Source organism: Sphaeramia orbicularis, chromosome 16, assembly GCF_902148855.1.
Source record: "Sphaeramia orbicularis chromosome 16, fSphaOr1.1, whole genome shotgun sequence".
NCBI lineage: Eukaryota > Metazoa > Chordata > Actinopteri > Kurtiformes > Apogonidae > Sphaeramia > Sphaeramia orbicularis.
In genome coordinates, this window is record NC_043972.1 from 38,943,111 (window position 1) to 39,015,199 (window position 72,089).

The window sequence follows — 72,089 nt, forward strand, 5'->3', positions numbered from 1 at the left end:
CAGATCATGATAATTCCCCCACCATGTTTCGAGGATAAGATAAGATGGTGATGAAATATAGTGTTTGGTTGGTGAAAAACACAATGGTTCTAATTTAAGCCAAACCTCATCCATCCACAGAACATTCCTCCAATAACATTCTGGCGTATCCACATGGCATTCAGCAAACTGTAGACAAGCAGCAATGTTCTTTTTGGAAAGCAGTGACTTCTTTCTTGCACTGTAGTCTGGGATGTGGACCATTTTTGTTCAGTCTTCTCCTAGTGGAACACTGACAACAGTAAGGGAAGCTATCAGAGTACAATGTAACGCCATGTGGATGTTCTGGACGCTCTGCTCTTGGTGTGACCTTTTCTTGGTTGAATGCTCCTGAGGACGATAACAATAGTGTTGAGTCTTCTTCCTTTGTTCACCATCTGCCTGACAATCAACAGGTGAAATCCAAACTCTTTAGAAATGCTTCCTTAACCTTTTCCAGTCCGGTGAACAATAACAGTTCTTCCTTAAGGTCTTAAGAAACTTTTTGTTTGATGCAAAACACACCTCCATCGTTGTCAAGATGAAGCTTTGACAGTGAAGACCCAGGGTTCTCTTGAATAACTAAAACCTGTGTGAGCTGTACTACATGAAACATGACCAGTATGAAGAAAACATAGACATATCTTTGGTTTTCATGGGCTTGTGACCAAGGAAATTATCATTAACGAAAACTAATGAAATGACGAAAACTAGAATTGAAAAAACATTTTTGTTAACTGAAATAAATAAAAACTAGAATTAAAAGAAAAAAATGATAACTAACTGAAACTGTATTGTGTGCTTATAAAACTAACTAAAACGTATAAAAATTATGGATAAAATTCCCTTCGTTTTCGTCTTTGTCAATGTTGATATAGGATGAACATGAACATGTGAAAATTTCGTCTAAGGTCAGCAGTATAAGAGAGGTAGAGAATTCGGGAGGCCAACGGTGAAAGAATGGAAAGTTTCATTTTCACGTAAGTGACGCTGTGTATGGATCGCACCCCCACCTACATCACCTCCTCCAACCTGCTAAAGGGAATTTATCCATGGTACTGTACATATGTTTGTGTCTGTGCTCAGCCAGAGCCACCCTAACCTGACCCCCAAATAAAGTGTCCAGGGTAACCTCACTTATTTCTTTGAATAGGATGGAAGATAAAATATATGAAAAAACTGAAACTAATACTGAAACTAAACTAAACTAAAACTAAGCATTCAGAAAAAAATGACAACTAATAAAAACTAGCAAACCTGCCCTAAAAACTAATTAAAACTAACTGAATTAGAGGGGGAAAAAAGTCAAAACTAAATAAAACTAAACCAGGATGAAAAATCCAAAACTATTATAATCTTGCTGTTTAATACCTGTTGATCCATTAATCTTATCAATACATGTAAATAACTGGTGTAAAATACAGTTTGGCATCTTTTCTTGGTCATAAGATATGACCCATTTGGATGTTCAGAGGCTCCGTAGTTACCGTGGAAACACCGTCATCTTCTACAACATTGATTCACCAGTAAAGCCCATGGAGTTTGATCAATGACAGTGGATGGGCACACTTGTTTTTACGTTCAATTATTAATATCTTTGCTGAAACAGTCATTTTTTCTTCACTTTTCTCTGTTTCTGATATAATAACCTTCAACTTTAATCTGAGCTTTGATCTACATGATCAGTGAATTAAATGAAGGAAAACACCTGATTTTCACTGAAAAAGAGCAAAACGCAGAGGATAATATTATAATAAATGGTGATAAATCTCTTAAGAAAAGCTAAATATAGAGAAAAAAAATATTTTTGAACTGCCGCAAAAGTAGCACTGGGTCTGCATAGGTTCAGTAAAACAAGAAAATACCTGCACACCAGTACAACTCCAGTGTAAGGGTTTATTTCAGAAGAGTAATGGTGCTCAAAATGTCACAGCTGAAATAAAAACAAATAAGGAGCTATAACTCATGTGCAGATTTTTTATTTTTTTTTATTTACTCCTGATGCATTGATATGTGGCACTAACCAACATTATTCAATACACAGAGGTACATGTACAAAATTGGAAAAAGTCAGAAATTTTGGATGACTTTTTCACAGTATGATGACTGTTATGATCTATGAATAATGCAGCATGGCATTAAATATATGCTAAAAAAAATACCCACATCAAGAGCTCTTTACAAAAAAATGGTATCACACAGTGGTGTGTTTTCCCTACCTATAACCAGAGCTACTCTTCTTTGAATGTCTTTTTCCATACATATTAATAGCACTATTACAATGGCTCGATTCTTGGTTCCTTGTTTCCCACAATAGTGGTGATGACACATACTGATGACATTTCATTGTGTTGCTTTGTACACTTCAGTGCTATCATCATACATTCTGCATACATCAAACCTGATGTTATACCATAGTTTATGAGATCCATGTCACACAATGTTGATGTCAATAAACTTAGAAGATTGCTGCAATGTCAACCTGTTGGCACCAAGGTTATTATCGTTAATGAAAACGAACGAAATGACAAAAACTAGAATTGAAAAGAAACAATTTCATTAACTGAAATAAATAAAAACTAGAATTAAAAGAAAAAAAAAGATAACTAACTGAAACTGTATTGTGCGCTTATAAAATAACTAAAACGTATAAACATTATGGATAAAATTCCCTTTGTTTTCGTCTTTGTCAATCTCGGATTGACACGAAAGCGATTTATTTCGTTCTAGCAATTTTAGCTTGCAGCACCACATGACACTTCACGGTCCGTCACTTGTGGCTTCCAGTCGTCTTCTGGTCCCCACTCTACCTGGAAACATGGAGACTAAAGTTGGGAGAAAACAGCAGAGTCCTGTCTGGGATTTATTTGAATACGACGGAGAAGAAAAGAAAAGATATGACAAAACTAAAATTAATACTAACACTAAACATTTAGGAAAAAAATGAAAAGTAATAAAAACTAGCAAACCTGCTCTAAAAACTAATTAAAACTAACTGAATTAGAGAAAAAAAGTCAAAACTAAATAAAAGTAAACTATAATGAAAAATCCAAAATTATTATAAGCTTGGTCGGCACCACAGATCATTTTCAACCATAAATGAATCAATTTTAGTGAATCAATGTTTCCGTCTTGTTTATTTAACGACATTCCCTGTATCTCTTTTTAGTGTTTGCATGATAATTGTCTCATATTTTGGTTGTTTTTATACAGAAAAATATTGTAAAGCAAACTTTCAGCCCCCTCTGTGCATTACAAATCACCCCTAAGTTAAAGTCTTATTATTATGTTTGAATAATTCATGGAAAAAGTGTCCACCTGACACCGAGAATGAAGATAATATTTAGAAGCGAGAACCTGGAGCATAGCAGTCACTCCAGGATTTGAGGCCAGCAGGACCCCTGCCCCCACTGAAAGCAACTTACTAACTGACAGCCCAAAGGCATGCTGGGAATTCTGGAATAAGCTAGAGAGGAGGTGGTGAACTGAAGGCCCTATTTATTTATTTTTTCTTTCTCTCTCCTGTGCCTACACTTGTCTGCAAAGTGAAACAACATGCCAGGTTGGTTCTGCAGAGAAACATGGCACTTCATGCCGTGAGCAGACACCTGAAGCCAAGACTCTGAGAAAGTCGTTTTTTTTCTCAGAGTTTTGTTTTGATTCGCAAGCCCGCAAAACTTCCTTTCATACATACTGAAACTGTCTCGCAGCTCTGTATGGTGTATGTGACTGTTGGGGCAAAGACAGAGGATGACTCAGGAGCTTTACACACCATTGTTGGTAAATATCAGAGGCAGGATTTCCCCTATGCATTTCAACTGTAGAGGATAGAGTAATATCAGGGCTTGTCATGACAAAAAAAAAGAAAAATCTACCTTATGTGTCTGTAAAACCAAGCCAAGTGTGTTGTTTATTCAGCTTAATACCGACAGAGCTCTCCCTGCTGCCCTATCAGCAAGACAAGACTGGCACCTAATAAAAAATCCCACTGTAGTGTTAGGAGCTTAAGTGAAATTTCTCCGCACAACCTTCATAAACACAATATGCAGCACAAGGAGCTGTTACTTCTATAAATAGAAGCGGCCTCACGAACAACATTCTGGCTACTATTACACATCAACAAGCACGGGCATCAGCCACGAGCTCTGAGCCTGTCACATGTGCCTAAGCATAACACACACAAACACAGCACATATTGTGTATGTGTCATATGCTCTCACACAGAGACTTGCATTCATACTCATCTATGTCTGTTAGAATCAGAGGGTTCGGTCACTGTGTGTTTTTTTTTTTTTTTTTGCAGCCCAATGTGATGTTTTCCTGCGTTCACTTTGGAGGATGTGGTTAGATTTTCTGTCTTGTACTAAAGTTGCTTCAGTAGACACATGTAATTTTCGCCCACAAGCCTAATAGCCCACTCATGCGCTGACAGAAATAATGACAGCAATACTTACCAGAAACAGCACAAACAATAGGTTCACATTAACATAATAAAAAGAGACGCTTTGTAAATAATAGGGAGAAAAAAACATAACTAATGACTACAAAGCAAAACAGCAGAGACGCCAGCGCGGCAACAACACTATAAACTGCCATGTGAGGGAGTCTTCAAGTGGTATGAAAACATCAGAGATTAGATCACGCTGTGTCTAACAGATGGAGATATGGCCACCCATGGAAGAGCATGTCACCGAGTCCCAAGGAGACACAGCAAGGAGACATGGGAGCAAGACCCACAGAGCTGTACTGCCCTCTGTTGGTGACTGACTGTAAATGGAAGAATGTGCAAGTCAAGAGGTGAAAGTGAATGAAAGACCCTTTAAAACAGGGGTGTCAAACATGCAGCCCGCCAACAGGTCCAGTCCGGCCCGCAGGATGAATTAGTGAAACACAAAAATTCCACTGAAGATATCAACAATCAAGAATGTCAAAATAATTTTAGGTCAATTCCATCTAAAGTGGGTCAGACCAGTAAAACACTATCGTAATAAACTAGAAATAATGAAAACCACAAATTTTTCTCTTTGTTTTAGTATAAAAAAAAGTAAAAGTAAACAAAAACGTTAACATTTACAAACTAACCTTTTACAAAAAAATGTGAAAAACCTGAACAAATATGAACAACCTGAAATGTCTGAAGAGAATTAAGAGTAATTGTACCAATTTTCTGTCTGTTATTAAATGTTTTGTGTATTTGTAGATCCACTGTGATCTGTAATTTGTAATGAACATGTGAAAATGAGAAGCTGAGGCCAAATAATGGCATAAATTGTTAAAATTGCACTTTTTAAAAAAAAAAAAAAATTCATTTTGGTCATGGTTCATGTTTTTCCACATTTTTTTAAAGGATGTAAAAATTTTGATAATATAATTTTACTTTTTCACTTTAAAACATAGAAATTAGACATACAAATTATGGAATTGATATTATTTTTGTATTATTGTGTTATTATTTTAATTATCCGGTCCACTGCAGGTCATATTTGGGTTGAATGTGGCCCCTGAACTAACATGAGTTTGACACCCCTGCTTTAAAATGACTTCACATATGTGGAAGAGTCAGTAAAGAAAAGGAAAACTTCCTGCAATTTGGAAATATCTTACATGTGTATATATCACAATGGAAGTAAATTAGTTGGTCAAAAAAGGAGGAAATAATGCAGATTTTTTTTTTTTTTAACTATTTTAATTATGAAAAGTTTGGTTAACAAATTTTATATTTTAACCCTTTCATGCTTGAATTATGAGAACCTCAATTGAGATTTTTTTTTCTTGAGTGTTTTTATTCCTCTTTAGGCATGAAAAAGAATAATGCAATTGAAATAGTTTTTTATGAACTTATTTTTCATGGAGTTACAAAAATGTCTACACAGCTGGTCACAGTGTTTAATTTTTGAAGCAAAGAAACATGTATTTACTGATACACTGTGTGAAAACTATGAAATAATTTCCTAAATGTTGTTAATCTGATGTTTTGTCACATTTTAACAAACTCTAATACTAGTTATTTCTCACTTTATGGAGATCATATACACAAACAAAAACAAAAAAAACTTAATGTTAATGACAGTCTAACAACAACAACAACCACCTGATTAACACTCAAACATATTACTGCAGATGAGGTTTATCAAGAACAGCAAAGTTACAGTAATGGTATAATTTGCAGTGTATGGGATGATGCTTAAGCGTCCACTGTTTTGGCTGAACTAAAAAAATATAAAATCCTTGAATATACAAGAGAACAGCTGTAGAATAACTGTCCACTGTAGTGACCACTATGCATGAAAGGGTTAAAGTGGTAATAACTTCAAACGCTAATGACAAATGAGCCACTTCTATGCACGAGACAAAAAACATATTCATGACCACTCAATTTTTAGAAAAATTTGAATTTTAGGCTATGTCTGAAAACTGTCACAAAGTCAACCATTGTGAAATTTATTTGTATTAACTATGTAACATTGAACTAAAATTAAAGTGTATTTTTTGTTGCTCTAACCGACAAAAAATAGCAAAAAGTTGATTGGTAAAAATAAAGGGTAAAAATAGAAAATTTGAGATTTTTTTTTTACTCTTTTGCAAATATTAAATGATAAAAAGCACAAAAAACAAGTTTAATTATTATATATTTATTGAACAATGTTAAGTATGATAGGGCTCTCCATGTAGGAACTCTAATAATATAGTATAAAAAATTAAAAAAGTACAAATAACAAAGACAAGACAAAGCATTGTAAACAACATCCAGAATAAGAGAAATTTAACAGACTTCCTCTCTGAAGTATCTTATGAATAAATGTTTTTTTTTTCTTTAATAAAACCATTTTTCCTCCCTATAATTAATAATGTTGTAGTTGCAAAAAAGTGTGCCTCAAACAGAGACATTAATCCGAAGAATTCCCAACTATTGGGATGAATGTAGTGTTTTCTTCTCTTTAGGGTTTTCTTTTTTTTTTCCTTTTTTTAGCATATCCAACACAAACTGCTGAAAAAGGCAAAAATACATCCATATACTGATGAAGTACAAAATATGAAATGTACAGAATAAATGTAACATATTAAAGGCCAAAAAGCCTTTGACAATTAAAATGGCCATATATGACTTCAAGTTATTATACTGAAATGAAGAACAGATGATGGACAAGTGGGCGATCCTACGTATCCCATGCTGCCTTGAGGCTGGATTGTGCTACACAAAATAAACATTCCTCATTGGATGAGGCGAAGACAGGAAGTACGCAATACCAAAAGTGGTGGTTTGATGGCAGCTGCTACATGTAATGGTCAGTATAAGTCCGATACGCAGTGCACGATATACTGGTTCTAGAAAAAGGGGAGTGGGGGTTGGAAGTGAGTCCTTTGGAAGGCTGTGGGGTGGAAAGCTGACTTCCTCAAGTGCGTTTGAGCTTATCGATGTGAAAGGTGAGTTTGAGGGCAGGGCCGAGCTTCAGGCCCATGTATTTCATCATCATATCGCTGCGTAGCAACAGTAGTGCTTTGCCATCAATCTCCTGCAACAAAAATGGGAAAGAAATGTCTATTAAGTTAACATGACAGTGCTAAGAGTAGCAAAGTTAAACTTACAGCAGCAAATGACATCCATCAAATTTTTTTTCAAATTTATAAAATCCCAGTGTTAGCCTAGTTATCACTAATTAACTGGGACCCAACCGCTCACTCGCTCCTTACAGTACAGGCTGGACAAGCCTACACACTAGTTGCTTTTCCAGAGGACATTTGCGCAAAACTTTACAGATATTTACTAAATGTTGAAAAAACAGAAGTGCGTAATGTCAGTTTTTCCATGAAATAACAAATGCGATGATTTGTTTATTTATCGCGACGTGACACGAGAAGTCATTTCATAAACATGGCGACCAATGTAAATATGGTGTTGACTTACAGATATATTTATTATTATTATATACTACCCCTCTATCCTGTACAAAGTTAAAAAATTATTTGGTTTCCTGGTGTGTCCACACATACCACGCCATCTTTCTATTAAAACTCTTCTTCTTCGCCTGTTGTAATGTGCGTCAACATCCGGTTCTTTTTATTCACGACTCTAGTTACAGAAAATGGTCTTTCCATTACAGTTTTGCATGATATACCATTTGTGCTATGCTCAAAAAACCACATCTTGTCAGCGCAAAAACTTTTAATCAAAAAACAAGTTTTGGCAAAATTGTCATTTTTCCATTAGGTACATTTTTATGCACAAATTATATTCGCGCAATTTGAGGGTCAATGGAAAAGCGACAAATGACATATTCTGAAAATGCCATGAAACTGATGTCTAAGTATTGTCTTTCACAATCATACACCCTGTATTATAAGATCACAACTGACTTACAATGATACCTTCTATTTCTTCTGACCTGGTAGCGGACATGGTTTCATTGCTTATTGTCTCCATGTTTGTTGCAGCTGTGTGAAATTCCCATTCCCACAACGCACTTTGCGACAAAATTTCCGAAAAGACCCGAGTAATGTATCAGTTTGGTATGTAAACAAACCGACTGCTTATGATGGAGTCATCTTCGAAGTTGTTCACCATGAGGGAGGTGATTTAGGTGCCTAATCATGGAAAGACTAATGGATTAGTGATAATTAGGCTATCACTGGGGTTTCACAAATGTGAAGAAAAATTTGTGATGAAAGTCATACGCTGTTTTTAATGTGTATATTAAATGCACCAGTACTAATACAGAGAAACAATAAGGCATCTGATACAGACTTAGGGCATTAAATCATTCTAACATGTTACAGAATACATACGTGTTTCCTAAAAAGGTCAGCATGTGGAGCCAGCACTGGGTCGATGTCCCTGATGTACTGCATGACGTCCTCTACTGTCCACAGGTTAGGGTCCTGACCACTGGGCCGGGGGCTCTCCCGAAAACTGCCTGAGCACAAAAGAGGATGAGCACCAGTGTCATGAGACTTCGCAGTGTCTATGGTCAGTTATTTCTCAAAAAACTTGGAATACTATAACCAGGGTTCCTACAGGTTTCTACAAGTTAAATGTAAGCCTTTTTAAGACCTTTTTAAGACTACTTAGAGCAGAATTTAAAGCCCATTTCACAGCCTATTTCCTGGCCATACTGGCAAAAATTAGAGACTCCTAGAATTTAGGAAAACTCATGTCAACCAGGTCAAGAACGATCTTTTCTCCAACCAGGCATTATTAACTCTTTCGGTGCCAGACAGTTAAGGGGCTGATAAGCCTTAAAAGCCTTAATAGTGCCACAGAATTTTTCAGTATTTCGCGTCGTTTTTATAATATTTGAAGAATCCCGCAGGAAACCGCTCGGTAACATCCGGCGTGTTCTCCAAAGCCAATCTGATCGGCCCGCGGCACTTCAAAGGTCGTATTCGTAAAGCCGATTTAATCGGCCCATGGCACTGAAAGAGTTAAACTTGCACTTCCTCATGCTTACTTTTTGCTTATGAGCTGTCCCTTAAAGTTCTTGAAGACAGGTTTCTCGGCTGAATGCGTGCTGGGCTGAATGTTCTGTGATCATTTCTTACTGGGGGCTGCAAAGTTAGCGATAATAGATTCCTAATTTCAATATAAGTTGTCGGGTTGGAACGAGTGGAACTGGGTCAACTAATGTTACTTTTATTGCAGCTTGAACATTTCCCAGACACATTTAAACATAATAAGGCGAACAAATTCATGGCAACATAACTGAAGACCTACCATATCAAATTTAATACCTTTTAAGGACTTTTTATGGTATTAAATGCAAATTTGTAAATTCAAGACTTTTAAGACTTCTTAAGATCCTGCGGGAACCCTGTATAACAGTGTTGAGAAAAATTATTTCATTCCAAAGTTTCATTCTGAAGGCTGAGGCTGTTTTTAGTATGATGACCAATGTGTTTTCCTGCTTTTTTTCCTGTATCTCATGTCTGCCATTGACCCCTTTATCCTGTGACTGATGATGACTCAGTAAAACCTACTTCATCCTACATTAACATACAGCCAGGAGACAAATGGAAGGAAAAGCCTGTTGGGAGTATTCTGTTCCGTGATGACAATCGCCCCATGAGGTTAAAAGGACCCACTCGTTGACATGAATCATATGCCCGTGTTTCCTATTAGTTACTCACATTGTGGCAGCTCATTACTTTGACATATTGACATCTGAAGTATTTGAGGTGGGACCTGTTAAACAGACCATGGTATTATTTGATGAGTAATTTAAGAAACCCTGGGTGTGCCCCCTTCCATGGATGACTACAGGAATCACTTTCACACTGCACAGAACAAGCTGATACACAAACTTTGCAAATAGAAACAATAGACCTCATGCATGAATGCATTCCTATTTAGTTTTTCTCATACTCTTATATTTGTTCTGGCACAAAGCATTAACAGGAAACCAGAAAATCTTACTTGGGAATCATCAAATGTATATCATTTTGTGTTTAACCACATTTCTGATAAGCTCATTTGTAATTAGCAAAATAAAAAAGCCCAATAAACCTATAAGGGCAGAACGATATGTGTAAAACACTCCAACCTGAAATATCATGTTTAACTTGTACAAAAGACGGAGGGAAAGAAAAAGGAAAGTGGAGTGCCACCTGAGAGCAGTAAAAACAAAAACACATTTCCGTCTGTGAGTTTCTTGAGGAAAAAAAAATCCCATCATGTACGGATTCAGTGAAGAGTTATGTATGGCAGAAGTTCCTTTGTACAATGAATTCTGGATGTGTAGAAGAAAGAAAGGAGCTCCACCAATGAGCAAGTACGACTGAAAGGGGTCATACTTTGCTAAACCCACTTTTATTAGTCTTTGGTTCATTTATTTGTGTATTTGGACCCTAATAGTTCCAATACTTTGATTTTGAACCCTCCAGGTGCTGCAAAGTTATCTTTATATTCATTTTGACAAAAATCGAGTGAATTTCTACAACCTGTTTCAATTCCTGCTGAATTTGTTACATCTATAACTACTTATGTCACGAGATTTGCACACATAGGGTCAAGACTTCAAACGAACATTTCTCCGAGTACGACATAATTGTTTGTCAGCAGCAGCGGTTGTAGTCCACACTGAAAATATGTCTAAACTTTGAGCCGATTACCTAAAATGTTCAGTTGTTGGTTGAACGGGACAGAACAGCACAGCCAACAACCCGGAGGGGGCGGGGCGTGAAGTGGCTCATGTGCATTTAAAGGGCCAGCACTCAAAATGACCTTTCTGGTGTCATTACTCAGAAATAGGGTTGAAAATGGACCTGTGGAGTTGAATTAATGAAGAATTCAGACCCAAGCATAGCATTTAGTTTATGTAGACCACAGGGAAATGTTTTAAAAGGCATAATTCCATTAAAAAAAGCAAAATATCACTCCTTTAAACCCAATTCACACAGGATTACCATAACCTATGAATCTCTGGTGATTTGGAAATCAACGCTCATGTTGATGTTACATGCAGCACAATCGCACAAGATAAGCAAAGTGTGTCTTTTAGTAACGTTATTCTTTACCTCTTATGTCAATAGCAGACTCACAACTTACAGATAACTGTTGAAAGATAGAAAAATGTTCTTTGCTGTATCTGTCATCTAAATTTAAATGTATACTTTCTGTGAATATCCACATTATATCAGGACATGAACCTCTGGTGCTTCCACCATGAATAATTTTAAATCTTTCATTTATCACCACTGCAGCCTTTCATAGTTCTTAGCAAGGAAATGGGCCAAATAAATAAATGCACAGAAGAGACAAAAAATATGACCAATGGCCCTGTATCTCACCAGCATGTTCTATTAAGAATCAATAACAACCTGAATTTGCGAGGTTGTCAGGTTCTGCCGCTATGTTGTTGTCCTGTGGTCTCTGTGATACAGAATTATCTCCCAATTTCCATATATGACTTCCTTTCAGTGCTCAGTAGTAACTAGACTGATATCTGTGACCATTTACATGTTATAAGCCATCAAAATACGCACCTTTACAAGTAAAGGCAATTTTTAATGTTTCAAAAATTTGTCAAAAATTAAAAAAATCAAAGTGTTTCAAAACTGTGAATAAACTTTCTAGACACTGTCTCAAGGAAGCTACTTAAAATTTTAAAATTAATCTGACCAGTAGTTTCATCTGAGAAGAATTTTGAAGAAATTGCTCATGAAGGCGACGACACTGGTGCCGGACACAGCGCCTTCACAGTAACTCAGGGCCCATCGGCCAGTGAGCTGAAGATAATGCAAATACCACCAAATCACAGAGACATAGATTCACATGGGACTAATGTCATCTCAGGACCTCTGTGTTCATTGAGGGAAGGTTGATACTGTGTGGTGGAATTTGTACTCTACAAATAACAGACATGGCAGATTCACACGATTAAAATCACAGATGACCTCCAAATTTATGACACATTACCAGATGTGCACAGGTAAAACTAGCCCTTGGTGAATAGGACTTTACTTTTTGGTTTCTAGTTATAAGGCACTTCCTGCTGGATCTGACAGTTTTTAGGTGGTGTAGTAAGTCATACTTGTATCCTGGATGACTTAAATTAAAGTAACGCATTTACATTTCCAGCAGGTCACTGATCTAAGTCCAAACCCACTGAACTATGCACTTCCCTCAGTCAGCAGAACACCATGTCCAAGATGGGATTCTGTGTATCAGATGCCCGGAAGAAATTCCAAGATGTGTGTCAGCATTTTAGTCCAACTGTTGTCACTTAGATGAGACCTGCTCTTCTTAAAGAGGTTTAATGTTTTAAAATTCTTAAATGAATCACAAAACTTCCAGGGAATGTTCTTCTATTTTTATACAGTGAATTGCTTTTACATTATTATTTTGTCACAACAAAATGGAAGTTGGGTTTTGTGTATGCATCTTTATGTGGGTTTTTGGATAAACTGTTAAAATCTGATCTTGCTTATTGATACATGGATGATATTTACTTTGACTGACTGATTATGTGTTTCTTTAAGTGTCCTGCAACTTTTCTAGTGCGCAGCAACATACAGCACTCGCTTCAGTGACACACAGAACAACTCATAATTTACAGCTCCATAACATTCAATTTATTTATATATAATTATTTTGGATTCAGTGTCCTCAGTATCTCTGGCTTGCAGGAATCATCTATAAATCTTGCCAATACAAAATCCCAAAGTTAACCCTTAGGGGTCCACGGTCATGACCCTGTGACTGAATCACATGACATATTCAACACAGCGTAACGTCGGAAGTTGGTCACATAGACCACTGGGGACAACTGCATTTACAAGTGTGGACATGAAACACTCAACATTTGATGTTGATAGAGCAAATAAAACTAGAGATATGATGTTTTGAAACCGGAGCAAACAAATGTAAATAAAAGTATGAAAATGAGGTGGGACAGGCGTTGTATTTCTAACCATATCTTTGTCATTTTTTGTCCTTTTTCAAAACAGAAAAAACTGGCAGAATCTGTGGATTCTAATCCACAGACTGCATTAGCATTACAAGTAAGGGTGAGGATGACCCCCACCTGAACCAGACGCTGAAACCGGGAAGACCAGAAGGGTGAGAAAACCAGAGAAAACGCCTATGTAAAGGCATGCTTTTATGTCAAATATTTGAGTATAGTTTTAAATTATTACAATTTTAATTTCATATACCTAATATTTGGAACCAATATTCACTTTTAAAGTCTTTGAAAAGGTTCGTTAAGGCGGCCATACACTGTGCGATTATTTCGATCGTTGCACGCAGCTCCATCTCAAACTGAGCGAATCAGTCGTACAGTCAGGCTCACGATTCATGTTCTCACACTGTACGGACCGACGCTCGTATGCGACCTGACTGCTCACACTGTAGGACCATACACCACAGGACGCACGACACGTTTGAGTGTTGTATCCGGAAATACAACGTTAAAATACCAAGGAATCCGTAAAAGTGCATAGACGATTGTGTATTGGCGTGAGCCACGAAATGGTAGTGCTGAACAAAAACCAACGAGCTGCTTTGGTAATATGTGCCATTATCTGCGGGGAATCAAAAAAGAAGAAAAGACAACGATGTGTTCAGTGCAGGCATTGGTTGGCCAGACGTGGACAGTATGGGCTGTCATCCAGGAACTAGAGGTAAGCTGCAACAGCTAAACTGCACTAGGACAATAGCCAGCTACTGTTAGCTTGTACGCTACTGTACGCGTCTGTGTTCGCGCATGCACAGTGTGAGAATTTGAGGCACATCGGTTCTTGGCACTGCTTTGACAGTACGATACACTCACGAGGAGCGAGCAGGATTTCAAACAGCTCTGTTTTCCTTGCGAACACACGATTGCTGGTCGTGAGGTGGTCGTGAGGTGCTAATCGCTTCTCTTTACCCCATGTACACTGCACGAAGCACGACACACGATTAGAGGCACATCGGGCCCGATCCCAGAAAGAGTCGCACGAGTGAGAAATCGTCTCTAAACTTGCACAGTGTAAGGCCGCCTTAGAGCATCTTTTCCGTGTCAGTGTGTCTTCCTACCTGTAGAGTTGTTCCGGTGCAGCAGCTTGGAGGGTGACCTGAGGCCTGGTGTTTGTGCAGTGGAGTTTGGGGACAGAGGACTCTTCTTTAAGTGCTCTGATGCACTAATACTTTTCTCTATGAAGGACTCGCCTAATGAAAAAGCAGACAGCAGAGTCACCGCTGAGATTAAAAAAATCAAAACAACCCACATTAAACAACAGACTGCAAAGCAAATATTGACTTGACTGGTTTATTCCCATGAAGTAAAAACAGTGACATTGTTGTATCCCATTAAAAATACAACAGAGATTAGAAAGTGTGTTCTGGTTCTCTGTAGAAATGAAGGCCACTCTAAGTGTGTGTGTGTGTGTCTGTGTATAGGGGGGGTTATTACCCTTTTATATAAATCTCCTCAAATATTCCATTAACGTAATTAACATCTAAGGAAATTGGAAGATGATTAAATGATTAACCTCCTGGTCTGGTGCTTAATGCCACCCACTACTGAGCCAAGAGCTTCTTCTGTTTTACTCCCTACTTTTATCCACGATTATATGAGACTTTACTGGACATCTCAAAGTGGTCAATTATATTAACAGGCTTACATAAAATGTGCTGCAGAGTTAGGGAGGTGAGAGCCTGAAATTCCTGCCTAAATACCGCAGGCTGAACAGAGGATTTAATGAGTTTGATCAGCAAAGTTCTTTAATTTAAGTGAGTCTTATGCAAAAATCACAAACAATGAGAAAATACTAGGGGTGTAACGGTACAGAAAAAAATTCTGGTCCAGTACATTTTCGGTACAGTGAAGGAGACCAGTGAAGGGGGGCTATGGGGGGGTGTGCTCCGTAACTACCAAAAACTGAAAATGAAACTTAAAGGCTCCCGCAGAGTCGGGCGCACTGTGCGCTTACTGTGAGCGGCACAGACTCCACACGCACTGTCCGTGGACGTTTGAGGTTTCATAGTTGAGCGCACCAATTTCCTACATTTACATCATCCTACACTGTGTGACACCAAATATAACTATGCGTACGTGGAGTCTGTGCGGTCGTAAAAATTGAGCTTTGCGTGGACGTCTGCTTTGGGTTCGCATTGAGTCCACCTTGTGTACGCGAAGATGTCCGCGGAGTCAAGTACGCCTGACTCTGTAGGGGCCTTAACATGCATGTCTGGCTTCTGTGCCTCTGTTATACTCTCTGTTATCATGTTTAATCCCCCACCCCCCCTTAACGGCACCCCAGCCTCTGAATAAAGTGTTTTTTTGCAGTGGCCCGGAAACCCTGCACATGGGTTCTGCTTGCGGCCAGTGTTTGCGTTCTTCACGTAGGCTACATGTATTTGTTCAGTACACCTCCATATTGTATCGAAGGCCCCAAACCGAAATGGTTCGGTACAAACAAGTGCACAGTTATACCCCTAGAAAATACCCTCAAGGGATTTACAGACATATACTAGCCAGCAGCAGAAACCGAATGGATAAAAAATAGGACCAATGTCCCTGTATCTCACCAGCATTTTCTATCAATAATCAATAACTTCAATTTGCGAGGTTGTCAGGTTCTGCCACTGTTATTGTCCTGTGGTCTCAATACAGAGATCTATCTCTTAATAGAAGTGGGTGGTACTTTCACTGGAGGATAACTCAACTAATTTAATCAAAGTCCATATATGACTTCCTATCAGTGCTCAATAGTAACTATATTGATATCTGTAACCATTTCCACGTTATAAGCCATTAAATTATGGACCATTATAAGTAAAGGCACATTTTTAATATTTCTAAAATTCGTCAAAAAGTTTTTAAAAAAATCAACATTTCTCAAAACTGTGAGCATACTTTGTAGACATTGTCCCGAGAAAGCTATAGACAAAATTTGAAATGGGTCCGACTGGTAGTTTTGTCTGAGAAGATAAAGACGACACCAGACACAGTGCCTTCACAGCATCTCACAACTTATCAGCCAGTGACCTTAAAAAACACTGACTTGCTGTGACTCTGCCAAACTGTATACTACATGAGCTATAGAAAGTGAATACATCATCCTTCACCATATTGGCAAACTGAGTGAATACAGCCCAAATATAGTGAAAAAATAGGCAAGAAGTAAAACAAACAGTACATTATCTTAGGTGTTTTCAACTTACAACAGAGAAAAACCTTTAGCTCTGTCTGAAATGAAACAAGTAGACACATACAGATACTGGAAACCAGCCTGCAGCTGTTCCACAAATGACAATTACAAAAGTACCGTACCATCAGTGGAGTGCCGGGGGATTTTAGCCAGTTTCTGGGGTAGGGAACTGTAATCTTGAAGGAACCGCTTGGTGCCTCGGCCAGGGCCTGTCGTTAGGCTGTCTCCAAAACCTCTCCTTTCTAAAACCAGCCAAAACAGAGAAAAGAAAGATATTCATGTCTTTTGAGTCCTCGAAAAACAGTCAATTACTGCTGATTTATCTTGTTCATAACAAATGTCAGCAACAGCGATGCTCTTTGAAGGTTCCCACATTAGAAGTCATTTGTTTGTGTACAGCTGTGTAAATCATACTGTACATGTACCAAGGGAAGCACATGATGCTCCTCCCTTGAGAATATTTGTTCGTTCAGAGAAAATCATCACATAAGGCAGAGACACTTTTGTTTGATGCACAGATTTTTTTTTTTTTAAAGTATTTAAAACCGACACTAGTGTTTACTCCACAAACTGGTTTACTGTCATACTTAAGAGCACTCTGATTGTTTTTCATTCTATTAAAGCCAACAATATGAACTAGGGGTGTAATGGTACAGAAAAATTTCGGTTTGGTACGTTTTTGGTACCGTGAAGGAGACCAGTGGGGGGGTGGGGTAAAGGGGGGATGCGCTCCATAACTACAGAAAACCAAAAGTGAAACTTAACATGCTTCAAACATCTGATCCAGCTTCTGTGCCTCTGTTATACTCTCTGTTGTCATGTTTACCAGCCCTTATCAGCGCCCCAGCTTGTGTTTTGTGTTTTTTGCAGCGGTGCTGAGAAACTCTGCACATGGATTCTACTTGCAGCCACCCTGCTCATACTGTGTGCGTTCTGCTTCAAAACATAAGGCAAGTGTTTGCATTCTTCACATACGCTACATGCATTTGTTCGGTACACCTCTGTATTGTATCGAAGGCCCCAAACCAAAACGGTTCGGTCCAAACGAGCACAACGTTACACCCCTAATATAAATCCACACTGACTACTGTCTAAAACAGTGGTGTTAAACTTATTTTAGTTCAGGGGCCACATCCTCCCAATATGATACGAAGTGGGCTGAGCAAGTAAAATAATAAGAAAACAACCCATAAATACTGTAAATTCCAAACATTTCTCTATGTTTTAGAGTGAAAAAAGTAAAATTGCATTATGACAATGTTTACATCTGTGATCGTGTGGCAAACATGAACAAACATGACAAAACTGAAATTTATGAACAAAAATAAGTGCAATTTTAACAATATTATGCATCAGTTAATCATTTACACATATACATTACAACTTACAGATCACAGTGGATCTACAAAGGCACAAAACATTTAGGAACAGACAGAATATTGTTAAAATTGTCCTTACTTCTCTTAAGAGATTTCAGGTTGTTCATATTAGGTTCATTATCAGGTTATTCACTGTTTTCTGAAAGGATAGTTTAGAAATGCAAACATTGTTATAATGTAATTTTATCATTTTACTGATCCAACCCACTTGAGATCAAATTGGGCTGAGTGTTATCCCTGAACTAAAATGATATCTTACTTTATATCTTACGTGTAATTTTTGCATTTTGGAAATTCATCCCATGGGCTAAATTGGACACTTTGGTGGGCTGGTTTTGGCCTGTGGGCCGTATGTTTGACACCTATGCTTTAAAAAGCTTTAGAATCTGCTTTACATTACTCTTTGTATGTCTTAACTTGTCTTGCACTGGAGAGTCTTGCATAGTTATAAAAGAAATCTGTTTTTATATTAACAAAGCTCAGAATTAAATGAGGCTGTAAACAAATGGCAGGAACCTGTAGTGTATGTGTGTCCGTCGTAGTGCAGGCCTCCTCTGGCTACAGGCTGACTGCCAAACAGAGGGTCGCAGTGAAGGTTGTGGCAGAGTTTCTCTAGGAAGCGGAGGACGTAGGTGACACTGCTGACGGTGGGCAGGGTGAGGGTGCGCTGCTGCTTGTCAAAGTAAGCTGGATGGAACATAAATATACAGTCTTGTTATCCAGGGTACAAATATAGTCAGTGATTCATCAGGTATACAATCTCATATTTTAAGTCCCTTTTACTAAAAATCTTAATTAAGTATCTTTCCATAACCCCCTACTAAAATACCAGAAACCTAAAAGTGTAATAGATCCCAGAATACATTAATATAAACTGTTCACAGAATCTATCTTGTACCAGAGAGATGCACCGATAGAATTTGGCCACCTTTTCAAATGACCATAATCCCCACCTGAAATGACTTCACCGCCTTGACCAGACTTGAGGCAGGAGAACACTGTGCCCTGGTTGTGGGCTGAGTCCACACAGGCCTGGACACACTGCTGAAGAACAGAGGAGGCCCGGCCTGGGCCAAAGTGGTCTGGGAGCTGCTGGATACGCCGCTGGTCCAAATGGGGCCCCACTTTGCCGTACTTGTTTAAGTACACACAAACTATGCAAAAAGAACAATCCAACATCAATATCAACTGTATGTTTTTGTTTGTTTGGTTTTTTTTACAAAAAGACTAATTACTGTATAATTTACATAAGCAGCTGCTATGCTATGCTACTACACTTGTTTAGTGAAGGAATGTTTTATGAAAATTTAATGCTCAAACAATTGACTTGAAGCTGAAGGACAAAATCACAGAGGAAAAAAAAAACATCAAAATTGCAGCTCTATCATTTTGGTCCAAATAAAAATGCTAAATATGAATACAGACGAGCCTGACAATGTTTCACCCCATTATGGAAAAGTACAACCACAGTTTCATACTTCTGTGATGGAGGCACAGAGCAGAGCAGTAGAACTTTGTCCAGGTCAACCCCATATTCAACCCCCTGTACCTGTCTGTTATAAGCCACAAACCTGCATATGGCATAGACTTACTACAGTCACAAAAACACAGGGATGGAACAGATGGAGAAATCTTGCACCAATTAAAACCATGTGAATTACAACATGCTAAAAAGGTAATTATGGATTTTTTTGCCCAATGACGTTAAAAACTCTCAGGCACTACAGCTTCATAAGTTCAGTTTGTGCTATTTGGCGGCACCTCATGGTAAAATTCCAAACTGCAACCAATTTATGCACATCTTCAAATCCTCTCCTGCAGTAGCTGCTAAAAACACGAAAACAAAGGGCCCCTGTAAGAACTGGTGTTTGTTTGCATGCTTCATCCTTTTGGTAAAGGGCATATTACACTGGAAGAAACACTAATGAAGCTCAAAAACAGACACCATTCATAATAAAAGAAAAATAATTAGTCATCCCATTCTCTCTGTAGATATACAAAGTTCTTTTAAAGGTAATTTTGAGGTGATGATTGACAAATAAAAACATATTAATTAATATGTATATGGACAATGAAACTGTCTGTACGTCCATTTCATGTGTCCATGTGAATGTCCTCTACCTGTGGGGGCCTGAAGTGCAGAGTTGGGGATGGTGGCGTTGTCCAGAGGCACAGTGCTGGTGTCCGGTTCTGGGGTGCTGCTGGTGGGAGATGTGGGGACTGGATTAGGTACCACGCGAGGTTTTCTCTGGATACAAACACACAAACATTTAAGAATATTACAACGCTTCTGACTCTGTTGAAATAGAATGACTGGTACTTAGTTCCAGTTGTTTGTATTTGGGCCTACAAACAGCTCCCTTTAAATACAACAAGGTGTAAAATGGAAAACAAACCAGAGATCAAAAGGAGAATTCGTGACTGCCAAATTTCATCTTACTTCAATGGATTATCAGGACCTCATGTGTAAGATGGTTTTCCAGAAATCAAACTGGACGTTGCAAGCCTTTGTTATGGAAAAGTGGTGTTTTTCTTTTTTTTGGTTACTCTGAAATAGAAACCAGCTCTATCTATTTCAGTGGGAAAAAACTACAAAGCATTCATTTATGAATTTTAATACAAAGCACAGCCCACAATCCATGATGAAATAAAAAGAAATATTCTCCCTGTGGTTCTTGAAAGGAATATTCTTAGTTGACAACATAAATATCTATTGAGGTGCTGTCCTGTATTAGTGACATGAAAAGTTAAGCAGAGATGAGAGTGGGAAGACGCAGACTACACTGATTAATACAACAGCCTTCTCAACACATGCCAGTTATTTTTTCCACAAACATGTTCCTCATTAGCATAATTCCATCTTAAACAGTTAATAATGCCTGCGTTCAGGTGCATGTGCAGTCATCTATGACTACATACCTTGCTACCAGGCTTGGGCCCTCTTTTCTTTGGGATTTTGATAGGTTCTGCCTGAGTCTGGGTCTGCTGCAGGGCTATTCTCTGTGCCCAGTTGGTTGGAACTCTACCTCGCGGTCGTCCTGCTGCCGTCACAGGCCGTCCTGGACCAGCCATGGCATCTTCCAACCACCCAGCCCTCTTTGTCCAATTCAACTGTAAACAAACACAATATCCTTGTAAAATACTTGAATGGGTTATATTTTACTAAACCCACTTTTATTAGTCTTTGGTTCATTTATTTGTGTATTTGGACCCTAATGATTCAAAAAGTTTGAATCTGAACCCTCCAGGTGCTGCAAAGTTATCTCTATATTTATTTTGGCAAAAATTGAGTGGATTTCTACAACCCGTTTTAATTCCCTCTTAATTTGTTACATTTTAAAACTAGTTACATCATGACATTTGCACAAATATGGTCAATACTTTTGACGAACATTTCTCAGAGTACATCATAATTATTTGTCGGCAGCATCGGTTGTAGTCCATACTGAAAATATGTCCAAACTTTGAGCCAATTACCTAAATTGTTCAGTTGTTGGTTGGATTAATGAACACAAGTGGCTGAATGGGACAGAGCAGCAAGGCCAACAACCTGGGGGGGGGTAGGTGTGAGGTAGTTTATGTGCATTTAAAGGGCCAGTGATCAAAACGACCTTTCTCCTGTCATTACTCAGAAATAGGGTTGAAGATGGACCTATGGAGTTGAATTAATGAAGAGTTCATACGCAAGCATAGCATTTACAGTTTATGTACGAGGGCTGTTCAATAAGTTCATGGCCTCACCCAGAAATACTGGTTGTTATAATACAGGATGTTACATTCTTTCGTGATGGGATAGTGATGCTTGAACATCGATGGACCAAGTGCATTGCTGTAAATGGAGATTATGTTGAAAAATAAAATATAAATTATCAGTCTGTGTTGTTCTGTTCTGGGTGAGGCCATGAACTTATTGAACGGCCCTCGTAGACCACAGGGAAATGTTTTAAAATGCATAATTCCATTAAAAAAGCAAAATATCACCCCTTTAATTTTGGGGGTAGGTCAGTTACAGAGTGTAGTGTTACTTAGGAACACTTCATTTAACATGTTTTCTTCATTAAACTATTAACTTGTCACATGTTTTATTTTAATGTATTGCATTTATTTGTTTGTTGTATACGAGTGGAAGCATTTCTTTCTTCTGTACTCCAAAATCAAAGTAAATAAAGAAACCTGAACCTTAACCAGTATTTAGTAAGCCTCATTTAGCCACGCTAAAACAGTGAATATGTGTTTAAGGCCCAGATTTGAAGTTCAAAAAACAGCACATGAGACAGGATACAGGCTAAGTCCACTGTGGTATTTTAAAACACATAGATTTTGCTACTGCCTGCACTTCTCTGATATTTAGAGTTTTGGAAATGCTGCTAGCACCGTTTTACTGAGTTAACTCTGGGGTTGCATTGTAGTCTGATGGGAGAAAAAAAATGACTTGTAAATGATGATGCAGGCACCCATGCTCGCTGTCTGACTGACTCATATCAGTTTTAAGTGCCTGCAGCCACTACGTGTCTTGATCCATTCATCCCTGATTCATGGTGCTCCAACCACGCAGTGGTTTCTAGAAGTAGACAGTACAACATGGATACTGAATCACACATGTTTCTGTTCTTGTTGTCTCCGGTAGCAGCCATTGTGCAGATTTTATAAATTTTGTTTTGCATTCCATCATGCTACCACTGACAACATTTAAGGCAGCATGTCAAATAAAATCCAAATTTTATGCATGATTTAACTTATAAAAAAACCCAAAACCCTCACATGTGCGTACTGGTACCACTAAACCACATCCTGCCCACCTTACTGCCAGGTTTGGGCCCACGTTTCTTGGGGATCTTGATTGGCTCCAGGCCTTTTCCTGGCTGTAGACTCTGTGGTACCGACGGCGAGGTCTTTGGACTCCAAGGGCCCGTCACCTTAGTTTTCCTACGGCCTGGCTTACGTCCCCTCTGACCTGGAGGTCTGCCCACCGTGGGGGTGGGGTGCATGGCTGGACTCTCCACACTCCCTTCTGTTAGTGCCCCGAGGCTCTTCGGCAACACAACTGCATGGGCAAACACAGATAGACAGTTATGTGTGAAGATGAAGTGAGATAAGACATGAGTGAAAGCTGAGCAAATCTTACTGTGCACACAGAGTACTTTCTAATATCATGAGTTGTGATAATATATTTGCATTTGATGTGACACTAAACATTTATGAGTATTAATATTAATCATCAATTTCATCTAAGTGACATTTATACTACATTACAAGTGATAAATGTGGTCCTAATGACAGAAGAAGATGCACTCATCCTTAGAATGAGTTGTGTGCTTGACTTTACACACCAAAACCACTGATGCTGATACAAACACACACATTGCACAGTCACAGTGAATACAGTATATGAGGTTATTACCATCTTGTTAAATACATCCCTATGTAGAATCACTTTCACTGATGAACAGGAATATAAAATGTATCATTAATGCATTGTTTCTTTGTCACAATAGGTGGCAGATCACTTTTTTTTTTTTTAAAAAACACTGCAGATAAAGCTTTACAGACTGTTCATAACACCTGATCTTAAGCTTTCTCAGTTGGAGAGAAGGTCAAACATTCTCTGCAGAGAAACAGTTTTCAACTCTTGAACTTCCTTCCTCAGATGTAAGCCTTCTTCATCTCTCAGACTACACCGTTCTTCACAGTGAGAGCAAAAGGCAGAATAAGGAAAAAAGATTCATTGTTTAGACAAAAAGTGAGCACTGCGATTCATTTAATGAGGCTGCTTGCTTAGCTAAAGGCAATCTGACTGCCAAAGAGCTCGAAATGTTGGCAAAGTGGCATTTTTGCACATAAGTATGTAGAACTCAATGTAGAGAACTCATTTTGCAGTAAGGTATTACTTTGATTGCCAACAGCAGGACAGTGAGCTGTTCCCATTCAACCAAAACTACGAACAGTGCAAAAAGGTACACAGACTGGAAGCTGTATGAAAGATCAAGGTCAAAACTGGGCTGTTTAAGAAGAAAAGACAAGGCTTCCACAGATAGTTTTGCCTGACGAGTCTCAGTTGGCTAACATAAGAAGAAATATGTAAACATCTTAACAGCCTAAGGGATAAGCCCTAATAAAAAAACCAAACTGCTGACAGCTGAACAACAGTCTTCAATTTTATCCTCAAATTCTCATCTCAAACACACTCTTCGCTTTCTTAATGAGAAGCATTTGAGGGATCACATGAACCACATGCACACGCACGATAAACCACTTCATGTTAAATGCACAAAACCAACTGAATAAGCTGTGTGCTTTAAATAAAACATAAAAACACCCGGATAAACTATACACTTGACATGTGCCATCTTAGCTGGCAAAGGTACAAGAATGTGTGCATGCAATAACAACCACAAAGAAAGGATTAACTACGCATGCACCTGCAAGCCTACACACACAAACGCCCCCGTAATGATCCAGGATCAATCCCAGACAGATTTAAGAGGAGTGGCCACATTCATTAACACTGATCTTGGCTCAAGGGGGTGTCAAAGCATAGTCTACCAAGAAGTAGGAACATAAGAAAAAACCCTAAAGAAACCTGGTTGATTCATGACAGAGTAGATCAATTGTAACAATATGCTAAAAAGGTCTAAAAAGCTGTAAGTTACATGTTCATTGATCAGTGGCAGCACTCGTAATCACAGCCATACAAAAGCGTAACAAGCAAAGCCTTGTTTTTTCCCTCTCCGCTGAGTGCACCGAGTTCACTGAGTTCATGAAGCCACCACTGCCAGCTTCATGTTACAGGAGGATAACTTCTTCAGTTTTTAATCTATCACTCAAACTGTGTTTACTGTGATTTCATTCATCTTTACTCACCTCTTCTGCTATGAAAGTCAAAAGTAGTCCGCTTGTCTGCACAGCTGTCCTCAGATTCACCCTTTCCTCCTGCCCTGTCCTCCTCTATGCTCTTCCTCAGATTTGCTCCTCCTTCCTTTCTTTTTCCCCTCTCTTCTCTTATGCTCTCCTCCCACCATCTGCTTACAATGTAAACAGACCACCTTTCACAGCGTACGTCTGTCTTTTCTCTCCGCGTCTATCCTCTCTTCTTAACTCATTTCCCTCTGATGGGGTCTGGTCAGATCCTGTTGTCCTAGGTGCCAACATGAGGCCTATGGAGGGGCACCCGAGCTCGCTTCGACAACGTCATATTCCCAACCCTGCCAACTGGGTGAGTGCCAGGCCTTCATAAAACACTAGCTGGCTGCAAGGCCTTGTCCTGCCTCCCCATTCCCCTCCTTCTTTTTCCAGTCTTTCACACGCAGTAGACATTAACAGATCAGTACAGCTGACCTTGTGGCTAATAACTTTTGTATCCACTTCATAACCCTTGTCCTTCAAGTTAAAAAGCTTAACACAGCTACAGCTTCTGATATGGTTCAACTTTAACTGAACCATGATTCATAACAAGGAAATGGAAAAGCAAAACAAAAAAAAACAAACAAACAAACAAAAAAAACAATAAAAAAACCCCAATCATCCAACCGTCATTTAGTTCAGTGTCATACTGTCAAAGATTCTGTGGTCCTGTGGATGTAAAGGTTGTCTTATTTAACACTTGAGCTAAACAGGACCTTACTCCACAGTGGAAATACACTTTGTCAATGTGATACAAGAAAAGGGAAAATTGCTTTGAAAGCATCAAAAATTAGAGAAAGAAAAACAAAAAACATGTTGATGACTTGGGAATCATTAAAGGTCTCTGCTGTTCTCAACTAATGAAATTCATGAGTTTAACATGTTTATGAAACCTTTATGAATGAAATTTAAGACCTAGTTTTTGAGTGGGTCACAATAAGGCCAGACTTTAGTGATGATCAGAATGCAGAACATATTGGATAATGGCAGGCATTTGCCAGAGGCTTTTTACAACAACTTGATTCTTTTCTTGTACCATGTGACTGTAAAGCCTTTATACCTTAACTTACTAATTTGAGCATTGTATTACAAGGTACAGCAGGTTTCAAATTTGTTATTTTCAGTCAAAAAAAAAAAGGAAACAGTTAAAAACAAGAGAGTTAATGAAATGTTCTAAAAATCATGTAGATTGCATTATCTAATCCACGTTAAAGCTTGCAAAAAGAGTATTTGAGACAATTTAAGACATTCTGATACCTGGAATTCAGATTGGATGACAAGAGACTTCAGACACCTGGTTTTTCAGACCGTAACAGTAAAATGTGGGGAATGAAAGTGAAAACTGTATATCTTTGTGAACCTTACAACAGTGAATCTTTGTGACATTTGCAATAATTTAAAAAGGTACAGACCTTTGGTGCCAGGCGGCTGCAGGTTGTCACCAGTGAGTGAACACCAGCCAACCGGGAAGATGTCACGTGAATCGTAGCGACAATAGTAGTCAAAGGCTCCTCTCCAGCCGTCAAAGGTGACCAGCACCTCCACGCCACGCAGTGCACCCACAGTGGCCGGGCAGATAAAGTGTGGGTTTTTCCGGTCCACCGCCTCCAGCTTCATGCCTACTTGGAATGAATTCTGCTCTGGAGAAGGAGGCTCCTGCTGGGAAACAGGTAGAGAGACAAAAAGGGTCAGGTACACAAGTTGACATGTGTTCATGTTATGCATGAGTACCAAGAGGGCAGCAAAATTCCAAAGTAACTATCAATGTTTGTTCCAAAAGACTGGTAGAAAACCACAGGATTCACATCAACCTTTACAATTTGCATATTCAGTAAACAAAAATGAATCATCAGTTTCCTCACTGTTGGACTGACAGTAGCAACACATTCAGAGGCCATAATGCATGCATGTTGAGCTTGTGAGCCTCGCACAGGTACCTTGTGAAAGATGCGGGAGGGTGCCATCTCTGCTCCGTTTAGTGTTTTCAAAAGAAACATGGGCCAGGACGATGCATTGAGACGGAAACCTGAAGGAGAAACCTGTTATAACTACATCCACTGTACGATTAGCAAAGGAACTTCAAAAATATCATCATAACGATAAAAAATATTTCAGTACTGACGGTGGGGATGAAGGAATAATTTAGCACAAAAACTACCCCTTCAGGATTGATTTAGTTTAGCTTTAAAGTCATTAAACTGAAATATGGTTAGGTGGTTCTGTCTTATACAATATGCATGTGTCCTTAAATTACTTTTAGACTTAAATACGACACACTGACACCTAGTGGGCAAAAGAAAACCCTAAGAGAAAAACAAAAAAGCTGACGCCCTGAAAGTAATTTTAAGCCTTCATACAACAGCAACATGATGAATAACTATCATAAAAATGTTGTGAAATATTAATTTTTGAATATTTCACATCATAATTATTAATACTGGCTGTGATAAGAATTTGCAATACTTATACATATAACAGTAGGTCCAAATAGACACTCATCTTCAGAAAAAAAAAAAACAAAAAAAAACATGAATTCAATGTCATTTATTCAGCATCAATTTGATTAAGGTAAAGAAAAAAAACGTTGCTTTTTTTCCCATGTAATATTTGATTTCTTGAATTACATAACGCTTAAAGGAAAGCTTTAAGAACCCATAGTAAAAATACCAATTTATATATTGATGTGCAAATTAATGACAAGGAAAAAAAACACCTCCAAAGGCTAATGGCCTTGAGGATAAAGGTTTATTTGTATTTGTATCCTTACCTAGTGGTGGCTGCAGCATGCCTCCGTTCTTCTCACAGTTCCCTATCGGCTGGATCTCTGACGAGTCCACCAGGCGCCAGAAGTCATTCTTGTTATCAGAGCCGTCCAAACGCAGCCGCAGCCGTGAGCCTGTCAGGCCCACCACTGTGGCAATACAGGTGGACGTGGTGTTCCGCGGGTCCTGGGCCTCCAGCTTCATACCTGCCTTGAACTCATTAGCTGGAGGAGTGAGGCTCTGGAAGGTGAAAATAGAAGTGTGAAAGAGTGACAGGGAACGGCAGTGGAGGAACAAACCTCTGAAGCCAAGTAATCAGAGACGATGCTTATGCTGTTCTGCTGGTTTAAAGTCACAAGAGGACACTTACTCACCTGTTTGAAGCAGGAAGCAGGTGCTGCAGAGGTACCTGTCTCTTTCAAGTATTTCTCCCAACTGAAATGCCCTGAACAGGAACACCAGTAAAAGGGGTCTTGTGTTACAATAGTATTAAAATGCATATTTGTATTGTTTGCATTTTGATCAGAATTGCATCAGCTTTCATGAAATTTCTTGTGCATCCCAACAAAAGTAAATACAGGCTTTTACACATATTAGCTAAATTTATTGCAAACTCATCCCTGATGTTTAATGTAATAATGCAGAGATGCACCCTCAGGCACTGTTTCTCATTAGAATTACATACAATTACTTCACATATCACTGACTGCTGAGCTTATTATTATTATCATTAGTACCTTGGTACTGTGAGGGCACCCGGGAGGGCCGTCCGCTTCTTGCATGCTTGATCCTTCTGGCATCTTTCCACTCTATTGCTGAAGGAGCAAGGAAATTGAGAATTAGCTTTCCCCGACGAGGGACTTTCCTGTCCATCAACACCTTGCAATACTTCTTAAAACATAATAAATGGTCCAGAAATTATTGAGGACAACAGAAGTATAACAAGATAATACACGTCTGTCTACACACACAAATATGCAGGAATTGTCAGCATAATGACAAGATATTAGACAAAAACATTTATTGTAAATGAATAACAATTTACTGTAACATTCTATGAAACATGTAATAAATATCTACCTCTCTGTGGTACAGGTTTCCTCATGCTCCGACAATGCTGACCAAGCTCACGACACGACAGTGGCCTCCTCGCTATGACAAGGAAAATTAGGAAAAGGAAGAGTAGTTACATGTTGTGTCATATGAATACTTCTTAAGTTTCATACTTTCCACTTTTAAAAATGCAAAATTGTCAAAATCCAATTCACAACAGACCTTTTCATTCATAAATGAACTTCTATGATCATTATCACCTTTACAACCTCATGCTATTATTTTCAACGCCATTTTTATGCGATACAACATATGTTAAAAAGTTTATGAATGAGACAAGAATAAATACAGTCAAGCTCACATTTTTGGCATCCCATTAGTGTAAGTAAACGGTGCAGAGCCTGTCTTAACAGATTCTTTGTTGTAAATACAATTACGGGAATAGACTTACAGAATATAAGTATACTATAGAGAATATAGACTACAGAGAATAGACTTTAAAACAGCTCTGCTCGTTTCTAAGTCTCTCCATAGTCTAGCACCAAAGTACATTTGTGACATGTTGGTCCCATATGAACCATCTCGGACCCTGAGAACCTCAGGGACTGGTCTTTTGCTGGTGCCCTGAGTCAGGACTAAACAGGGTGAAGCTGTGTTTCAGTTCTATGCAGCTAAACTCTGGAACAGTCTTCCTGATGATGTGAGACAGGCCTCTACTGTGACAGTGTTTAAGTCCAGGCTGAAAACGGCTCTGTTCAACTGTGCATAGAACAACTGAAAGGGTTCTATCTGCACTCTTCTCTTTTACTTTGTTTTAATTGATTATTATATATGTTTGATTATGTTTTAATTGTAATTGTGTGTTTTCCATTTTTGTAAAGCACCGTGAATTGCCCTGTGTATGAATTGTGCTATACAAATAAATCTGCCTTGCCTTGCCTATGAGAAACAATACAAACAACCAAGAGGCTAATAACATGTTTCTTGTTCAAAGTTTATTTGCTCTTATTTTGCAACCTAATCAAAATTGGTGACCCCATCTTTAGGAATGCACTAAAACATCCATCACCATACTAGTTCCTGTCAATGTGTCAGAGAAATGTGTGCTGAAATGAAACTAAATCTTTATATATACAGAATGTGTATTTTCTGTAATAGTGCAACCATTTAAAAAAATCACTTGAGCTCTTTGGTGGTTATGTATAATTAAAACATTTATAGAACAAAAGGGATTTGCTGTAAAAACAGCTTTCATCTATATAACTGCTTGTACTAATAAAAATGATCACATGCTAATTGTACTGCTGGGTTTCAATGGGAAACTGAAGAGCTGGCCATGTTGGCTTCCTAGCTCACTGGCCTTGTCTTCTTATAGCAGGCAGGGGGTCGTCATGGGAGGCTGACAGTGTTCAGTTCAACAAAGAGACCAAAGCTATCAGCGTGCTTCAGCCATCCAAACACATTACAGGTTAAATCTGACCTAAGGACAATGAATACTTCATGAGGGACACAGGTTGGGCAGAAGAAACCTCTCTGTTTGCCGTGGTTACCTAGATTCAATTTGGTTTAATACGCAGTGGGCTGGAGGCAGTCAGTCAGTGTATCACATGTTAATATTTACCATATATCTGACACATATTATACATTAAAAAGCTGTCTGTAAGTGGGTGAATATGTGTTAATTACCCATTATCTAATAATTCTGATGCTGAAAGTACATAATTTTATGTGAGTGGGCACAGATTTAGAAGAAAGTGGCATGTTTTGAGGCTCAGTGACCCCGTGTAACCCAAAATAAAGGCTCAACAACATTATCAAAGGAACACAACACACAGGTCAGTAGGTCAAACGGATATAAACAAGTGCTTTAGGCAGGTGTTGATCTGGTCAGCTGGCTCACACAGTGTGTTATAGCATTGTAAGAATTAGCAATTTCCATTTTTGACTGAAATTTGGAGAGTTAATACAACAGAAATTATGATTCTTGAATAACAATAAATAATAAATCAGTTTCTGTAATGCTTTAATATTATCGAGAAGACTAATCTGAATTTGACAGCACAGAGCCAGCTTTTAGGATCAGTTAACCATCTGCTAAATTTCAGAAACACTCAGAACTCTACACAGCTCCATCTTTATGAGCGATGATACAAACGATTAAACTAACACCGACAAGACAAACAAACTCAGTGTTGTTTCACACACACGCCTACCTTACAGCTTCATAACCGTTTTAGCAGCGTTTCTCTTCTCTTCTCCGGGAGATTTCCGATTCAATAGAAGTGCGCCTTTTTCCTCCGCCAAGGGGGACGGCGTCCGAATTAAAGCGACCCCGTTCCTTGTTTTTCCGTCTGGGGAAGTGACAGGAGCACTGACGTTACAGGACTGAACAGGTACACCCCCTGTTGCTCACCCATTTGAAGTTAAGACTCACTGTCCGTCTTAACCCGGCCTGTCCGACACTTATACGAGACATTATTTACATTTATAGCAGAAATAACACGTCTCGCATTACCCAAATTGGTTGAGCTCCATTCAAAACACAAAGCCAACACATGGGACCCCCCCGCCCCTGCTATATTTTCATGAGCGCTAGTTGCTTATTTACATGACAGTAGCGTCAACTATCTTATCGTAGAGTTAACCCCAGAACAGCGATAACTTAAGCGGCACAAATGAAGCAGTTTTATGTCTGAATGAATGGAGACACACAGGCACGCATCCAGACACCACATCCAGCATGCTAGGCTACGCACGGCTAAACACAGACATGCCCACTGCCCTGGATGCTAACCTAGCATGCTAGGTAGCTTGCTAGCCCGTTGACCTGATTATAAATATTAGCATAAGCAAAACGGGAGCATAGCAGCCCCCCGAAGCTGGGCTGGGATAATTTGAGGTCTGTGCTGAAGCTTTGCCTAAAAGGACGCGTTGCTCGCTGTATCCGAGGATGTTTACCTTGCTTAGAAACGTGTGTTTGTTTCAGATGTAGATTTAGCGCTTGTCCGCCATTTTTTTCCCACTCGATGAGGAGGGGGTATTTTGCCAACATTTCTTTTGCAGGGCAGTCAGACCAAACGGGCAAGCTGAGGACAGAGAAAAGGGGGATTCGTCGACCCCTGCTGGCCAATTCGCAGTTGTACAGCATATTGGAAGTGTAGGAATAAAACTGTTAGTGTTATTAAAAATACATGTATTTCACCCCAATTTACTTCAGTTCACACATGCGCAGTAGGACCTTGCTATAATTACATGTGATTTATTCATAGACACATATCTAAGCAGGCTGTATATAGACCACTGTACATAATAGCATATAACAAATTTATAATGTGTAGGCGTCCGATGTTTAATAGGACTCTCATAACTCTGCTTATCTTTTTCATTACTGTTAAAAGTGCAGTGATTAACCCACCATTCAATTAATTCCCTTGGGCGTCTTTCCAGTTTCTGTTCTCTCGCTACACTTTTGTAATTATTACTTGTATTATATGTATATTAACCTCCCATCTTTCCTATCTCTTTATGTATTCACTTTGCAGCCAGTAGCTTGTTATAGGTTTATTATATGTTGTTTATGTCTACTTCCAATTCCTTCTTTAACTTCTCCTGTTTTCAGTCAGATAGCTGTGTCAATCACAAATCTATCTTGAACGTCTTCCTTCCTGTAAATTTTTGATTTGTGTAGTTGTATACTCACATTTTTGTTCTTCCATGGCAGTGTTAATGTATGACAATTTTCCTATAAGCTCTGTTTTTAATTATTAACCCTTTCATGTATAGTGGTCACTACAGTGGACAGTTATTCTACAGCTGTTCTCTTGTATTTTCATGGGTTTTGTTGTTTTAGTTCCATATCAGCCAACACAGTGGACACTTATGCACCATCTCATAAACTGCAATTCATACCATTACTGTAACTTTGCTGTTCTTGATTGGTTCTTGAGTGGAAATCAATTGTTAATTGTTATTTTTTGCATATTAACTCCATGAAGTGAGTAATAACTAGTGTTAGAATATGTTAAAATGTGAGAAAATATCAGATTAGCAGCATTAAACATGTTTTTATTTCATTGTTTTCATATCATTTTCTGATATTGGGTTTAAAATACTTGTTTCTTTGCTTCAAAAATATAATGCATATTGTAGCTGAGTGGACATTTTTGTAAATCCATGAAAAAAAACAACTCAATTGTATTGTTTTTTTCATGCCCAAGGAAGAATAAAAACACTGAAAAAAACCCAAAAACTTAACTAAGGTTTTTGTTAAAGTAAAAATATTAAAGTAAGAGTAAAAATATTTTTTCTCAGGAAGTCAATTCAAAAATGTTTAACTTCTCTTCATTAGGTGATGTGAAGGTAATGTACAGTTTTCATAGTATGTTTATTTTATGCTACAATATGAACTTATTTTCATTGCGGGACTAATTAATTTGAAATGAATGTGCATATATTTAGACACAGACTTAAACAAAAGGAACATTCTCAAGTCAAACATGTCTCAGTTTAGATTTGTAAAATGAATCACAGTGTTTTAACAAATACTTCCATAGGCTGATATGCACTTATGCTGCTGCAGGAAGCAGCTGAAGAGCAGTTGAAGAGTTTCTGCAAACTCTTATGTAACCCTTTTATCCTCCAATCTCTGACTAAGTCTTATTAATATTAAGCAATCATTTTATCACACTATCTTAATACCCATACTCAATAATTTATTTCAAGAGGAAAAATGAAAATGGAAATGCTCTTTATTTTAGTAAACATTGATAAGGCAACATTAGAGCAGTAGCAGTGTTCTAGTTTCATTTAAATTGTGCTCTAGTTTTGCGTGTTTGACTAAAAATGTGGGGTATTTGCCTTGAGCATAACATGAATAAAATTTGATTATCAGTGCACACAAAGCTCAACTTATTAACCACTATTTGTTCCAGTTAGGATTATTGTGATATTCTGAACAGAATTATAGCAGCGTCAGAACATGCTAGAAAAAGAAAAAATGGTATTTTAAACACAATGAAAACATCACTGAAAAATATCAGCGGAATACAGCATATACTGTCTGCACTAGTGTAATAATCATGCACACTATAGTATCTCAAAAGACATTCAGATAAACTGTGTAGGTGTGGAAATTAGAAATAGGGGACATTTGGTAATGCCATGCCAATTAGGTCTGGGTAGCAACTGTAACTATGTGATTTGGAAAAACACCCAGCAGTTCAATTGTGTGTAATGGTCACCTGGCAGCACTGCTAATGCCCATTTCAGCCTACGCTGGGCAGACCATGGCCCAGTGGCCCCCTGCACCCCAGGCAATTATGTTTGGTTTCACACGGTGAAAAGGGTTAATTGGCAGCACCCACGCGCCTGATTGGACCTGTTTCACGCCTGTCAGCCTTCATCGCATCAAAGGAAGCCCCAGTCCACCAGGCACCATTATTAGAGCACACACACACACAAACACACACGCGCACACACACCTCCTGGCCACATACTGTGCAAGGACACTTAAATGTAGTTTTTTTTGTCATTGTGGATACAGCATGTGGGAGAATACACACATATCTTGTAAATATACAAACTACATGTCATATAAAAATACACAACATTCACACACAACCCATACATATATATTGAAATGGACTGGACTACATAGCATCCTTCTGTACAGATGTGTGTGCACTAGTTTGCGCACACACAGAGGGATTCATATCATTTTCTGGATGATCCCATGTTTTACCACTAGGGGTCAGTGTTGCTTTATACAAAGCAGGGGCCGGAAATTCTGCCACTCAGCGAGTCCTTATTTCTTCATTCATGTCATTATAATGAATTCGTGATTTCCTCTGAGCACAGCAGACTACCGCTTATTATCCTTCTTTGCTGCTTACTCTCCTTTTAAAACTCTCTAACTTTTATTCAATAGAAAAATGGGTGTGATTTTTTTTCTTTTATTATGCAAAAATATACAGTTTTATTTCATCTAGTATCACGTGTACTGTATTTGAGATTGATTATAATTTGGTATTTTTCTCCCAGCATTACTGTAATTTTTGTCAAAACAAGTGTCATGTGGTGAAGCCTTGCCTACACTCTTCTCTGTGGTTTCTAAGTGGCTCTAGTATGTGGTTCTACTTCTTTATTAATACAGCCTCAACCACTGAACTACCAGCAGTCTGTGAAAGTCTACCAGCCGTTATACAAGCCAGTCTGACTGGCAAGTAACAATGTTCACAATGTGTCCCATCCAGGAATCCGTTCGCATATAAATCACACTTTTCCAGTGTTCTACAAATTGGGCACATGAAACATATCAGTGGGGACAGATCCATTGAGTTTTAGAAAAGGCTTTAATGACCAAAAAAATTCTCGTGTGAGTATGGGTCCTTTCCTAAGAGTTTTTAACAATATTTGCCACACTAAATATTAGGAAATTTTAATGAGCTATATACAACTTTGTAACAGCGTAATAAATACTCAAGTATTTTGTAATAAAGGCATTGCAGATAAGGTTTAGGCAAGATAAACCTGAACTGATTCTGCCCAAGAGTTGAGAGACAGTGGAAATGCCAGGCAAAAAGCTTATTCTACACACTCAGTAATACATGCAAATCAATTTATACAAACTGCACTGTTTGATTTGCAGATGCAAATGCTTTTTATAGCTGTCATCAGAAGAAATTTCAAAGGTAATTTTCTGTTATCATGTTAGTATGGATCCACAGTCATGTATAACAGAAATATAGTTTCAACCTGTAAATATAGTATTATTTTCAGAAAGGCCTTTTGTGTCAGAGTCTATGTAAATTCTCAGATTAGTGTTCACTCTCTTCTTTTGGCAGCGTTATCAGTTTTTGGGCTGTTTGGAATGTCTTACTTGCTCTTTTCATTTTATCACACTAATTGAATTTGGCTCTTGTCACTGGCAATGTGATTTGGATTTCCAAACATGTTGCTGTAGGTGTCCACTAGCCAATGGCATGGCTCCATTGCCTTGGTCTGTTTCTGCATGTTACAGACAGTACAGCAAGGATCTTCTCCCACTGTGCCTCCTTGTCACTTTCTTCACTTTGGCATGATACGATTAAGTTGCCCTTTTCACACATACTGTACATGCACGCGTACACACAGCAGTTGTAAGGCTGCATGTGTTGCTTCCCAAATATGCCTCAGAGGACACTGAGTTTGTTCCACAGAAGAGGACAATCACACACACGCACCCATCCTGATACACACTTCCCATCTCTGCTGGCATCCAAGAAGGAACGTGCAAGAGAGAGAGTGAGAGCATATGTTGGATAGACATTTGTTGAGGGGGGATATTTCTCTTTGGATGTTGTCTTACAAGCTCTGACGGCATGGCGCAGAAAGAAGGCATTTTTTAGTCCAATTTATTAATCCTTTTAGGCAATGTTCTCTGTTCAGAAATGCAAATTGAATCAATCTGAGGCTGACTTTAAGACTTTTCAAGTGGGATTTAATTAGAAGCCAGGGCCTGCAGTTTTTAATGAGAGAGGGGGTGGAGAGATGGAGAAAGAGAAAGAGAGGCATGGGGAGGGAGAGTGGGTTGCGGTTTTGATCTGGGGGTCCTGCTGGAGAAAGGATACACAAACACCCACAACGCACACAAACAGAGACATACACACACACATGCACACGCACACATACGCACCCTGTAGAGCAAAGTATGAGACGGATGCCCGCTGTTTGGTTTTTCTTCACTTCCCTCATCTCCGTCTTGTGAGAGTTCAACCAGAGATCTTGTTACTTCAGTATACATCTCAAACCCTCACACCCACCCACCGTCTATCGGTGTGGATGGAAACCGACTCACACACAACCCGTCAGTGCTGGAGCTGCTTAACAGCAAAACACTGTAGGATAGTATCGAGCAGCTCCCATGTGTGAGGGCATGTAAGGCCGATGTAAAGCTGGTTATTGGGGTAAAAAAAAAAAGAAAGAAAGAAAGGTGGATGCACAGTGCAAGATTCAGAATTACATCTCAATCACAGGCTACAAAGATAGAAAGATAGAAAGCATTGCACATTCCACAGCCAAACATCCAAATCTATTAAGCTTTTGCTGGTATCAGAATAATCGCGTCATAACCGTCACATTTCAGAGGAAATCAATGGCATGTGTTGCAACCCGGGACTCTATAAATTTTACTGAGACATAAGAGATAATGCATTTATAGGAAAATATATTTTAATTTCATTTATCATCCATAATTCAAATATTTTATTATTTGGCTTTAGGTCATCGATAAAGAATGCTTTACAGTCTTAAGCAACAGAGCATCATCAGTCTGCTGCTGTTCTGCAGTTGTTGAGTTGTTGACATGTGTATGTGGTTGCTATGTGAGTTCCGGCTGCTTCCAGACAAACAATAAAAAAAAGGCTCCACCAGAAAGAATAAAGTTGCCAAATGAAGAGTCCTGTCGATTTAGGAGTACAGCTCATACAGTAGCTCTTCTAACTGTGTTTCTGCTTTAAGCCTTTGTGACTGTTAACTGAACTAAACTGTAATGTATAATAGAAGAGTATATTTTTCATTTCTTTGAAAGCGTTCCTTCTTCCAAAGAAGCCTTAAGGGATCTAAGCTGGAAACCCATTGCTCTAGATAATTTTTGCCTATTCTGTCCCTAATTGTTCTATAGGTTGAAGTCTGTCTTTTTCATTTCGAGTTATTTGAGGACTAAAGTGTCTTTTCTGTCCCTCCCTTTTTAAATGATTCTACCAGAGAGAACTTCCCTCCAGAGGCAAATTGCTTCCTTGGATTTATCAGAGATGTTACAGCCTTTTTGCTGTCACGTGCTATGTCTGATACATTTTGGGGAAATATGGTGCTGTTAAAAAGGGTGAAGTCGGCCTGTGGTGTCGGGATGTGGTTTGAGTGCTCACGCTCTCTTGTTTTTTTTTTTCTTTTTTTTTTTTCTACAGTGACTCTCCTTCTTTTCCCTCTAAGTTTTGGGACAAGGCTGGAGATCTCTGGCATCTTTTCAAGGACTATGTGACATCTTCATGGCCACACTGCTTGATTTTTTTTCTCCTTTCGTGTATTTTTACTTTTGTGCTGGAAACTGCCAGAAGAAGGGGGGGGGGGGGGGGGGGGGGGGGGCGCACGATTCTTTAATGCTTCTTGACCATTTCCACTCTCAGAGTTCCCCTCTGCGCTGCTGCCTGTCATAGAAGCTGTGGTTTTGTGTAATGGGAAAATAGCAAAAGGCAAATGTCAGAAAGATTATTTCAGCCGGGCAAAGCTTAATATAGGTAGGCATAAACATGAAATGATATGCACGAAAACAACAATTTAGGATGCCAGCAGAATTGATGTACAGTATTGAAGGAGCAGCAGAAGGAGGGGAAATATGTTAAGAGATTACTTTTAGGCTGCCACACAGAGACATGAATTTAGCCATTAAAGTGAGAACTCTAGTGTGTGCCTCACAAAATGCTTGACAACTAGTTGATACTGTCAATGTTTAAATAATACTAATTAATCTCCATTATTGAAACATGTAATTAATCTCTCTCTCACCCTCTCTGGCTGTCTCTGTCTCCTTCACTCTCACATTTAATGGAACATGAAAGGGAAACCCAAAGAGCAAATGCTGTGTTGTGGTCCTCGCGGGGAGCTCAATGAGGGACTCACATCAGAGGAGAAGACAGGCGAGGAGACAGACGGGTGGACATGTTTTGACAAACAGACAGTTGGTCCAAAACTCCTCCCTGTCTTCCAGCTCTGCGCCTCTTCTCCCTCTCTTTCTCTGCGTCTTTGAACTCAGGTCTTCATTAACAATCTGCTGATTAACAGGCTCGGGAACACGGGGGGTCGACGGATCAGAGGAGAAGACACAGTCAGACGAGAAAGAAAACGAGAGAGAAAGAGAGCGTTCCAAGTTAGAGTATGTCCACGCTAAAGCTGTGCTTAGAGTGCACTGCAAAAATCTAAATCTTACCAAGTGTATTTTTCTCATTTCTAGTCAAAATATCTCATCACATTTAAAATAAGACATAATCACCTAAAGAGTAACTTGTCAGTGAGATATAAGAACTTATTTTTAGACAATAGATCTTGAAAATCTTATTTCAAGATATCTTACCAAGATAATTTTCACTTGCTCCACTGACAGATTTTTTTTGCTTAATTCAAGATTTTTTTGTTTAATTCAAGCAAAAAAATCTGCCAATCGAACAAGTGAAAATTGTCTTGATAAGATTTCTTGGAATAAGATTTTCAACATCTATTGTCTAAAAATAAGTGCTTATATCTCACTGAAAAGTTACTCTCTAGGTGATTATAGTCGCTTTTCCATTGGACATCTGCGCAAAACTTTACCAATATTTACTAAATGTCGAAAAAACAGAAGTGCGTAATGTCGGTTTTTTTTGTTAAATCACAAATGCGATGATTTATTCGTTTATTATCGCGAGATGACACGAGAAGTCATTCCATAAACATGGCGACAAACATAAATATGGTGTTGATTTACAGATATATTCATTATTATTATATATTACCCCTCTATCTCATACTAAATTATAAAATGACTGGGTTTCCTGGTGTGTCCACACATACCATGACATGTTTGTTCTTCTTCTTCGCTTGTTGTAACGTTCGTCAACATTTTTTTAAGTCACCTGACTCTAGTTGCGAAAAAAGGTTTTCCATTGCAGTTTTGCGTGATATAACATTTGTGCTACGCCCAAAAAAACACCTCTTGCCAGCGTAAAAACTTCTAAGCGAAAAATGAGACTTTTGGCGAAATTGTCGTTTTTCCATTTGGTAAATTTTTATGCGCAAGTTATATTTCCACAATTTGAGGGTCAATCGAAAAGCGACTTATGTCTTATTTTAAGTGTGATGAGATATTTTGACTAGAAATGAGAAAAATACACTTTGTAAGATTTAGATTTTTGCAGTGTAGCATAGTTCTGCAAAAAAAAAAAAAAAAATTAAAGCCTCACCAGTGGGTTGATGGAGCAGTGGTTTCAATGTTGATGGATTCAGCAAGAAATAGTTTTATTTTTAAACTATTTAGACTGTATAGAATTGAACATGATATAGCAACAAAGTGTATTTGTGTATTTTTTTCTAATATTTTGCAGGGTATTAACTCTGTCACCTCGCAGTAAGAAGGTCCTGGGTTCAATCCCTGCACCAAATGGCATTAGTGTAAAGTAGAGCTAGAACTAGTACAGCTATTGTTTATTTTTGTAATCGATTAATCTATCAGTGATTTTCTTTGATTTGATTTAATTAAATTAGTATTTGAAGAGTAAAAATGTGAAAAAGTCATGTCTGAAAATGACCAGTGAACCAGCTGAAACAACAACCACAAAAAGTATAAAAGTAATATATTAAAAAATCTATGTAGAAGTAACAACAACTGTAAAAGTATAATAAAAAATATCTATATAAACAACAAAAAAGTCAAATGAGATCCACAAACAGTATGTTCACTGTAGTCTCCAACTTGTATCCAACTTACTAACAACTTAAGATGGAACTAACATACAGCTTAAAAAAATATTTTTAATGTTTATGTGAAAGCTTAAACATTTAAAGGAGTAAGTGATGGTATCAATGAAGAAAAGTGAGCATATAGACGTTTTCTGTCTTTTTGTCCTTGTCTCTTCTGTTGTTTGTGTTGATCTTGGCATCATGTACATCATAATAAGCGTCCGTGTGAAACTCAACAGCAGAACCAATGTTTAGCGGCAGCGAAATGAAGGAAACAAAGCTTCGATTCAGGAATATTGTAATTTTTAAAATTGATTCAAGTTGATTAATCAATCATTTCAGCTCTACGTGTGGAGTTTCCATGTTCTTCTCATGTCTGTATGGGTTTTCTCAGGATACAACAGCTTCCTCCCATCATCAAAACATATATATTTTATAGGTTAATTGACTGATCAATGTAACTTGCACGTAGGTGTGAATGGTTGCTCATCTGTATATGACAGCCCTGCGATTAACTGGTGACATGTCCAGGGTGTACCCCAGCTGTTGTTAGCTATGATAGGCCCCAGTATCTCCACAACCCTCTCGAGAAAATGAATGAATGAACAATAAAGCACACAGTGCACAGTGAACATGGGGAGCACCAAATAATCAATATCAACATCTGTACACAACAAAACAGGGTTCATGTATAATGGAAAAACAAACAAACAGGCTCCCAAGACTAACCCCTCCTAAATCTCAGAGGTGCTGGGCTCTTGCTATTAATATTACTGACAATATTAATTTTTAGCTGCAACCATAACAGTACTGAGAACATGTTTTTGATGGGATGGTAGGACCCTTGTCAGAACAACCAAAATTGCCTAATGGAACTGAAATCTGACTAGATGAAAAACCAGTTCAATATATTACCCCCAAAAACCTCCTGATTCAAACAAAGTGTAATAACAAATTGTAATTTAGGAGAATATTTTGTGACCGTGCTCAAAATGTTGCATTCTCTAAACCAGTGTTTCCCATTCTTTCTGAGCCACGGCACATACTGTATTTTACATTAGAAAAATCACAAGGCACACCACCAAACAAAAATGTCGCAAAAAGTATATTTATTGAAATATAATGTAAATCTAGTCTCAGACAAGAAAGCTGAGTGGGGTGCGTCAGCGACCCTTCAGCTGACGGATTGAGGTCCATCATAGTATAATAGAGGCAGTGTAGAGGCCCCAACCCGATCCGCAGGATCTGTGGGTAACGCCCTGATCCACACATCACTAGTGAAGGGGGCTTTATCAACAGAACACACCGCATCGGAGCTGGTTCACTTTCACTTTTTTCACTTTGCAAAGGGAAACAGGAGACTGTTGTTGTAGAGTGGATCATTGGTGTGTGCAGTCGTACATATCTATATCACGCCGCTCGCTTAAAGTACCAATCAGGTGAAACTGGATCATCTTCCACGGTACACCTGATGATTTCATGGCACACTGGTTGGGAAACAGTTGTCTAAACCACACATGCATGATCAACACAAACTGTCCAAAGGTGTGTTTTGGAATCCCATTGCACAAAATCTTTAGAAAAATGCAACAAAAAGTCCCAAATACACAAAAGATTTCCCATGAGTTAAGATTTTGTCCAATTCAAAAAAGAACTCAAGAGTTCATAATGGGAAATAGAAACATTTTTAGAAAAAAATCTGACATAGTGTACATTTAAGTGACTGATCAGCTGACTGGTCTTCTGTCTTCACAGATAAACAATGCTGTTCTTCTTCTACTGTGTTTATTATAATCATGTGAGACATATCCAAAACTGCCGCCTTATGACAACACAGCGCAGCCTAGTTTACTGACTGTAAACCAACACCAAACTGACTGTTCAAAGGTTCATATAGGAGTCATATGACAGCTTATGGAAACACATTTTATAGAAGGATCTGCCTTTTGTTCCCTTTACTTTAGATATGCACAAAGTGGATGAAGCGGGAACAACATCAGATTTATAATAATTATCCAGTATTTTTGTGATCTACACTGTGTTCTCAGTAACGCCAAATGTATTGTGTAATGTTAGTCATGTAATGAGTTTTAACTTTTTATTATTTTGATGAATTTCCTAACATAATCATACTCATAAAATATTGTGTCCTGTAGGTTTGTTAGGGTGAAGCCAGGGGTGTCAAACTCATGTTAGTTCAGGGGCCACATCTTCCCAGTATGATATGAAGTGGGCTGGACCACTAAAATAATAACACAATGATATATAAATAATGTCAACTCCAAACTTTTCTCTATGTTTTAGAGTGAAAAAAGTCAAATTATATTATGAAAATATTTACATCCACAAACTATCCTTTAAAAATAACATAACATAACATAACATAACATAACACTGCATTACATTACATTACATGAACAAACCATGAAAAAACTTACATTTATTGAGAAAAATAAATGCAATTTTAACAATATTATGCCTCAGTTTCTCATTTTCACATGTGCATGACAACTTACTGATCACAGTGGATCTATAAATACACAGTACATTTAGGAACGGGTAGAATATTGTTAAAATTGCACTTCCGTCACTTAAGACATTGCAGGTTGTTCCCGTTTGTTCTCGTTATTCACTGTTTAGTGAAAGGATAGTTTATAAATGCAAACACTGTCATTATGTAATTACAATATTTTACTGGTATGACCCACTTCAGATTAAATTGGACTTTTGGACTATTTTATTAGACATTTAAAGTGTTTCATTTAAATACTAATAATAAATTGGACCTAATGTAAGAAGCACCTGTACTAACACGCGATACTAACATGCATGTATCTTAGCTGAATTTGCTGCATTCACTTTTTTTTTTAATACATATTTATAATTTTCTTTCAGGTGTGAACCCAATTAGAGTCCAGATCTGTTGCAGGAATCATGTGTAATTACTTTGCTGTAATTATAACCTGTGTTATAATTACATGCTTTTCACTAAGTGGATCTATATTTCATTACTTTGAAGCAATCTTGACTTTGAAACCCTACACGCTTCATAATTTGTTTCGGTCCGACACAGTTGGTGGTCCTTCATCTAATAAGGAGGTCAGTCCTCTGAAGTTATGAGCGATGGCTGAATATGACGCTGAGATGTTCTTGCATGAGGCCATGGTCATTCTTCATGATGTATTTGTGGATTTTTTTGTGACATCATTTTTCCTAACACTAACCAGGGCATGTGATCCTGAAAAGCACCCTGAGTGGTTCAAACTAGATGAGTTGAAATTTAACCCATAAAAACCAAGTGCTACTTTTGTGGCAGTTCCTAAATTAATTTTTCTCTATATGGGTCTGATCAAGCGAAAGTGAAATGTGAAAAAGTAATTTTCCACACATCATTTATCAAGTGGGCTCATTTTTTAGTTAAAGATCTCTATTTTATGGAACTGTTATCCTTTTTAAAATACCACTTGTAGATTTTTTGTCAATTTTATTGATTGTACTATTTACACCATAGCCATAGGTCGAATTTGATGCTAAAAATTATATTAAAAAATGTTTGAAATGTATTCAGTCTGTTGATTATATAGATGATTGTTCAGTTTCAAGTATTAGATTTTCATTATTTTGTGAATATTATTGATATTTATGAGTTTGAACATTTGAGAGTTGTTTAACCCTTTCATGCACAAATTATGAGAACCTTAATCAAAAAATTTTTCCTGAGTGTTTTTATTCCTCTTTAGGCATGAAAAAAACAATGTGATTGAAAATTTTCTTCTGAAAAATAAATAAAAAATAAATAAATAAATAAAAATTATTTTAAAAATTTAAAAAAAAAACATACAAAAAACTAGAAAAGCACTCGGAGAGCGCAGACCTCCGCCAAGGCAGATAAGTGGGCCCCCATGGCCCCCCCACACTCCCTACCTCCCGATCACCACCAAAATTTAATAATTTGTTCCTTGTGCCAGTATCAACATTTCCTGAAATTTTCATCCAAATCCGTGCATAACTTTTTGAGTTATCTTGCACACAGACAGACAGACAAACAAACAGACGAACCCAGATTAAACTAGAAGCACTCGGAGAGCGCAGACCTCCGCCAAGGCTGATCAGTGGCGACCCCCGTGGGCCCCCCCACCCCCAATCACCACCAAAATTTAATCATTTCTTCCTTATCCCATTTCCAACAAACCCTGAAAATTTCATCCAAATCTGTCCATAACTTTTTGAGTTATGTTGCACACTAACGGACAGACAAACAAACAAACAAACAAACAGACAAACAAACCCTGGCAAAAACATAACCTCCTTGGCGGAGGTAATAATAGTGAAAAAAAAATAAATCTTTAGAACCTATTTTTCATGAAGTTGCAAAAATGTCCAGTCAGCTGGACACCACACATTTAATTTTTGATGCACAGAAACATGTATTTACTGATAAATTGTGTGAAAACTATGGAGAGGGCTTGTGATTCTGGGGGTTTATGGTCAGGAGAGATCTACATAATGTTACCAATTCATGTCAGAAAAGATATGTAGTGTCTTAAAACTTTAATAAAGATATGTGGAAAAAAAAAAACAAACAAAAAAAACAATGAAAAGAACATAAAAATCCATGAATATACAAGAGAACAGCTGTAGAAGAGCTGTCCACTGGAGTGACCACTGTGCATGAAAGGGTTAAAAGGCCCTGTTTACATGTTACCACAAAATACCAATTTTTAATTTTTAAGTTACTTATAATTCAGTTATTTGAGTGAAACTTTCAGAAAGTAATGATCTTTTGATACATTTTGGGTGATGCATACAATGGTAAAGAGTCGTCCATGTATTACTATGGTAACCTGTCCACATGTTACCAAATTCTCATGTCAATAAAACAGAGACTTTTCAATATTTTACTCCAAAATGTGTTCTCAGCATAGTTGAACATAATATCTAAAAGGTTTTGTCCTACTTGATATCAATTACTGTTGAGAACTGCATGTTTTGAATGTTTGTGTAAAGCGGTGTAAATGTCCGTTTCAAGTCCACATGTTACTGAGCAGTAATTTGACATTTTTCACCAAATTTTGTTATATATAATGTTAAAGTGCTTATAAATACCTACTCACATATGTATAATACATGCATATAAGTTACTTTGCTCATATGACACAGACTGTTGAACACGAAATGTGTCCACGTGTAACCGCTTGATCAGACCCATATTTAACCTTTATTCAATAATTTCTTATAATATCCTCTGTATTTTGTGTTTTTTGAGTAAAAATCTGGTATTTTCCTAAATATAATTCACTGATCATGTAGATGCTCCTAAAAGCTCAGACTAAAATTCAGAGTTATTATAACAGAAACAGAGAAAACTGAGGAAATGGTGATTTTTCTCAACAAAATATATCATTAACCGAACATAAACCAAGTGTCTCTCTCTACTGTCATTGTTCCAACTCCATGGGTTTTACTGGTGAATCAATGTTGTAGAAGATGACGGTGTTTCCACATTCACTATGGAGCCTCTTAGTGTCCAAATGGGTCATATCTGATGACCATGAAAAGATGACAAACAGCATTTTACACCAATTATTTACATGTATTGATAGGATTAGTGGATCATCAGGTATTAAACATTTTATATCAGTAGAGGAATATAGTTTCCAGTGGCTGTTGTTATGGAAAAATAGTGTATGGGTTAAATTTGGTTGAGAAACATTGAGAATTGTACAGAAGCAGCATTTTACTCATGCTAATGGGTTTCATTCACTCATTCATCCATTTTCCATAACCACTTAATCCTTTATAGGATGGCGTGAGCCTGCGGCCGATAAAAAACAGTGGCATCTGATATCTTTAGTCGACTTACAGATACTCAAACCTGCCTTCCTTCATCATAACACACCTCACAAGACATGAAACAAAGCACATACCAGCTCAGTCACCTGTGTGAGCAGCCACTGACTGGTGAGATGACTAAACTGAGGTGACAGAGGTTTAACCAGCTGGGAGCTAAACAGCTTTTAGCTAAATAACTGAACCATGTCTGTCCCTTCTTACCAGATGGGAAAAAAATGAAGGAACAAAGCAGAACAGATTTTATAGTTTCACTCTTGTTTTGCCAAAGATCTCATCATAAATCACCTGAAAAGGCAAGCATCTTTTTGCAATGAAAGTTCTGGGCTTTTTTTTTTACAAAAGTAGCTGACCTAGAGTGAACATACAGCATCTTGCAGAAGCAGAGAAGACAGAGATGGGGAGACAGAGAAAGAAAAAGAGAGAGAGGAGTGGGAAAGACACTGATGCTGAGTCCAGGGGAGACCGGAAAACACAGACAGACACAGTAGAGACAGTGGCAGAAAGTCAGGCTGATGGGCAGAGACAGAGAGCGAGGGAGCCGGTCTGATGGACATGGAGAAAGAGATAGACTGACAGAGGGAGAGAGCGAGGGATGGGCCTGTTCTGAATTAATGACTGCTCTCATCAGAAGATGAATGTTCTTCCCTCTCTCCCCTCGGAACCAAGCTTGCAAATAAAAAAAGAAAGTCAGTCCGACGAATAATGAATACACAAATAAATAAATAAGCCAATAAATAAATGAATAAACGTGATAGAAGTCCTGAAAGACAGATGATGGTAGTAGTAGTGTGGATGTGTGTATATGTGAGATTTGGTGAATGCATTTTTACTGGAGATGGTTATGTACCGGCGCTGCATGTGGTTTAGTGTGTGCTAGTTTGCGGCTGTAAACATGCGTGTTTTAATTGTATGCTCCCGCTGTGCACGCTGTATATGTAATTGCATTTATCGGCAAGTGTGTGTTTTGAGTGTTTTTGCATTTTTTTCCCCCCTCTTCTTTTTGTGTCTGTTTGTGTGTCTGTGAATGTTCATGTTTCATGTTGTGCGTGTTGTTCATGTGACTGTGAGCTTGTGGTTGTGAGTTTGTATGTGTGTGTGTGTGTGTGTGTTGGTATTTACTTGCATGTGGGGTTTGTGAATGCATCTTTGTGATGGTGTGGTGTGTATTCATTTTTATTAGTGTGGGTTTGTGTGTGTGTGAGTGGGGGGGCTCTCTGGTGAGTCTCCTTAACATCAAACAGCTGGAAGTAATAAAATATTTAGGAAGCGCTGGGAGATTGTGAATATTAATACTGCCTTTTCCTTCTGTCTCTCAAATCTCCCTCTCTTTTTCCTCTTCTTTCTGTTTTTTTTTTTATTTTTTTATTTTCTCTCTCTCTGCCAGTTACTTCCACCCTCCGAACTGACTCACCCAGCCTCTCCTCCCCCACCCTGCTTCTCCTCTCCAAACTCACCCACCATTCCAGTCTCTTTGACCTTGTTTATGAAGAAATCACAGTCATTTAATTGGGGAGTGCGTTCTGCCCGCTGGCACTGAGGGGTGATGGAGGGAGAACAGAGGAGTTGACCTATGCCATTCTGTCATGCTAGCGCCATCGGAGTCTCATAGTGTCGGAGATAAGCAGTGTCACTAGTCCTCTGCACCACCAGGCTGCAGAGATCATCGTGCCGCACCCTGCCATGTCAAACATAAAAGCCGACCAACAGGCAGATGGACGCCGTGGCTCCCAAACAAGAGGGACACAGCACCCTTTGGCCCAACCATAAAAGAGGCCCGCAGCTCTAAATTTACCGGACTGTGTTTAATTCAACATTGTGCAGCTTTGTGACATTTTAGTGACACAAAATCAATGTACTTTCATCTACAACAGGAGGAAATTACTAAAGAGTACAACACCGACACCGTGTCAGCGATACTGTTTAGTTTAAAACTTAAAAGGATAAACATAACTTTATTGGTTTTAAATTATATGAGTATCAGTCCATCACAACTTTAAATGTGCCAGCTGCAGATTAACCACCTAATCATTTAATAACTTTGGCAGTAGCATGTGTCTATGGCATGTAAGACTGGGATAATTACAGACTTTTTTAAGTATTAAAATGAAATCAATTAATATGTTTAGAAAAGTAATTATGAATTTATTAATTATATTTGCATGCAATTTATGCATCATCAAAACATATTTCTTAAATACTAATTCCCTTTCCCTTTTCTGCCTTTACGTGATTAACAATTTCAAATTAGAATTGCAAAATTAATTTTTCTTTTATTGTTTTTTGTCATTTCCTTTTATATTCCATTACACAGTTGAGTTGAAAAGGGAGTGAACATAATTTGAATCCATTTGAAGGTGACTGTTTTATAAGAATATGTATAAGCTTTGTACCGCCAACAGCCCAAAATCCCAAAGAGCAGAAGAGCTACTTTTCCTCATATTATGAGAAATGAGGGACACCATCCACACCCCGTCACTGTGGGTAAAAGCACATTCGGTTCACATGAAGCTGTGGAGTCCTCAGCAAATCTGTCTATATCTAGATAGTGTTGCTGTTTTGTTCGAGTGACAAACTTATATGCAAATCACTGGAATCGGTGAGGAATCGTTGTCTTGGGTGTATTCTATCCTTCAGGGAATTTTCAGCTGAAAAAAAAAAACAACCTGTTTTTAGAGTGTTCCAAACTAAGATAGAGGTTGTACCTTTTGGATATACACACATGATATATATATTTTAAAAAAAACTTTTGCATAGTTATCAGTTTGAAGAGCCTATGATTTAACAATATGATTTGACTTTGATTCGCTGAAGTTTGACAGTTGCCATATGTGAATTGGTTGATGGCTACAGGCAAACATCATAAACGTGCAATTTCTGTGTCTAGGGGTCTCTCAATCAAACCATTATTTTGAGGGATGATGGGAGATGTTGTTGCTGAGGTAAATATTTGATGTGATTCAGACCAATGAAATGATATTTATTATTTCTACTTTCAAATGCTGAAAATGGCCTAAAAGTATCATTATAGTTTAGAATAAAGGGCTCTAAAGTTCTGTCAAACATAACAATGTATTGGATTTTACAAATATGGACTGAATTTGTTTACGCCAACAGTCCAGGTGATTTCTGTGACCACTAGAGGGGTTAGTGAGCAACAACTAATGCTAACACCATGGTGCCTTGACCAGCATGTCAGAATGTGACAAGATGGGATGAGAACCGCCAAAGTGGGGTATACACATAAAGATAATCAGGCTGTTTTTGTCCCGATTTTCCCCCTTCCCGACCAAGGATGGCTAACATCAGATCATTTTATGTTTTATAAGATTATTTTATAAGATTATCCTGTGGTCTGAGATGTGTTAAGAGTGAATTTGTCCCAATAATCAGCTCTGAAACGGGTCAGGGCCGACAATCGTAAATATTAAACTTGTTCAATATTTACAACAAAAAAATCTTTATTTGTGTGGGAAAAGTGGTGACTCCTGAGTCATGACTCTCTGAATTGTGACGTGGAATGGAATGTAGCCAATCAAGAAGCAATCTGACTGAGGAGCAAGGAGGTAGGTGTAAATAAAAACAAGCATGGCTGACCTGAAACATAAAGTGGGATGGACCTCAGAAATTCTGGATTTTTCTTTCAGAAATAGTCCCAAGAACACCATCATTCCCTGCTCTCGTATGTCCTCTTCCATGTTGTGTTTTCCGGTTGTTGCTATGTTTCTTCTTTTTCTTTGTTTTTGTTAGATCACGTCTGATCACGCGAGATTTTTGGCTTGGAGGACTAGATTCTAGATCAGTGGTGGGACAGAATCATTATGTGTGTAGTGTGCTGTCTTGAGATTATCGGAGCACACAGTATGTTCAAAACTGTTCAGTGCCTGATTTTTTATCTTCATGTGCGGGGTCTGTAACAGATAAAAAGTCTCTTCAGATTTAGAAAATCCTTATGTGTGTACCCCGTTTAAGAAAGAACTTTTAGAGTCAAAGAAAGTGAAAAAAGTGAGAAAAGATAGAAACACTGTTATTTTCTCAACTGGACACAGCTCAAAACAAGAGAAGCCCTCGGAGAGCACAGACCTCCGCCAAGACAGATCTGCCCCCCCCCCCCCCCCCCCCCCCCAATCACCACCAAAATTTAATAATTTCTTCCTTATGCCAGTATCAACATTTCCTGAAAATTTCATGAAAATCCGTCCATAACTTTTTGAGTTATCTTGCTAACAAACGAACAAACACGCATGCACGCAAACACACAAAGCAAAGTGATCACAATACCTCCTGGTGGAGGTAATGAAAAGAATTGAGTTCAATGCTGAAATCGCAGCATTTGTTCTGCATGAGTGAGTTTGACTATGAAGCTTATGAAGGTTTAAATTGATTATGTGATGTCATTATCTTTGCTAAGTTCACCACATGTTGATCAGTGGTTCAATCCAAAATGTAACATTTTTGATCTTGTTTGCATGATTCCAGATAGATCTTTAGTGCAGCTATTGATGACACAAACCGCACCCATAGAATTCGTCTAGCTCAGTGCGCTATGCTCGAACAAAACTTCAATAATGCACATGTTGCCCAAGAACCCAGAGTTGAGGATCAAATGGCTTGAGTTTATTTTTGGAACAATGCCACCACACTATAATTCAAAATTAACTCTCTGTTCCTCACATTTTGAAGAGAGTGACTTTATCAACTTTGGCGAGTTCAGCAGAGGCTTCACTATAAGGCTGTTGTTGAAGCCTGGAGTGGTACCATTGCGGTAGTCTACTGAAAAGCCAGGCTCTAATTGGCTAGCTGTTAGCCAATCAGAGTCAAGCAGATTAGCATGTTGAATATTCATGAGAACTGGCACAACTTGAGCTGAGTCTTCCTGCAGGCTTTCTATACCACGTTAGAATAGCTTGAAACTTGGTAACAAAGGCATTTTTTCCACAAAAAATGTTACAGAGTCCATGATAGAACTTCAGACATTACCACAAAAGTAATGAAATACATGTGGCAGGGCACCTCTAATATAAACTATCAGCTCATGTAGCACATGTAGAAAATAGAAAATAGTGTTATCTTGACCAGCTATGATTTTTTTGTTTGAGGAAGAAAACTTGATGATACAATAATACAGATGTGTGAAAGCAGTTATTTCTACATTTTATTCAGTGAGCAGTACAGTCTGTGGATAGGCCTATATAGTGTTTACTATTATAAGAAGTCTGACCAAGTGAAATTGACTGAATAAAGTTACAGATTTCTATTAATCTGAATTTTGTTATGAGTTTGATAAAATCAAGTCAACAAAACAAAAAAACCACAGTCTCTTTTGTTACTGAATATTTCAATGATACACCACTTAAAATTTGCCTCTGCTTTTGTGTTTGTCTTGTGTTGTTGGCTGGTTGTTTGCTAGTGTTAGCTAACACCATAGGATGGCCTTGGTTGCCTGCATCAGTGATAATGGCCACAAAACACTGATTTCTAAAGAGAGTTTTTTCTGTGAAAATCATCTTGAGTTCTTCATTGCCTCTGCTCATCTATTACTGTGATGATGTACAAGTTTGACAATGTGCAAATCTTCCATAAAAAACCTTCAATGTAGAAATGTTAAATATTATCGCTTTAATATGATCCTTCCCTGAGAATAGGGTTGACATCCTTGAAAACACCAAGAGCATGAAATGAATGAACTTATTTTCATTTGCTTGCTGTTTTTAACCTGTGACAAACACATAATGGGGCTTGAATGGCCCAGCTTAGTCCAAAGAACAGATTCACAGGCAGGTGTTGTAAAAGTCAGCTTAACAATGCTCAAGGTCACTTATTACAAAAGACAGTACCTTAGTGCACACAAGGTAAGACAGGGATACAAACAGAGCGACAACAAACACACAGACTGTCAGAAACAGGACAAACAGACTCCAGTGGGATGTGAATTGCATCAAGGTCATTTGTTTGGGGGGGGGGGGGGGGGGGGGGGGGGGGGGGGGGGGTTTAGCGACCTTCCAATTCTGCCTTGCCTTGCTCTTGTGTTTACGTGTGTCATGAAAATAAACACTTAATTTGTCCTGCTTATTACACTATGATTACACTTACCATCAAGCAGACCGTGAGGCAGGTACCAGGGTTACAAAACGGAACAATGAGACACAGAGTGAGACCCGGCCTGGCCGATAGTGAGACAGGTTTGAGGGAGAAAGACAAAGCGATATATAGTCATACTGAAGGGCAGGCAGATAGGTGGGCTGGCTGTTGTCAGCATCAATGACAACAGCACCGATGTAATTATAGGCTCTTTGATTAAAATCAATCTAATTTCTGTCACTCACAACACATTTTGCCTGCTGAAAGGATCTCTGACACCACTGCTGTTTTTTTATTTTTTTAAGGAAGGCAAGGTGGACAGATGGGCAGGAATTAAGAAATGCCACCTATTGATGCCAAAGTTGCATTTTGAGAGAACTAAAAAGGTAATTTAGAAAATGAAATAGTGTTATTCATTCTTTTGAGTCTTGCTGTTATTGAATAGTGAGCTCATGTTGGTTTCTGTCTATGGTAGCAATGGCCACTCGTAGTTGGTTCACTATGTTTCATTTTCCTTTTGGATTTTTCATGGTCAAAGTAGAAAAAAGACTGCACAGCCAAAGGCAGGTGCTGCAAAGGCCAGAATATATATTACATTAATATTTCTGGTGTCTGAGTAGTATTGATACATTCCATATACACACCACATTCAAGGTTTGTTTCTCTCTGTGGAGTCTGTACAATAAAGATGAAGATGTACAAAAATAGTCCCTTGTCAATGATTGTATGAAGAAAATGTCAGTGTGGCTTCTTAGATTGGAAATGATATTTACCTTACTTTAGTTACCATGTAAGCTCTGGGAGAAAAAAAACCCAAAAAAATCCACTCGTTTGTCTGACTCACAAAAGAATAAATATGAACCTGCTGTGATGACAATTTGGAAACATAATTATCAATTATTAAGTAATGTATTCAGATGAAGCATTAGGATTTAATTATAGAGAAATGAAAACAATTAACTAGAGCTAGGACAGTGGATTTTCGACAGTAAAACATGTCACAACTGTTGAAGTGACTGACATTGGCTCCACGGTGCAGCACAAACATCTCAGCATCTTCAAAACCTTGGCTAAATTATTTTCAAGTTGTACAAAATGAGCCATAAAATGAATTCCTTTAGGTAAAGTACAGTGCAATTCTATGGTTTTATTCTGTTCCAATCAGTTTGTAGAGCCTATGGTTGTAAAACTGGAGAGTTACAATTTGTTTGTAGAGCAGACACATGATTACTGAATTTTTTTTAACTCGCTTCAGCAAGAGATGGAAAGAAACAGAGTGATACCAAATGGAGAAGTATAGACGCTGTGGAAGACGCGTTGAGAAGACAGACTGACAGAGACAGTAAGACAGAGGGAAAGGCGTCAGAGTGGAAAGGATTTATGAGTGGGGCCTGTCTGTTGGCTATGGGCCTGGTCCCTCTGTGGTCCACTCCTCTGTAATATTCACCACTCCTCAGGCTCCCATGTGTCTGCCTGTGGCTGCAGATTACACACATGCGCACACACACACCCTCACACGCACGCTTATACTGTACAAACACAGGGTGTATGCATATAGACGGCTCCAGAGGAATCCAGTCCGTCACTGTAAAATTACCCTTGTGCTGTGTCACTGGGCAACTAGCATCTGCTTTGTGCCGTTTTTTTCCCCTTCACATTTCTTATTTCCCACCTCAGAACGTCGTGCCTGTCCACCTGACCCTATGTGCAGATGCTGGTAGCTGAAAAACACCACAAACCACGAGGTAATGCACTCAACTCGCAATTGCTCTCACTTGACTTTCAAAAACAAAGACTTGGTGTTAGTATGGCTGTGACTTGCTGGCCGCTTCACAGCAACTCAGCAGAGAAACAGACGATTACGTCAAGGAACTGACCGTTAACAGCAACTGGTCATAGAATTAGATTTCACGGAAAAGACTGTTTGGCTCAGCTAACAAAGAAGCTCAGTTACACCGAGAAACCTGCTGGGAGAACTAATCCCCTGATAACAACCGTGTATATGATAATGCCAACAATTATTATATTATGTAATAATAGCAAACAGTAAGAGGGAATTTTTTTTCCCAGAGGGCCATTCTAACTTAGATAAAATGGGTGTAGGGCCATAAAACAAGACTGAAGCATGAAACTCATGGCAATGAATTATGTAAACCTTCATAGATTTGGTGACCATGACAAGAGGTTTTCTAAAGACTGTTTACCAGGACTAAAGGCCTGAGCAAGGTTAGAATAGTTTGGGATTTTTCATTATAGTTCAGTTTTAGTTAGTTTTGCCTTTTTTTTTCTCTGATTCAGTTAGTTTTAATTAGTTTTTAGAGCAGGTTTGTTACTTTTATTAGTTTTATTTTTTTCTCTAAATGCTTAGTTTTAGTTTTGTCATATCTTTTATCTTCCTCATCATCGTATTCAAATAAATCCCATATATGACCATGCTGCTTTCTCCCAACTTTAGTCTCCATGTTTCCAGGTAGAATGGGGATGAGAAGCTGACTCTAAACGACAAGTGACAAGAAGTGACGGACCATGAAGTGCCGTATGGTGCCGCCAGTTAAAATTGCTCGAGTGAAATAAATCGATTTCATATCAATCCAACACTGACAAAAACGAAGGGAATTTAATCCATAATTTTTATACATTTTAGTTAGTTTTGTAAGCACACAATATAGTTTCAGTTAGTTATTGTTTTTTCTTTTAATTATAGTTTTTATTTATTTCAGTTAACAAAAATGTTTTTTTAAATCTAGTTTATGTCATTTCGTTAGTTTTCATTAATGATAATAACCTTGGACCTAGGAATGTTAACTTTTTAAAACTGAGTAAACAGACTATCAAGTCTTAGATTAGACATCATCTTGTCAAATGTATGATACCATGTGTGATATGATGATATGTCAAAAATGCCTTTTGATGTTGCATGCCTGGGGTACCAAAATGCTGCAAATCATGTCAGCTGTGATGAAATATTTACATATCCACACAATATGACAGTCAGAATCAACTGACTCAACTGACACTGTCATCACAACGGCTAACGTTGCTCTCCTGACACTTATCATGAGTCAACCAGAGACCTATTATAGTCATACCTGCACAGCGCCATCTGTTGGAACCAATCTAAAGACATGGAGATCGAGGAAACTCCAGAGTCATTATACATAATGTTACTTTTTATTGATTTATATAGAGTCATTTTGTTTTTCTTTGAGGGTATTTCAGGCCAGATTAAAATGGTCCACAAGCCAGTTTTGGCCCTCAGGCTGTATTTCGCTTTTGTGGTTTAACTGACTATTCTCACATCATCACACATACACACACAGTATGTATTGCCTTTTTAAAAAAAAAAAAAAAAAAAAAAAAAAAAAAAAGGAAATACCATACATGTACCGCAATAAACTGCAGTCATCAAAGACCATGTTCTTGTCTATTCTTGCTTTATTTATTGTGTATGGAATACACAGACCACACAGTGAGAAAGAGTAAGGACTTTATTGTCAATGATAAATGTGACTAAGGCCATGTGCTGCTTCACATGTCCATGTTGCACTGAGGGGGAGCTGAATGGGGAATTCTGTACAGTGACCCTGGTCAATAAGCCCACAGCAGTGTGCCAGGCCAGCCAGAACAGAAGGCAATAGGATAAAAGAAAAGAAGGGGGAGAGTTAGACATGAGGGAGGAAGAAGAAAAAAACGAGTGGAGGAGGGAGGACTAGATTGGCAAAGGAAGAAACAGCGGCATCTAAGGAGTAGTTTTAACAGTAATGGAGGGACAGTTGGGAGGAATATATAAAAAGGGAAGGAGTGCAGCAAGGGTTTAGGGAGAAAAATAGCAAAAAGAAAAAAGGTGAAGGGGAAAAGGAAAGGGACAAGGGAAAGGAGAGAATCATAAGGACATCGGGGCAGGGTAGGGGAGATATGTCTGTGACTCCACATGTTCAAAGAGAGTGCATGAGGGATTTGACAATAAAAAAAAAGACAGAGAAAAAAGAGAGGGAATATAAAAACATCAGTGGCATCAAAACAACAAAAGGAAGAAAAAAAGGCAGAGGGACAACTGAAGAAAAAAACAGAGGAGAGAGGATGAAGAAAACTTTGGAAATAGCCCATAAAAGTGTGTCTTTGTGTACATGTGTGTTTCTGCATGTGAGTGTGTGTGTGTGTGTGTGTGCGTGTGCATGTGTGTGTGTGTGCGTGCGTGTGTGCGTGCCTGTGAGCTTCCCTCTCAGTTGTGTTTGTCCCATGCAGCTGCCAGTTGTGATCCTCTCTCTCTCTCTCTCTCTCTCACTCTCTCTCTCTCTCTCTCTCTCTCTCTCTCTCTCTCTCTCTCTCTGCCCAGGACATTTGTAGAGGACAAACAACTAAGACTGACTGCTAACAGGCTGGTGTTTCTTATTGTGAAAGTTCTGATTCACTTCTCTACAGTTCTGATGTAACAGATATGGCGAGGTACATTTTAACATTAAAGTTATTTCCAAGTCTTTCAAGCCAACAAAGCCAACACTTGCACAGTTATTTGTACAGATTTTATTATACATACTGTCATTATCTTGGGTAACAAAATCAACATCTAATCCTGCCACGAACTTAATGCAGACTAAATAATCGCATAAAATGTCAACAGTAGGTTTGATACTGATTAATGGCATAAGAAAAGTATAGAAATTATATTTAACACCTGCATTATCCTTTGATGCTTTCTCCTGTTTTTTCTGAGTACTGAAACACTGTGTGTGTGTGTGTGTGTTTGTGTATGTGTGTGTAGCTATAGAGAGAGAGAAATTAAGTGAGGTATGGATGATGTGTAGATGTGATTATGCACTTTTTGTGTAATGCTGAGATTAGTTATGTAACAACTGCATGGCAGGGGCAGTAGAAGACTGAAAGAATTAGGAATTGCAAATGAAGAAAGAAGGCAAGAGTAAAATGAAGAAATTTCAGTATATACATATTCAGCAAATGATTTACCAAAATGCACAAGAAATGGTAAAATGCAAGATGAAATAATAATAATAATAATAATAATAATAATAATAATAATAATAATAACAATAATAATAATAATAATAATAATAATAGTAGTAGTAAAGAAAAAACAAAACTCTGATGACAATTGAGTCAAAGTGAGTAGATTCACTTATCAATCAGACAGACTGAGTAACACAGTCAGACAGACAGGCAGACAGTCAGACAGACAGACGGACAGAGGGACAGACAGAGGGACAGAAAGCCCTGGCAGAAAGTCTGTGCTCAGAAGTGGCCTTCTGTGATCCCTGCCACTTCCAAACAGCATCAGGAAAGAGTGCTGCTCTGGCCGCCAGCCGGGCTGTCGCCATAGGGACCCAATTCAAAGAACCCCTGGCCAAACCATCTCAAAGATGTGGGAGGAGGAGGAGGAGAGGAGAGGGAGGGGGGCACCCAGAGAGAGACAGAGTGTGGATTCAGTGCCTTAACACCCCATATATTGCTATCAACCAGTCCAGTAATCAGAGCCCCCCTTTATTTTTCCTGTGGCTTTATTCCTACTATCTCCATTCATTCCTTCTGTTCATGACTTTGAAGTTGTTTAAGTAAGATGAGAATCCCATTTTTTTTCTTCAAGTTGACGTCTGTCTCTGCTCTCTCTCTCTCTCTCTCTCTCTCTGTCTTTCCCTCTGTGTCTTGTTTCCCCCTTTAGTTCACAGAGAAGAATTCAAAGTGTACTCTTAATGGCTTACATGTGTTTCGATTAAGAAGCTGGCATGCGCTTCTCATTTTAATGGGCTTTCTGTGCTCTTAGTTCACACTGCTGGGATAGGTTATGTGGTGGGGATTTGGAGGTAAAGGCTTTTAATTGCCGGGCTATGGCAGGAATGTGGTTAGTCAGATGGCAGGAATGTGGCATGGCACTCATAGATATTTTTTTGGCTTTCGGATACATATGTGGGCACAGATGCTTGTAAGGTAACATAAAGTAAATACCAAAGCAGATAGGTAAGAAGTTAAATCAGGTAAGACAGAGAATATATTCCAAAACCTTGCATTCATATTGTACAATGAATGTTCCTCAGCACTTTGGCTCAAAGTGATTAAACACATCTACCTTTTAGAAATCCTCTCCATTTACTTGGAGCAGGCTTTTGCTTAGGCTGGATGAGCAGCTCTGCTGTTTATTGTGCTTGCAGGCATTTAAAAACAAGGCCTTGAGAAAGAGTATAGGCATCTTAAGATAGGAATTTAGTGCTTGTATAAGTATTAGCGACACCTGCACTCTAAGTGTTTGGCAGTATTTTAACCAGGGAATGTTTCAAGACTCCAATTTCACATAATAAACCTTAAAGTGTTTAACTAAAACACACAGTGACTAACATTTCCATTCTAATATGTGCACAGCTGTGGCTCAATTTGCTGGAGCGGGTTGTCCAATGACCAAAGGGTAGGCGGTTCGAATCCTGGTTCTGCCTGTCCACATGTTGAAGTGTCCTTGGGCAAGACACTGAACCCTAAATTGTCCCTGGTAGGGCCTTGCATGGAGGCATGAATGTGAGGCCTCGCTTTAGGCACCATGAAGGTGTATAAAAATGCACTATACAAGTTCAGTCCATTCAAAATATCTTAAAACAACACTATGCAGTATATTTGTCGTGTACTTTTATTGTATCAAATGTTTCCAATCAAATGTTTCCAATGATGGTTAAATTTAGATAAATATGCAATGTATCACTGTAACGGTCTGTTCCATTTTGTCCACAATGTTGTCATATTACATTTGCTGAGTGAAGATTAATGTACTTGTGGATATATCAAGATATTATCCATGTTATCAAACATGACCAGAGCTGTTATAGTCAACCACTTGTTAACTGAAGATCTGAGTGACTAAGTTGTACATTGTGTGGATGTTTTATTTTTACTTTGATTTTAAGAGGTAATAACAAAGCTGATAGCAATGTGAGGCAATTGATGTTCTTTGGTATTGTTTTGATTGCACGACACCTAACCACAAGAAATACAAACAATAAAGTCTTATTCTATCTTGTGATTTAGAAGTTAGACCCCAATATCTGCATTTCATCTGTGCATTTGTAGGTCTGTTTTTCACATGAATTTATAGCGGCATGGTCCACTGTTCATAGTCTATCACTTACAGATGGCTGGACAGTGTGTTGAAACATCCACTACTTTTTTTTTTTCACTGTATGTATATTTGTATACATAATGCATTCCACTGACTCTAAATGAGTTTCCATCATTCATTCAACAGCCTCCATGAATCCAGTAAATCAGGAAATAGGCAGAAATAATGCACAGAGGAGATACTGGAAATCAAACCCAAATCTCTGATATCAATTCATACTGAACTTAATGGGTTCCTGTTTGTTATGATAAGGTTGGTAATTTGTGGTGGAATATTTACTTTAAAAAATTACGGACATGATAAATTCAAATGGGATTAGGATGTAATACAGCCTCCACAATTTTATCAAAAAGTATCAGACATCCACAGCTAAAACTGATCCCACACAAATAGGAGTCAAGTCATTCAGAATCACTGAATAGTTGTGATTTTGTGTGGAAAAAAACACAAAAAAAAACACATGAATTTTTTGCAAAATTGAGCATCTGCCAAACATCGCTGATTGAACATTTACTGCTGCTTTTTTCCCCATTTAATAAAACAACATAAGAAAAATAGGACATATTTGATCATGTCTCATATTAAATGCTCAATATTTAGTCTAACACTCTGTTTCTATGTAGAGGACTCAAGTTGAAGAATCCTTATAATCACTAGTGAAGTTCTCCAGTGCCTCTCTTCTGTTCTTCTACAGCAACAACACTGTACAACATTAAGTACCATTAGCTCAGACATGGAATCATGGAGTCTTAACAACCAGCTCCCAGCCTAAACATCATATAAACGCACAAAAACAAGCACATTCACATATTTACCCTCTGATTTTTTTTTTTTTTTCATTCCTTTCTTTTTATTCTTGGTTTACACCTTTTTTATTATTGTTTATTGCCATATTTCTTATTTTTATATTAATTCTTACGTAATAACTAGGCCAACAGGCCTGTGCATTACTGTTTTTCTCTGTTCTTTCCATCTGTAAAATACTTTGCAGGCCCAAACCACCCTGCGGTTAAAAAAAAAAGGCCTGGGTGTAAAATGATCCCAGCCCTGTAAAATTAGAAAAGGGGAGGAAGAAAAATGAGTGCACCCAATGTGGCATGTGAACTAATGATGGGTTGGTGGGGTGTTGGTTTCAGCGGAGGAGAGGGAGACCGGTGATGCGTGTGATGCAATCATCACCTTTCCGCCAGTGTATGGTTAAAGTGGGCCGTGCCCCAGCAGTTTGTGGTGTGCCCACAGGGTCATGCCAGGGCATGTGTGTGGGTGCTCGGTGGAAGGACTCAGGATGGGGGCTGGAAAGAAGGTGGAGAAAAGTTCAGGAATGATAAGGAAAATGACAAGAGGTGGTGAGGTTGATTGAGGTGAGGGGAGTGAGATGAAGATGATGGACAGAAGAATCATGGGAGTTAACCAAACGCATACAAGCACTCGCATCCAGGCATGCGCGCGCACACACATATACACACAACCACTCTAAGTCACCCTATTATTATCATTATGCAAGTGTGACTGCAAATGGTCCCCCTGAGCTACAGCAGGACTGAGCAATGAGCCCATAAACAGATATGTGTAGCAGTGTTGGCATTTTTGATGAGGCAGCACCACACACACATATAAACACACACATAGCCTCTTCTTTCCCTTCGACCTCTGCTCTCCGAGGGAAGGCAGTGCTAGCACACAGCCTGCCGTAGGGACAGAGCGACAGTGTGCCCAGCTGCATGCCAACTGAGCCCGCGGGCTGCCCTAACCCATGCACCCTAGGGAGTAAACAGCCTCTCCTGCTCTATATTACTATCTTTCCCTTTCCTTCTCTTGTCCTCCCTCTCAGCCTCTCGCAGTCCTCCTCAATCTCCCAATTGTCCTCCTTCTCCCTGCTGCTCTGCCTGTCTTCCTCCTCTCTTTCCATTCCCCCCCTCCCATCTTCCTCTCCTTCTCACCCTTACTGCCAGTCCGGGAGACTGAGTGACAGGCTGTGAATTGCTCTGAGGCTATACCCAGATAAAAGGCAAGGAATGCACATGCATGTATGCACACACACACACACACACACACACACACACACACATATACACACATATACACACAGACACACACTTCACTTGGAATCACATCCGCTGTCAGATAGATAGACACAAGTCCTGCCAGTTCTGTACTGGTGAGAGCAATACACACTCCACACACTGAATGTAGAGTGACAATCTCTTTGTCCAGTCACCCCCATCCCTCCACCTCCTCCTCCTCCTCCTCCAAAGCTTGTGTGCCTGGTCACTCGCTGTAATGGTACTGAGCATCAATCTGTATGTGTGTGTGTGTGTGTGTGTGTGTGTGTGTGTGTGTGTGTAAGAGAGAAAGAGAGAGGGAGAAAGAGGCAGGGAAAGCGTGGGTGTGAGACTGAGACACAGAGAGAGACAGAAAGAGAGACAGATTGTGAAAGAGAGTGTGTGTGCATGATGTGCATATGTGTGTTTCAGAGGGAGAGATATTGCGTCTCACAGTGTGTGGTGTCAGGTCTGGCTGTGTGAGCTGACACTGATTATAGTCTTCACAGCTCACTCCCATCACAGGCAACTATAGCCATGGCCAAAGCCCTATATTTCAAAAAGTTGCAACACTGTGCAGGATCCAGAATTGCTTTTATGCCTCCAGCAGTTCGGCCGTTGGCTTCCCAGAATGAAATTTTGAAGCCATACCATCGGACTGTTTGGCATTTAGAAAGACTGCAGACTCAAAGGGACATCTATGAATTAAACAGTGTGAGGACAGGGTAACCTAAGTGGAATAAATACGTTTGACCAGTGTTAAAATTTGATTAATTTGGCAAAAATCTAGTTTGGATTTCAACCCCAATAAACCCTTTCTACAGAAAGCTATAATATGTAAATATCTGAAAATGACTCATACATTTTTTTTTTTTTACTTAAACTGAATAAAATACCTAACTCACCCAAAAGCCCATTTCATTCATCAATGTAAATACAACTTTGACATATTACATAAACTTTAATACATCATCTATATGCATGATTTCTGCCTGAATCACATCAGACAGATTTCTATTGCCAGTGATGGCAAAAACATTTCCCATGATCCCATGTGTCTTCATAATTTCCTCCACCAGTTCTATGTCTTTTACTATTATTCCATTGAGTAACTCTATTATCAAAAATTGCACAGTGTGCATTGAGGAAAACATGCATTTACACTTTCTGGCAATTTTGAAAATTTAATTAAAAAGTCCATTTATTTGTTGTCATTTCTTGGTTGTTAAAGAAAATTAGATACAAATTTTTCACATTGAGGTTGATCAAGATGCTAATTTCACTTGATGGAAATCTGAAGGCTGAGATTGCTTTGGATGTTTTGATTCTTTGGTCATACAATGTAATAAAAAAGCGCTGATTTTGAAAGTCAGTTATCTTATGGGCAGAGGTTTAATTGTCATAAAATATAGACTATACAACCCATATTGTAAAAAAAAAAAAAAAAAGGTTGGTATGCTGTATTTAATTTATGCATGTAGCTGCAGCCCTATTACAAAATCACCCACCACAACAATTTATGTGTAACAGTTCTTGCCTGCTCTTCTTGAGACACATACTCCTGTCTTTTGTGCCAAATGATAGGCCGTACTGCAGTGTATAATTATTGTAACAAGCCTTCTGTCTTACCCTGTATGCACCAATGACGAGGAAGCATTCAGAAAAACAAACAGTGACACTGATGACTGATGCCTACTCTTATGTTCTCACATTTAAAGGCTACCAAACCAGAATCATTTCTTTGTGGACCTTCTCATTTTTTTTTTCCTTTTCATGCGCTCTCTCTTTTCAGTGTCATTGACTGCTTTATGCCAGATATAAAAAGCGATGCATGGCCAACGGAGCGCATAATGGGCAGATTTGAGTAACGTGTCAGTGCAGAGGAGTGAAAAAAGAGGAGGGAACGGGAGAGATACTGTAGAGGGAGGGCAAAGGAGATGAGGGAGGATGAGGAAGGAGAAAAATAAAGGGAACGAGAGGCTGATGGAGGTAGAGGGGTGGTGACCTATGCCCCGTCCTACAGCAGAGGTAGCCATCCTGGCATCTGCAGACACAGCGGGCATCCGATGACATGCCACACGACTCGCAGGCTGTGACTGAAGTGGATTGGACCGGCACATTCATGCTGAGTCGTGGTGGAGAGTCTCCGCTGTCAGATAAAGTGACTCTCTGTCAAATGAAAACAGATGATAAGCTGAGTGGACGTCCAGTCTAAATCAGTCTGAATCACAACTGAAGCAACTATGAGCCAAATCCAGGCGGGCGCTGCTGTGAATTGGGACTGACTTAGAGTTAAAAACCTGCACTGGGAAGATGTGAGATCGAACAGAACACGAATTGAGAGTCCAACCATGCATCACTATCTCAGCCTGAATTCACCCAGTTTCGATTGAAGCTGACACGGCCGATGCCGCGGACCCCATTGAGAATCTTCGCTCTGAGCCTAATTCTCCGCTCTGTCATGTGAATCACGTACAGCATGAGCATAGTTGACTCCAGCTGATGTGTGCTGACATGTAAGTGCCCATAGTGTGAATGTTAAATTCAGCAGTGTGCTTCCATCATCCATGTGTAAAGTTCATGCTGTGTACAGCTACAGTGCAGTAATCCCTCCAGGAGGTGATGTAACAAGTATCCAATGGAGGTCAAGCATTGTCCATCACTAACTATTGGCATAATGTAATAAATGCATTAGTTACATCACTAAGTCTCTATAATGTCTACACCCTAGACCTATAAACTGTAAATGCCTAAGGCTTGCATTGCTATATACATATCAATATGCTGTGGCAGTACACAGTATAAATAGCTAATTCTGGATAAGGTCATTTGGCATTGACTGTCATCACAGATTATCTTTTCTTTCATCCTTTTCTTGCATGCTTATGAAGGCTCAGTGTATTGTACTGGCTCCACTATAAAGGGAAGTTGGTTGAGGACTCTCCATTTTGCACCTACCTAACACAAAGAGTTTTGAAGGTACATCACACTTTCACACTTGCCATGTCAGTAAGGATATCTAGAGATAGGATTTCATCCAACAGAAAGAGCGTGTCAATTGTTGAAGCTTTTTCTCTTGTTAAAGTAAAATGTGAAATTATACCACCTATACAAAAAACGATTTATAAACCAATAATACCAATACTCACATTTGTGTAGCTTGTCTGTCACATCATACACTCTCCTGTCATGTGTTTGGTAGCGATCAAATTATTTTTTCTCTCATTTTCTGTTTTTTGGGTTTTTTTTTTTCAAATTCCTTGTCATCAGCAACAGCTGTGATTTTTTTATCTGCTTGATAGACTATAGTCTCTTTCTATTTATTTTCTACTCAGAAAAAGATCTTTTAAACAAACAAACACCAAAAGAAATTCCTGTTTGCCGTGTTAAGTTTTTCCATAACAATCATTTTTTGTGTGTGGTTAATTCACTCATTAATATATTTTTTCAAACTTGAAAGCTACTCTCATGCAGAGTAGAAACATTATGCTGAAAAAGCATATTATTTTCTGTTCAATTCAATGTTTCTTTCAGCTTTTACACCATGAATAAAGGCATCAACCAAATACACTGTGTGAAACAGATGTCACACCACAATAACAATGTGAAACCTGTTGATTGTTTGTCTTTTCAGCTGCAAAGGATGCATAATTTGTGTCTTAAACTTGAGGTTCATGTGTTGCATATTGCCCAACAAATAGTCTAGCATCTAGTCTCACGTGACAAGACCGAACTAAGTATTTTTACAGATGTCTATTTTAGTGATGTTTTGGTGAGATAAGTCACGGCTAACCACTTTCTTTCTGGAGTATGGTTAAAAAAAAAAAAAAAAAACCTCTCTGGCTGGTTTGGTGAGTTTGCATTTCTTTAAATGACCCACTTTCAAAACTTCCCATTTTCAAAGTGTAGTTAAAGCTTGGAGTTTATTCTTTCACACAGCAAGAGGGGGTCTTGAACACACCAAAATGGAGAGAGCTTTAAGGGAGGAGATCATTGGCTGGAACCGAGGACCAATGGCAGGATTATTCCAACAGGCTTATATCCGTGAACGAAACAAATGAGCATATTATATGTAACATTAACATCATATTATTCAAATATGAGAAGCAGCTTTCACTCTGGCACTGCACACAGACTACTAAAGATAACATAAAACACTGGAGAATACATATTGACGTACACACACCCAATGAGCTGGACTGAATCTATTCCAACCTTTAACTGAATAAGTGTGCTGCAAGTGCCTTAATAATAATAAAGTGATTGATTCCACTTTTTCTCCTCTGGCTATATTGTATATCATACACCCTCAAAGCTAACCTCACCTATTGTTGGCCTGTAAATCGATACGGTACAATATTATTTTGTGTGTCCTTCATTTGAATTCATAACCTTATATATTCACCTTTCTTCGCTGATGAACCATTGCAGTCTAGATTGGCTCCAGATGTCTGCTTTTTAGCCTCATTGTCATTTTCTACTTGTGGCCACTGCATTGCATGAACACATAGTAAAGGAATATTGATTTGTGGATAGACAGACATGCATTGAGCAGGTGTATGCCGTAGTGGTGCAGTGCTCGTCCCCACCCCCAACCCTCTGCTGTTTAATGACTGTGGTACAGCCCTCCACTGTGGCTTTGCCCCACCCCTCCTTCCTTTCAGAGCTTTTGAAATGTGCCAGCCAGATGTTCAGGGCTTACACCTGTAGGAGACGTAGTCTTTGACACGATCTCTGTGGATATGCGATGAACACACACACACACTTAAGCACGTATGCATGGCTGTGCACGTGTATCCAGATGCACATACGTCGTCCATGTGCCCGGCAGAAGTGCATGCTCATGGATATACCAACAGATGGATCAGCAGACATGAGGCACCATGGAGACACACACGAAGTCAGCCGCACACATTCGTCCTTTAACCCCTCATTTATCACCGTTCATTCACCCACAGCTTGAGTCCGATGTGTGTTTCAGGAGTTCGGGAGGGTAGAGGGGCGCCCTGTTCATGCCACCCTGGTGCTATACACCTCTCTCCCACATCTCACCCTGCCTTAGTCTCCTTTTCTTTTTCGATATTGTGTGCCATTACCGTTTTTACTATTTTGTAACTGGAGACTGTCTGTCTGGCTGGTGTAAGCTAATGGAGAAGAACAAGTCTATGGTGATCCTATAGGAGAGACAGTCTTCCTTCCTCGCATGCTGCTGTCAGAAAGCATACGGGCCTGATTAACGACAACAGCCACAATGGCTCTTTATGCATTCTCCCCCCATTGCTGGCCTGCTGCCAACTCGCCCTCAGGGAAGGAGAGGTACACGATGTGAGGAGTGTGTGTATGTGTGTGTGAGACAAAGAGAGGGTGAGCAAGGTGAGGTATGTAATATGTTCTGAATTGGTGTGTCTGTGTGTTTGAAAGGCAGGTGCGAGAGGGAGCGTTTCAAAAAGTGTTAAACAGAACAATCAGATGCTGCAAATCCATTTCACAACTTGTTCGCCGATCATATCTATGAAATAAAATAAAAATAACTCACTATGCCTCCTTACATCCATCGGCAACGTCAAAACGACCCGACTGTAACCCTTATTCTGAGCTGTAAAAAATAGCTGAGGCTGTTGTACCACATATAATTGCCTTAAACTTTACATCTCTTTTAGGTTGTGTTTTGGGTCTCAAGTCTCCGCAGATGCCGAGTACTTGTGGGTGAGTAAGTGCATGCGTGCGGGTGTGAGTGTAAATGCACAAATGTGTGTGTGTGTGTGTATGCGTGTGTATGTGTGTGTGTGTGTGTGGCTAGCTAGAAGCTATCTCCCCTCGCTCCTAACACAGAAAGGTTGAGAAGAGACATCTTTCATCTCCTCTGCATCATCACAGCGTCTGCATTATTAATGGCCCTGATTACTGTAATCAAAAATTCTTATTTATTTGGAGGAGTCGGAGGAGGAGGGGGAGGAGGCAGCGGGGCCTGGGCTTCTCTCTCCAGACAAAAAACCTTTGGTCTCCAGCTTTAATTTTTCAGAAATAGAGATGCCGCAGTGCCCTATCTTCCCCAAGTTTGGAGCTAAGCTAGTTAGGCGCACATAAACATGCAAATACTGAGGCACAGACGTTCAAACTTTTTCTTTCTCTGCTTTTGAGAATCACACGTTTGGACGCAAAAAATATAGTCGGTTCCACACATGTGCGCACTTTTCCATGAAAGTGACAATAATATCTTGATAAGGAAAATCATCTAAACCTGAGCATAACAAGAACGATAAAAAGCAAAAAGCTCTCATCTCTGCCTCTCATTTGGTTTTGAGCTTTATTTTCACCTCTTTCCCCTCTTTCAATAAAATATGTCTGTCTCCCTTGCCTTCCTCATACTCCTCCTCCCTTGCTTCCTCCACCATCCACTCCACCCTGTCTAATCTTTCTAGGCACTGCCATTTGCATGCAAATAGTCCATTACCCAGTGGCAGGGAGACACAGCCAGGAGCTCACTACTAGGTAATCAAGGACAAAAGAAGTGCAGGAGAGACGCAAGAAATGAAAGGGGAAAAAAGAGAGAAAGACAGAGCGGAGAGAGGGAACAGTGAAAGATCACAGGTGAATTGGTGGTGAGACAGAAAGCCACAAAGCAACTTGGCAATTTGCAGAGAAGAAAGAAAGAAAGACAGAAAGAAAGACTGAAAGAAAGGAGAGGTGAAGCAAGGAGCGGAGCAAATATAGCAAAGACTGGTGGAGAGATGATGTTTGAAAGGGTGATGGGAGGCAAAAACCTTTGTAATATAAGAGTTACAAGTTAAGCCGAAGACGAGAATGAGCAGAGAGCAGCTTTGAGTGTGAGAAGGATCAAAGAATACTTTATTGTAGCTTGTCAGCCTGCCAATCTGCAGCAGGTTTATGAAATAAAAGACTGCTACCCTGAACTAACCACCCAGAGGAAAGGTTTCTCCCTGCATGTTTTGTCTGCATTTTAAAGAACGGCTTGCAACAAATAGCTTGTCACCATAGCAGTGCCAATAAAAGGGCAAATTTGCAAGATCTGAAAAAAAAAGTACATTTCAAATAAATTAAAGGCACACCTTGACATTTCAAATGCATTTGGTTATTTTGTTACCAGGTATTTGTTGTGTTGAGAAAAACCATGTTCCGACAACCTCTGCATTTTCTGTATACTGTAAATATAACATTCACATTGTTAACATTCCTCACAACAGGTCCTGTACTGACACTGTTTTGGTGTGAAGGACAAATGTAGAAACATTTTTCCGCTTTCCATCACTGTGACTGATGAGAAAGACCATTTAGAAATGCCAATGTCAAATAATGTTAATGCATGCCTCTAAAGTATAAATCTGTCACAAGAGATGTGTGAGTGTAACTGGAATGGTATGGTAAAAATGCCCTGGAAACATTAGAGATGGAGAAATTAGTTAATTAGCTAACTGAGGGTAAAAATATTAACTATTTTAATCATCATTCGAGGAATTTTTCTGGGAAAATGCCAAACACTTCCTGGTCTCTTCTTCTCAAATTTAAAAACTTGCTTGTTTTCGTGGTTTTTTATAATAGTTAATGACAGATTATTGACATTTGGTAAATCAGATAATGTTAGCATTAATTCATATTGGATTACATGGTTTGTCAACTAGCTAACTGGTGGTATTAACTGGTGTGTTTATACAATATGGAAACTAGGGCTGCACAATATTGGAAAAAACTGACATTGTGATTTTTTTAACCCTGTGATATATATTGCAATATGAAAAAATACTCGGGAGCTGTGTGGCGCCAACGTAAATGGTCAAACTAATTAGTTGTGTTTCCTCTTGTTGTGGCAACAGGTACAAGGCACTGTCGACACAGAACGTGTTTCAATATCATCCTTCATGTAGCTGAAATAATTCCACATAACTGACGTTGCTTTTCTTTTTGGCACCAAGTCTTCATTTACAGGGATTTTTTTCTTGTTTGTTGCTCATTTTTCAATGTAGTAACTGGCGCAGCACTCCAAACTGATTAAGAACGATTGTGATTGGTGGATCATTGCACACAGTGTGTGTCAGGTACCCTTGAAATAAGATGACAACACATTGAGTTCATTTGCCTCCTACATCGCAGGACCTGCTATGTGACTATTGCGCACATGTACATCGCGATGATGATGCTCAAGCGATATATTGTACAGCTCTAATGGAAACCTTTGCTGTTACCAGAAAAGGTCACATTTACTGTCCCCTTTGGGAAATTCAATTTCTGTGGCTAACCCATCGTAGAGCTGGTCTTTTTTCATAGGCAGTGACAAGAGAATTAACTTGGCATATCACAGGTATACTCTTGGTGTATAGCAGCTCTAAGAAAGGCCACATCACTTCTGATATAAACACTAAAAGCTGCATTCTGATACTCAGTTTTTCCCATTAATGATTCTATCTATCTATCTATCTATCTATCTATCTATCTATCTATCTATCTATCTATCTATCTATCTATCTATCTACCTACCTACCTACCTACCTACCCACCCACCCACCCACCCATCTATCTATCTATCTATCTATCTATCTATCTATCTATCTATCTATCTATCTATCTATCTATCTATCTATCTATCTATCTATCTATCTATCTATCTATCTATCTATCTATCTATCTATCTATCTATCTATCTATCTATCTATCTATCTATCTATCTATCTATTGTACTTTTCAGACTACTGGCCGCACCTGACTATAAGCCACACCCACCCTGTCTCCAACATCTCACCATTGAGTCATTGATGCCAAGCTTACATGCAGCAGCTCTATTTCCTTTGACAGCTGGATCGATCCTTAGCCCGGAAAACATAAAATAGCTGCATCATTCTTGAGCCGCGGGTTCACAGCGTGTGGAAAAAAGTAGCAGCTTATAGCAGCTTACATAGAAACTATGGTATCTATCTATCTATCTATCTATCTATCTATCTATCTATCTATCTATCTATCTATCTATCTATCTATCTATCTATCTATCTATCTATCTATCTATCTATCTATCTATCTACCTACCTACCTACCTACCTACCTACCTACCTACCTACCTATCTATCTATTGTACTTTTCAGACTACTGGCCGCACCTGACTATAAGCCACACCCACCCTGTCTCCAACATCTCACCATTGAGTCATTGATGCCAAGCTTACATGCAGCAGCTCTATTTCCTTTGACAGCTGGATCGATCCTTAGCCCGGAAAACATAAAATAGCTGCATCATTCTTGAGCCGCGGGTTCACAGCGTGTGGAAAAAAGTAGCAGCTTGTAGCAGCTTACATAGAAACTATGGTATCTATCTATCTATCTATCTATCTATCTATCTATCTATCTATCTATCTATCTATCTATCTATCTATCTATCTATCTATCTATCTATCTATCTATCTATCTATCTATCTATCTATCTATCTATCTATCTATCTATCTATCTATCTATCTATCACATACCATGATGTTACAATGAACTGAAATTAAAGTACGCTATTGTCGTTACTTTGCACAGTGATGAAAATGAAACTATCCACACTGAGTCCATTTTAGAGTCCACATCTGTGCATATGCCCAACTCAACCAAACCCAACCTAGAATCAGCAGCATCTGAAACCAGCAAAGCCACAGCTGCAACAGAAAATGAACAGACTCAATGAGGTAGTAGTAGTAGTAGTAGTGTACTTTAATTTCGAGCACATAGAATCAGATAATAAAGAACTATACAACATGGTCAAATTAAATTTTTCTGCGCTTGAAAAGGAGTGGGAAGAAGTACAACTTATTGACTCCCACCCCTTTTTACAAACTAATAATTACATTAAATCCACTTCCTTTGCTTTGTTAACACACTTTTTTTCTGTATATTTTTACAATAACACAAAACATCCATACAAACCATTCACATACACTTTTTTGGTCACCTCACACACAGTCAGATTTGCATAATCAACCATTTTTTATATAAACTATGATATTTATATGCACTTTAAATATTTCCTACAAATACAATGATCAATAAATGTGATATCTTCTTATCATGATAATTAATTACAATACAATACAATAGTACAATAATATCTTATTTTATGCGTACTTCTATGTTGTAAGATAAGCGTAAAGGTTAACAGCAACAAAACAGCTATAAGTTATGAAACTAATAAGTGCTTTGTGTGTTTATTACAATGACAGAAACTGGTCCGTTCTTTCTTTGATTCCTCTCAGATTCTCACTGCAGCAATGCAACCCATGAGTAGAAACATAACTTCAGAACTGAGAAGTTGTGTTACAGCCACAGATGACACAGACAGACCATAATGCATCCGTGAGATGAAACAGAGCTTCTAAATAGTGCCACAGGCAAAAGTGAAACTTCATTACCATGGTAACAGAGATGCTGTGTCTGTCTGCTACTGTGCCTGAGCAAAATTCTAAAAACTTCAGTGGTAAAATTTAATAATTTTACCACATCACTCAGGCTATATCAAGTTAACCCACAATTCAGTGCAAGAGTACGACACGCCAACGCAACTTTATAACTTCATCGTCCAATTTGAGGCTGAAAAACCAACCACTTCAGAGGCTGTTGATTCTGTGTTAGTACAGTATATTTTTTAAAGTGCGCTGCAGACTATTGATTACTGATTTACTGCATCAATTCAGAATTCTGCATCATGAATCATCTTACAATAGAGAAATTTCCAGATCTCTACTGTGAACAACATCTCCTTTATAACACTAAATCCAGAAAAAAGATATATTTTCAACCTTTTTAGTAATATTTGTCA

General features: G+C 38.6%; 1 protein-coding gene across 2 annotated transcripts; it reads right to left on the reverse strand.

Annotated features, from left to right (window-relative positions):
- Positions 1–6,830: 6,830 nt before the first annotated feature.
- Positions 6,831–31,811, reverse strand: LOC115435583 (polycomb protein SCMH1). Of its 2 annotated transcripts, none has more exons than XM_030158096.1 (17): positions 31,697–31,811; positions 30,952–31,089; positions 28,766–28,837; positions 28,423–28,500; positions 28,060–28,130; positions 27,691–27,925; positions 26,861–26,949; positions 26,336–26,579; positions 22,823–23,067; positions 20,943–21,134; positions 20,145–20,271; positions 18,977–19,177; positions 18,540–18,710; positions 16,767–16,886; positions 14,528–14,659; positions 8,803–8,930; positions 6,831–7,532 (listed from the first exon to the last, which is right to left on the reverse strand). In XM_030158096.1, exons 3-17 carry the CDS (start codon positions 28,788–28,790, stop codon positions 7,413–7,415), a joined length of 2,178 nt encoding a protein of 725 aa, XP_030013956.1. In that variant the 5' UTR covers positions 28,791–28,837; positions 30,952–31,089; positions 31,697–31,811; the 3' UTR covers positions 6,831–7,412. The 2 variants fall into 2 exon arrangements, with proteins under 2 accessions (XP_030013956.1, XP_030013955.1); XM_030158095.1 differs by having other exon boundaries at positions 26,336–26,582.
- Positions 31,812–72,089: the final 40,278 nt, after the last annotated feature.

Coding starts and splice junctions, on each gene's coding strand:
- LOC115435583 (XM_030158095.1), bottom strand. CDS start 28,790: ATGAGGAAACCTGTACCACAGAGAG. Junction 28,501..28,765: donor GAAACCTGTACCACAGAGAG/GTAGATATTTAT, acceptor TTGCTCCTTCAG/CAATAGAGTGGAAAGATGCC. Junction 18,711..18,976: donor AGGCGGTGAAGTCATTTCAG/GTGGGGATTATG, acceptor TGTTCCATCCAG/CTTACTTTGACAAGCAGCAG.